The 72,089-nt window shown below is 36.3% G+C and overlaps 1 long non-coding RNA gene across 1 annotated transcript; it reads left to right on the forward strand.

Annotated features, from left to right (window-relative positions):
• The first annotated feature begins 22,643 nt into the window (after positions 1-22,643).
• Positions 22,644-55,642, forward strand: LOC129657473 (uncharacterized). Its single transcript, XR_008716755.1, has 3 exons — positions 22,644-22,767; positions 54,911-55,066; positions 55,410-55,642. It is a non-coding gene; the product is annotated as an uncharacterized LOC129657473 (long non-coding RNA).
• The last annotated feature ends 16,447 nt before the right edge of the window (positions 55,643-72,089 follow it).

Below are 72,089 nucleotides of genomic sequence, written 5' to 3' on the forward strand. Positions count from 1 at the left end.
CCTTGGGAATAGGATGTTCTTACTTACTAAATACTTTAGTATCCCAAAGTAACTTTTTCTATATCTTCTTAGTGTAGGAGAACATTTCATATATGTACATAAAAGACACAGAACAAGAAAAAATAATATATAAGGTAAAAATTAAAGGTGATAATAAAAGTTTTTGATTTCAAGTTTTATCATAAAATTGTAAGTGAAATTCAACAGATCACTATAGTTAGTGGTTGTCAAAGGGATATTTTGGAATTTTGTAGTTTTGTTGGTTAACGCAGTGGCTAAGAGGCCTTACCAGTGGTGTGAGAATCATCTGTCTTAAGGAGGAGCCTTGTAGGCTGCAGTCCATGTGGTGGCTAAGAGTTGAACATGACTGAGCAACTTCACTTTCACTTTTCACTTTCATGCATTGGAGAAGGAAATGGCAACCCACTCCAGTGTCCTTGCCTGGAGAATCCCAGGGACGGCGGAGTCTGATGGACTGCCGTCTATGGGGTAGCACAGAGTCAGACATGACTGAAGCGACTTAGCATGAGCAGCAGCAAGGATAGGTTCCAACTCTTCACACATTGACATGTTGGAAGCCTGAAGCAGACCATCCCAGGAGTATTTACTCAGAGGAAATTAACGGAAAATCCAGATTTTGTTTGTTTTTTAGAGAGAGATTGCGCCATACAGGCTTCTGCTTATGCTTAGTGGGCAGAATCAAGGGATGCTAATACCTGTTATTCTCAGAAGAGTTTATCATAGGAAAGTATTGTGGTATTTTTATAATATAATTATCTGAGCTTAGACCTGTCTCCATTTTCCACAAAAGGAAATTTAATTTTTGTGTGGTTTTAAAGGATAATGATTTTTCCAAGAATACAACTACCACGTAAACTGATAAAAGACTGAATTTTGCTTAATCACCATTTTAGAAAATCTCTTTACCGAGGGAAATGAAATTTATGGTATTTGAGCCCCCCTAACCTCATAAAAGGCTTTCCAGGTGGTGCAGTGGTAAAGAATATGGCTGCCAATACAGGGGATGCAGGAGATGTGGGTTCCGATCGCTGGGTTGGGAAGATCCTTTGGAATAGGAAGTGGCAACCCACTCCAGTATCCTTGCCTGGAAATTTCCATGGAGAAAAGAACCTGGAGGGCTACAATCCATGGGACTGCAAAGAACTGGACACAAAAGTTTCACTTATTGTTCTCTCTTTCAGCTTGATCTTCTCTACAGGGTTTGTAAACACCTGAGGACTTTATCTATGTCTTCTGTATAGTTGTGCCAGAGCATTTATACATTCAAATATAAATCATTTTATCATGAAACTGTGCTTTTCCTTTATAGTATGGTTGGTTAATTATATTGATTATGTTGAAGTCAAGTGTATATAGGTCGTTACATTATCTGTGAATTCCATTTTAACCTGTTAAAGAGATGCTGTTGCAGTTAGGTCTGTTCATTTTATGGAGGAGAAAGTATGACCTGAAGAAGTAAAATGACCTGACCAAAGTGACAGACTCATTGGGATTTCAGACTTGGTTAATTTATCTTTTTTCATTTTATTTTCAGTAACCAAACACTTGACATGTAAGCCAAATTCATAATAGTAAATACATACTAGTTATGAAAATGCACATCAGTTCAGTTCAGTTGCTGAGTCCTGTCCTACTCTTTGCGACCCCATGGACTGCAGCACACCAGGCTTCCCTGTCCATCACCAACTCCTGGAGCTTAATCAAACTCATGTCCATTGAGTTGGTGATGTGATCCAACCATCTCATCCTCTGTTGTCCCCTTCTCCTCCTGCCTTCAGTCTTTCCAAGCATCAGGGCCTTTTCCAAGGAGTTAGTTCTTCACAACAGGTGGCCAAAGTATTGGAGTTTCAGATTCAACATCAGTCGTTCCAATGACTATTCAGGACTGATTTCCTTTAGGATGGATTGGTTTGATCTCCTTGCAGTCCAGGAGACTCCCAACTGTCTTTTCCAACACCACAATTCAAAAGCATCAATCCTTCAGTGCTCAGCTTTCCTTATAGTCCAACTCTCACATCTGTACATGACTACTGGAAAAACTATAGCTTCAACTAGATGGACCGTTGTCGGCAAAGTAACGTCTCTGGTTTTTAATATGCTGTCTAGGTTGGTCATAGCTTTTCTTCCAAGGAACAAGTGTCTTTTAATTTCATGGCTGCAGTCACCATCTGCAGTGATTTTCGAGCCCCACAAAAGAAAGTCTATCACTGTTTCCATTGTTTCCCCATCTGTTTGCCATGAAGTGATGGGACCGGATGCATGATCTTAGTTTTCTGAATGTTGAGCTTTAAGCCAACTTTTTCACTCTCCTCTTTCACTTTCATCAAGAGGCTCTTTAGTTTTTATTCGCTTTCTGCCACAAATCTGCACATCTGAGGATATTGATGTTTCTCTTGGCAATCTTGATTCTAGCTTGTGCTTCATCCAGCCCAGCATTTCGCATGATGTACTGTACATGTAAGTTAAATAAGCACAGTGACAATATATAGCCTTGACATATTCCTTTCCCAATTTGGAACCAGTCTGTTGTTTCATGTCCAGTTTTAACTGTTGCTTCTTGACCTGCATACAGATTTTTCAGGAGGCAGGTCAGGTGGTCTGGTGTTCCCATCTCTTGAAGAATTTTCCACAGTTTGTTGTGATCCACACAAATATGTGATCCTAACATATATGACAAAAGACCTTGATAAAATTCTACTGAATTTAAGCAATATAATTTTATTTACATGTGTCATATTCTCTTTTTCTGTTCATGTATCATGTGCAAAGCTCAGTGATGATGTTGCTACATTTATTACATTTTTATGGTACCTCAGAAATATACACTGAATTCCATAGTTCAAATTAGCTTTAAGCTTAATTCATTTGGGAATCCGGTTGCTTTGATTTGAAATGGCTGGTTCCGGCAGAAACCTAGACACAAGTCACTTACCTGAATACCTGAGCAATGTGACTGCTGCATATAAAACTGACTTTCAGCCTCACTTTTACCCATGTGGTCATACTGGAAAAAAAAAAAAAAGAAGGAAATGAAAACCTTCTTTTTTGCAGGCTGCTATGTCAGCTAAAGCAGTGTATGGCAGATGCATACAGCAGAGGAAATGAGGACTTTCTCTGGAACTTTAGCATAGCACAATAAAGAAAATAATGGCTTTGTACTACAGTTTCTGATGGATAACTGTCTGTGAATATCATAGCAAAGCTATCCTAAGCAAGATAATTCTTCTTATGCCAGTTTCCTCTTGGTCAAGGTCACATCTAAAGAGTAGAATGATTAGCATAATGCTTTAAAATATAGGTCCACTGAATTCAGGTTAAATGAAAAACCTGAGGTTGATTTTTCTTTAAAGCTTGTTTTTAGATTTTGCCATGTGCAATGAGAAAAGGTCACCTGAATATTTGCCCGTACCTGAACTGGCGTACTTTAAAGTTGCTGATGTGAAGCAGAGGAAGAGGAAGCAAGATCTAGAATTTAAAAGGTTTAACATTATAATCAGATATGTAAACAATGCCTATGGAATGAAGCATTTGATGGTTGAAGTTGGATTATTTCTTATATCTCTATTTTTAATAGGGCCAATGATAAAATTCACATGACTTAAATGTATATATTTTATTCTTTATGTAAAGTGCAAACATTACATTATATAAATATAAATCATACTATTGTTTCCTAAACATAACCTGAAATTATGTTACTGTAGTAAACTTGGCTATTCTTTGCAATGGTTTAATCCTCTGATGTTTTCTTCCTTCTGTGGAATTTTGCAAATCTTTAGACTACTGTCAATGTATCATTGGGAATATGTTACATTTCTTTTCTTTTATGTACCATGAGTAAGTGGATTTCTGATTCACTTGCTTGTGCACTTTCCTGTGTATAGCAAACCTGCTCTAAGTCTTCCTCTTCCAAAGTCTTCATGTCCTTCAAGGACTGTCAGAGTATTTGTGTTGGTTTAATTGCTGAGTCATCTCTGACTCTTTTGACACCTCATGAACTGTAGTCCACCATGGGATTTCTCAGGCAAGAATACTGGAGTGGGTTGCCATTTTCTTCTCCAGGGGATCTTCCCAACCCAGACAGCAAACCCATGACTCCTACATCTCTTGTATTGGCAGGGAGATTCTTTACCATTGAGCCACTGGGAAGCCCAATCAGACTAGTAAGTATATGCTAACATAAAACAAATCTCCAAAGAGTAAATGTTGTGAGCACTGCTTATAAATTATTTTTTCTCCATATCATTACATTCTAGGGGCATTATAAATATGTTCCTCCATTGACCAAACTTTTAAAATAATGTCCTTTTACATGATTTATTTATTTAAGTTTCAGACATGCAAAGAACTAGCTTCCTCATTGTAATCTACTTTTTCAGGAGAGAATATCCACTTTTTTCTTTTTAAGTCTGGTACAGTTATTTAAAACTATTTAACTGGAATCAAGATTGCTGGGAGAAATATCAATAACCTCAGATATGCAGATGACACCACCCTTATGGCAGAAAGTGAAGAGGAACTAAAAAGCCTCTTGATGAAAGTGAAAGAGGAGAGGGAAAAAGTTGGCTTAAAGCTCAACATTCAGAAAACTAAGATCATGGCGTCTGGTCCCTTCACTTGATGGGATATAGATGGGGAAACAGTGGAAACAGTGTCAACAAGGATGCTTACAGCCAAATCCCACTAGGTTGGTCAAAAGCCCCTTAAATTCTCCTGTACTATGGTCAGGTCAGGATTGTCCTGGGTCTCAGAGCTATGAGGTTTATTTGGGAGATAAGTAGCCAAGACAGAATTAGAACCAAACTTTTCTAAGTCTTCTAGTATTCTTTGAGAGTTGATGTCTCGGAAATAAAAGGGTTTATAACTTTGAACCAACTTCTCTGGTATGTAAACATTTGGATTTTATCATATTTCATCTCATTTGGTGTAATTAATACAATAAGTTATAAGCCTTGATTTCTGGGTGTAAAATGGAGAAAACAATCCTAGATATAGATTATTATTTAAATATAAATATATGTATTCAGTATATATATATATCAATCATATATATGTAGATAGATACATATATACATTTAGAAAAGTATCTCTCAGTGGAGTCTGGCATATAAGCTTTTAATCAATGATAGTTGTAATTTACAGTATCATTTAACAGTAATAAAGTGATCTCTTATTGAACATATACCTTTAGACACAAAATTGTATTAGTTCTAGAATAGAATGTTTAGAGGTACAACTCAGGTATTGTACTGAAAATACATACTCATACTTTTAAGCATACTTTTAAATATTTTGTCTTCATTTGTATATCAGCTAAGACATTTTAAACAATCAGAAAAACAACTTTAGCTCAGCAAAAGTTGAAAATGTTTTAGAATTCTGCTGCTGTTGCTGCTAAGTCGCTTCAGTCGTGGCCGACTCTGTGCAACCCCATAGAGGGCAGCACACCAAGCTCCCCCATCCCTGGGATTCTCCAGGCAAAAACACTGGAGTGGGTTGCCATTTCCCTCTCCAATGCATGAAAGTGAAAAGTGAAAGTGAAGTCTCTCAGTCGTTTCGGACTCTTAGCAACCCCATGGACCACCAGGCTCCTCCATCCATGGGATTCTCCAGGCAAGAGTACTGGAGTGGGGTGCCATTGCCTTCTCCATTTCAAATACTTAGCAAAATTATTAATAAAGAGAAGAATATTAGAAAGTAGATGACTTTGTGACATTTTCAGTTGTATACTTACAAAGTAATAAAGTAAAAAAAAAAGACTGGTATTTAAAGTTTTGTTTTATCAAAACTAGGCAATAAAGCACTTATTTTACAAAAACTTTTATTGTTATTTGGTGTAATAGTTAAAGCCTCTGTTGGGGTACTTATTTCCTTCTTTTTCCCTTAGTTTATTGCTTTCATTATGTGACAATTTGCCTCATGCATTCACAGTTTGCAACTTCATCTTTTTTGTTGTTGTTGTTCTTTTGTTCTCACACATAAGTTGATCCTAAAAGTAGGGAGAAATTAATTGAGTATAGAAAAATGAAAGAAAAACCTCAGTGGAAATAATTGCTTGATGACATAATTCAGAATTCTAAAAAAAATCGAAAGGAGAAATTAGCAAATTATGGTTAAAAATAAGACTGAGTCTACTACTGTGAAATGGGTAAATAAAAACAAAAACAAACAAAATAGAAGAACTTACTGGTTCTCCTGAATTTCAGACTAGAGTAAGCTTGGAGAAGGCACTGGCGACCCACTCCAGTACTCTTGCCTGGAAAATCCCATCGACGGAGCAGCCTGGTGGGCTGCAGTCCATGGCGTCGCTAAGAGTCGGGCACGACTGAGTGACTTGACTTTCACTTTTCACTTTCATGCATTGGAGAAGGAAATGGCAACCCACTCCAGTGTTCTTGCCTGGAGAATCCCAGGGACGGGGGAGCCTGGTGGGCTGCCATCTATGGGGTCGCACAGAGTTGGACACGACTGACGTGACTTAGCAACAGCAGCAGAGTAAGCTTAAAAAAAAAATTCCAAAATTTTACAGGCAACAGAATGAAATAATATAAACTTTGAAATTTAGCCTGGTCTCTCGAAATATTTAGAAGCAGAAAGATATTGTAAGGGACAGAATCGATACTCCCAGTTCAAATGAAAATTAGCATGTTGAGCTAGGTCTACACCTCCTGAAGGACGAGGTCCATGTCTTCCCTACATTTACTTCTGTGTTCGTCTTAGGCTCAGCAGTGCATTCCCCACATAGCAGGCAGTCTCCTTAAATTTCATTGTATTTGGTAGTCCAGGAAACTTATATTTTAAGAAGGTATATAGGAGCTATGATAGGTGACTATAGGAGGCTAAAGATTTTTGGGTCTTCCAAAAAAGTCAGCTTTATCAAGTTATCCAGAATAGATTGGCTTTAATGAGAAAATGTCACTCTAATTTTAAGTTTTAGAAAATACCTAAATATTGTTTTGAATATATTGTGTTCTTAGTCTCTTTTTCAGTCACATGGAATAATATGTTGACAGATGTGATTTCATTGCCACTTTTACTTTAGAGAACTCAATTATAGGTTTTTTTTTTTTTTTGAGAATTCGAGAATTTAGAAGGTACAAAAAATTTTAAAGCATTCAATTCAATTTCAGTAAATTAGTTTTTTGAGATTCTGTAGATAATTGGAAGAAATTAGGTGTATATATATATATATATATATAAACTTGTTTTTGTTATGCAACTCTCTTATTTTTGCCAGTCTTATCAGAAGACTCCTGGTTCCCTGATCAGGTACACACTTCTTAGTCCTTCTCATTCTTGATATTTTATATAAAATATTGTATGTAAGAAAAAGGTTACGGTTATAGTAAACACTTTCTTTTACTTGGAAGTGCTCCCCTTAGTTCTTGTAACACTGTACTCTTCTGTTTCCTCCTTCATTCCTGGCTCCTCTTTCTGTCTTCTTTCAGACTATTCATCCCTTTCCATCCTTTCAAAGTTAGTATTCTTCAGGTCTTGAAATGGGTCCTACTTCCTTCTCATTCAATAGGAATTTTCAGGGTGATCTTCTACACTTCCATGGATTTCCCAATCCTATATTTGCTGAAGGCTCCAAAAACAACAACAACAACAACAATAACAAAGGAGTGAGTCTGATATGTATATCCAAATCCATACTAGACTTCTAACAAACTTGCAAACTCATTATCTTTCCTACTTTCCACGTAGACATCACGCTTTGAGTTTGGAGAAGTTTCTCATTTCGTCTATACCCCCGAGCAAGCCACTTGACTAAACTTCAGCCAAGTTCTATGAAAACATTCTCTTGTGTCAGCTTACTTCTTTCAACCCCATTGATTCTTCCCTAGTGCCATCCTTCAGTTTCCTGTTCCGTGGATACAGTTTCCTGTTCCTGTTCTTTTTTATAGGAAGATCTCCATTCTCCTCAGTTAAAACAAGTGTCCTTACCATGTAGATCTATAGTCCCTCCACTTCATTGTAGTAATTTCATTCTGATTTGTATTGCATTTGTACTTAATCATGTCCCCATTAGAATTTTATGTATTAAAATGAGAGAATATGCTTACCTGTGTCACTACGTATCTTTCACATTTAAGACATAACCTGACTGATTGCAGGTAGTTAAAAATTTGTAGAATGAGACTTATATGTTACATATTTAATTTTAAAAGGCATTATTGTTTTTCAGAAATGAGGAAAGTAGAGCTCAGAAAAACTAAGCATCATACCATTAATGTAGTCTGGACTCTAATCAAACCTTGAAATTTTCTGCACCATATTACCACATTATATTATTCATTCTGAATCTTCTCTTCTCCAGTTGGCCTAATCCCATTTTTGTCTTTCTTCATTCATTACTAGTGTACATTTACCCACATTACACACACTTCTATTAATCTAGTACTTCCTTATTTTAGAAACTTGTCTGAACCTGTGATTCCCAAGTGTTACAGAATAAAATTAATGTCATTGAAGACTTTTCAAATTTAAGAAGCCTAAGCAACATTTTGGGGCTTCCCATATGCTGCTAGTGATAAAGAACCTCCCTGCATTGCAGGAGACATAAGAGACCTGGGTTCAATCGCTGGGATGGGAAGATCGCCTGGAGAAGGACATGGCAACCTGCTCCAGTATTCTTGTCTGGAGAATCCTGTGGGCAGAGTCTGGTGGGCTAATAGTCCATAGGGTCGCAATGAGTTGGACATGACTGAAGTGACTGAGCACTCGTGCAAGCAACATTTTATCCTAAGGCCTTTGAGAGAATAAGAAAAAAAGAAAAGGAAAAAAACTGTAAAATTTAAACATTTTTTTGTTTTTTAAATGTTCTTGATATGACTTGTATTTCAGAAGGACAGTGATTCACAGTTTAGGTTATGGTTGTTTCTACATGCGTACATACAAACATACTTTTGTAGCTTAAAAAAGATTTTCTTAAAAACCCAGTGGTCATCTTCATACCTAACATTAGATCCTTTAAAACTATATAAAAGAAACAAACACAAGAGGATGTGCTAACGAAATCAAATAACTTTATTCTGGTAATAAATGCAGATCTGCTAAATAGCAGATATGCTATTTCATTGTTTTTTAGTTTCTTTGTAGGGAAAAACTCAAAGATAACTTGGATAATATAAAAATAACTCGGTAAATAAAATAAAACATTTTGTGAATGATAACTTCTTAATGGAACCACTATTAAGTTAAATATTTTACATTTTATTTGAACTAAGACATCAAAATAAGACTTTGATAAATATGCATCCAGTATATAGATAAACTGACTTTATTATGCAAGAAGGTGGAAGGCATACAGAAATGCTTCATTTCAGTACTTCATGATTATAATCAAGACATAATTTGGGAATCTGTTTTTTAATTTTTGAAAAATTTAAGGCAACTCTAAATATGAACACATAAATTATATTTTGTATCTCTAGAGTATTTATGAAACATGTAAAGAACATCTGTGAAGTGTAGGATAATTCTCATTTACAAAAGGAAGAACTTTATGACACATATTTAGTTTATGATCTTATGTTAAGAACTGTCAACTCATTCTTTTAAGTCCATATTCTGCAGATGTTCATTAGACATCTACCATTAAATGTTAAATCTCTTCATTCGAGAGTTGAATACATTTAGAAGGAACACATTTTTTTAAAAAACCTTGAGTATAATCTGACTTTCCTATGTGTATAAATGTAACTCATATTTATTTATGATTGTTTAGTCTAAAAATATTCAGACCAATTTAGCAAGACTTTCTTTTGGAGGCTGTGAAGAGCTTACTCTGGGATTCTTGTTTTCTCAGCCTACTTAATTGAGGGCACCTTCTCACTTTTGAGCACTTTATAGCACTGAGAAGAGCCTAATAAAAAGATTTTTCATGTATTATAATTGAGGTGAAATGAAAAAAATTTTTGCAAAGTGCCAAAATCAAGAAATATTGAAAGCATGTAGACTCAACTGCCTACTGCTCTTGAATTTTCTCACTTTAGATCTTTAAGTTTCATCCACATTAAAAACACTTAATATTTATACTAAATTTATTATCATAAGTTATGCAATATCATAAGATATGCAATACTCATATAGAAAGGAAAGCATCAGATTGACAAAGTATAAGAATGTTTGCAGTTTTTTTTTTCCCCCATTTGCTATTTAGAATTTTTTTTTTAATTTTATTTTATTTTTAAACTTTACATAACTGTATTAGTTTTGCCAAATATCAAAATGAATCCACCACAGGTATACATGTGCACTGGGACGACCCAGAGGGATGGAATGGGGAGGGAGGAGGGAGGGGGGTTCGGGATGGGGAACACATGTTTGCAGTTTAATATTAGACAGTTAATTTACAAAGACTAGTCTCGTAATTTAAAATCCTCATTAAAAAATTAGTCACCTTTCCTGAGGCAATTAAATTTTTTTTTATGATCTTGGCTGATTGTTTCATTGAATTGATTAAATGATAATCACTGGAAATAAAATTTCACAAGACAGTGTGTATATTGTTTTATGCCATAACTTTCCTATGCCAGATTTTCCTTCATCTGTAAACTAGGAAGGATAAATAATATCATTTTTATTTTGTGGTTAATGACATACAGAGAGGTTAAGTGAATAGCTATGATATTTGTAATCCAACAAATAACAGAGAGCCTTAAAATAAAATCTTAGTATTCCTATGAGGAGAAGAATGCCTATCTATTTACCTGTCTATCTATTTATCTATCTATATATCTATGTCAGTAGATATTCCATTATTGGATCACATAATTAAAATTATAGAACTTTATTTAAAAAAATGAAATGTAGTATCAGAAGTAATATGTATAAAGAGATGCAAAACATATGCATACATTATGGGATCTATCCCAGATTCTGCTTGTTAATATCCTGTAGCATATCATTTAACTTGGCTAAAACTTCCTCATCTATCAAATGCTGTGGATCTCACACTCTAGTAAAGTAAAGCTCAAAATTCTCCTTGCCAGGCTTCAATAGTATGTGAACCGTGAACTTCCAGATGTTCAAGCTGGTTTTAGAAAAGGCAGAGGAACCAGAGATCAAATTACCAACATCCCCTGCATCATCAAAAAGGCAAGAGATCTCTAGAAAAACATCTATTTCTGCTTTATTGACTATGCCAAAGCCTTTGACTGTGTGGATCACAATAAACTGTGGAAAATTCTGAAAGAGTTGGGAATACCAGACCACCTGACTTACCTCTTGAGAAACCTATATGCAGGTCAGGAAGCAACAGTTAGAACTGGACATGGAACAACAGACTGGTTCCAAATTAGGAAAGAAGAACATCAAGGCTGTATATTGTCATCCTGCTTATTTAACTTATATGTGGAGTACATCATGAGAAATGCTGGGCTGGAGGAAGCACAAGCTGGAATCAAGATTGCTGGGAGAAATATCATTAACCTCAGATAAGCAGCTGCACTACCCTTATGGCAGAAAGTGAAGAAGAACTAAAGAGCCTCTAGATGAAAGTGAAAGAGGAGAGTGAAAAAGTTGGCTTAAAGCTCAACATTCAGAAAACTAAGATCATGGCATCCGGTCCCATCATTTCATAGCATATAGATGGGGAAACAGTGTCAGACTTTATTTTTTTGGGCTCCAAAATCACTGCAGATGGTGATTGCAGCTATGAAATTAAAAGACACTTTACTCCTTGGAAGGAAAGTTGTGACCAACCTAGACAGCATATTAAAAAGCAGAGACATTACTTTGTCAACAAAGGTCCATCTAGTCAAGGCTATGGTTTTTCCAATAGTCATGTATGGAAGTGAGAGTTGGACTATAAAGAAAGCTGAGCACTGAAGAATTGATGCTTTTGAAATGTGGTTTTGAAGAAGACTCTTGAGAGTCCCTTGGACTGCTGGAGATCCAAGCAATCCATCCTAAAGGAGATCAGTCCTGAGTGTTCATTGGAAGGGTTTTTGTTGAAGCTGAAACTCCAGTACTTTGGCCATCTGAATGGAAGAATGGACTCTTTGGAAAAGACACTGATATTAGAAAGATTGAAGGTGGGAGGAGAAGGGGGCAAGAAGGATGAGATGATTGGATGGCATCACCCACTCAATGGACATGAGTTTGGGTTAACTCCAGGAGTTGGTGATGGACAGGGAGGCCTGGTGTGCTGCAGTCCATGGGGTCGCAGAGTCTAACACGACTGAGCAATTGAACTGAACTGAATACCTGCCTTATCTCAATGACAGATAAGTTATAAACATTAGTACCTGTGAGGATTATTCCTTCATTTATTTTGTGATTCATTAATGTTGCAAACCTTTATTGAATATATAAATATATAGGCATTAGTATAGAATTTGGAGATACATTAATGGACTTGTACTGTGTAGAAAATAAATTTATAAATTGTCAGACAGTAGACGGAGAAGGTGATGGCACCCCACTCCAGTACTCTTGCCTGGAAAATCCCATGGATGGAGGAGCCTGGTAGGCTGCAGTCCATGGTGTCATGAAGAGTTGGACATGACTGAGCAACTTCACTTTCACTTTTCACTTTCATGCATTGGAGAAGGAAATGGCAACCCACTCCAGTGTTCTTGTCTGGAGGATCCCAGGGATGGGGGAGCCTGGTGGACTGCCGTCTCTGCTTCACACAACTGAAGCGACTTAGCAGCAAGACAGTAGGACAAATATAAACAACATCATCATTTATAACATCAGCCAACTTAAAATATGTCACATTGGTGGGACTGGAGGTTGACAACTGCTGCAAGAGATGAAGCATGAAATGAGCCTGCAGTTGTCCATGCTTCGACTGGGAGGATCCTGATTGGAACGAAGAAGATTTCGTAGTTATGAGCTACATATTTTAAGTAAGAAAGAGAAGAGTGAGAGCTCTCTCAAATAGAACGGGATAGAGAAAAAGAGTTGCAAAAAGCCCACTATGATTTCAGTCCTGAGACAATGACAACATGATAGTAAGAACAATAAAAGTTGGGCAGTTTTGGAGGAAACGGTGCTGATGTTAGTTTTGGTGAGGTTAATTTTGAGTTGATGGATGCATATTAGATGAAAGAAGATTTAGAACTGGAGTTGAGAAGAAAGAGGCATGCCATATACTTGGAGTTAGTAGGAGTTAGGTCTGAGGGACAATAAGTATCTGATGAAATGTTGTAAAAAAATCAAAGATTGTACTTAAAAGAATGTTTGTCTACACTAGGATGCAGACTAGGGAAAAGGAGGAAGAACAGAAAATAGTGGTAGTATCCCAGAAACCTCTGAGGAAAGACAAGAATATATGTCAACACTAATATTAGACAAGGCCAAGGAAAATGGGGGTTGAAATAAAGATATTAATTTAATAATGAGATCATTTATGACATTTGATATTATAGTTACAGTAAAATTGTGAATAGAGAAATTAAAATCTTAAAAATGAGACAGTAACAGCAGACATTTCACAGCAAAAGTGTCAAGTAGCCATGGGTAATAGAGTTTCAAATAAATAGTGAAATAAATGATTGTCAAAGAGAAGAAAGAACCTGTATCCATGGGAGCATGTAGGGATTGCCATGAGAGCAATCAGATTCTAAAGCTCAGCTAGAATGATGACTGTAAGAGTCTGAAGCAAAGGATTAGGTGTTTATGATAACAGAGAGTTTGAAGGTTTGAAGGAGCAACAAATAATGTCCCAGGCTAATGGAGGTCAAATTTATGAGTTATTGCTGATAATAGTTGGATTAGAAAACATGGGTTATTCCTTAGAATGACAAGCTTACTAGGCTTCTTAATTTTTCACCCTGCAATTATGTAGACGTCCCTGCAGGTCTTAGACACAGCTGAAGACCTCCAGGCTTTCCCCTCTCTACACTCAACTAGGTCTGCGCCAATCAGTTTACCGCAAGGTTATTTTCAGAAACATTCAGAATACATGCTTCTGTGGGCAGACTTGCTCAAAAGATGAAAACAATGATGTCTGTGTATGGCTTAGCGGGGTAGGGTGTCAGGGAGAGAGAGAGACAAAGGCAGAAAGAGAGGAAGAGATAAGGATGGAGACAAGGGGGGGGGAGGGGTAGGCAGTACCAGATCTACTAACTTCCTTTTTAGAATTCACAAATGAGATAAGTCACTTCTCTTTCTTTCAGCAGAAAGGAGAGCAAGGTTAAGAGGCCACACTGCTTCTTTGTAAAAAATCTCACTCTTTTTGGAACTGAGGATAAGGAAATTCCCACTTGTAAACTTAATATCTAAGAAGTTCCCAAGTTTATTCCTAGGACATATTTGTATCTTGTAATCTGTGTAAAACACAATACAGAATTCCTTTATGTGAAAAATTTTATAATGTGTTTTAAATTTATTTTTCTGGTTGTATTAACTGTTTTTAATAGCACAGAGAAGGACAATTTCCAGATAAAAGCTGAGGAGGAATGGTGTTGAACTGGATATATCATGAACAAAAGCATTTTGTTAGGCTAAGACTATGCTGCAAACCTCATGGACTGTAGCCCACTAGGCTCCATGTTCATGTTCATGGATTTCTCTGGGCAAGAATATTGGAGTGGGTTGCCATTCCCTTCAGTTTTTCACCTCCGATGCTTTGTTTTTAGCCAACCAAGTTATGGTAGATTGTTATATTATTCTGTTGAAGAGTCAGGAAAGGCACTTACACAACAAAAAGACTCAAAGATTAGATTTCAGTGTTTGTTTGTTTGTTTGTTTTTCATAAAATTAGGTGATACAAAATCAGGGGATATTTTTTTCAAAAGCAGAGAGAAGATGATTTTGAGAATGGGATCCATTTATGAGAGTTGCATGAGAAGATATTTGGAGGCATAATTACCAGAAAGTACTAAATGAAGGATAGTCTTGAAAGCTAAATTCAGGCATCAGAATATCTTAAATATCTTTATGGTACAGAGGGCTTAGTTTGTCTAAGTGAACACATATACAGAATGGAAAAATAAAAGGTCAGATTAAGCCATGCGAGATATCTGCAGTTAGAATTTGAGTTGAAGTAAAGTAGCAATAAAATATGGGCTTCCCTGGTGACTCAGACGGTAAAGAACCCTCCTGCAATGCGGGAGAACTGGGTTTGATGCCTGGGTTTGGAAGATCCTCTGAAGGAAGGCATGGCAACCCACTCCAGTATTCTTGCCTGAAGAATACCCACAGACAGAGGAGCCTGGTGGGCTACAGTGCGTGGGGTCACAGAGTTGGACATGACTGAGTGAATAAGCACAGCACAGCAGCAATAAGATATACTGTAAAACTGAACAAATCAGAGTTTAATTTAGATGGAACAAAACTAAAAAGTTAAGGAAGAAGAGCATTCTAAAGTGGAACAGATAAATTCAGTCAAAGCTACAGAGATTTCAAGTAATATTTGGCAGAGAAAGAAGCTTAACTTTAATTTCATTGAGGCTAGTGAGAACCCATTTCCGCAGTGTTAAAAATGATACAAGATTGCAAAAGAAGCGAGGAGAAAGATGGTGAGAAAATGAAGGCATTTGGCATACATCATAACTTACAGGAGTTTGGCAGGGAAGAAAAATAGAGAAAAACTTCCTAAAATATTGGGATGAAATTTACTTAATTGCATACTGGCAATTATTTTCTCATATGTGGTTTGTCAGAAGTAAAGAGGCTTTTCACATTTTCTGTCTTCTCAGATTTGGTTTCCAAGTCATGTTGAGGATGAAGTTATCTTCAAACTTTCATGGGTGTGATATTGCACATTGAATCACAGATGCTCCTCACTTCTATAAAGCTTTTTTATTATTTTGATTTCCTTTTTCCAGTAAAAGTTTGTATTTCACCCTCTCATTTTCCCCTCCGTTGTTAGAGGCTGCTGCCTGAGCTTTAAATTCTCTGGCAGATGGTCCTCAGGGATGACTGCGAGAGTCAGTAGATTATAAGAACCTATTACTCTTCTCTGACTTATTTCAACAATTTAAATTGTTTGGTCCTTTTGACCCCTGACAAAACATGAAGGGGGCTCAAATCTAACCTGAGATGTGATCTGCAGGGAAAACTGATCCAGTAATAAAGACTCAGTTGTGGAAAATGTATGTGTTCTAAGATTTAAAAAAAAAAAGGCCAATAACATAAAGACATCTTGAGAAGGATTTCCCTGAAAAGTTATCAAAATTCTAATAACAAAAGACCAAAGAAAGATATCACTGTGTGTACTGAAACTTTTCCAAAGTCTAATGCCCACTTTCATAAAGATTGATTCCTTTTCCTTTCCCAGAAATAAGAAAGACTTAACTTTAAAAGCATATTTTAGATGATATAAAGTATATGTAAATACATTTTTCCTTCAGTATTTTAACCAATCATTGTACTTAATTAAACATTATGATATATTTGAAATGAAAAGTAATTGAAGCTAATTTTGTTGTCATTATTTTTTCTTTAATTTTTGCAATATATTAGTAGTCTACTATCATCTAACAAATTACCCCAAAACTCAATGGTTCACAAATATATATTATTCCAGGGTTTCTGAGGGTCAGGACTCTGACCCAGACTCCCTCACAAGGTTGCATTTCAAGCTTTGGACCAGGGATGCAGTCATCTCAAGGCTTAATTTAGGGAGGGTGGATTTCCAAGCTCACTCACCAGGCTGTTTGCAGGCTTCAAGTTCTCACTGGCATCTGGCTAGAGACACACTTCCTTGCCTTATGGGTTTCTTTATAGGGGAGTTTGCAACATGGCAGCAGGCTTCCCTTAGCATGTAATAGCAAATGCTGAGAAAGAAGCAAATTGTCAGTGTTTATGATAAGTACTGGAGAAGGAAATGGCACCTCACTCCAGTACTCTTGCCTGGAAAATCCATGGACGGAGGAGCCTGGTAGGCTGCAGTCCATGGATCGTGAAGAGTTGGACACGACTGAAAGACTTCACTTTCACTATGATAAGTACATGCATACTTCCTACATTCTAAAGAAACTTTGATGTCTTATATAATAATCATTGATAATATGCTACATATACTTTGCATAGAGGCACAGGACCACCATAATTTTTAATTCTATTCCTAGAGTCAATCTATGTCTTGTCAACACAAATCTAAGAATTGAGTTATTAATCTTTGCTTGAAAGATTCTTTCATTCTATTTCTGAAACTCATAGTTTCTTGTAGTTGGCCAGCCGTCTCACAAATGCTTGACATTGCATAGCATTGTTCCTGTGAGATGAGGAACATCATAGATATCATCTTAAAAAGCTCCATTTTGTACAATGCTATGATATATACACATGGGTGGAAATATTGAAAGGGTAGAGGAAAAAGAGATCCAACTAGAGAGCTATGCACATGTCTATATTGATGGTAGAGATGCTGCCCAGGGTATAGCCATAGGGATGAACTGGCTGTATTTTTAAAATGTCATTTTTCTATTCAAAAAAGCTTCAGAGCCATCCTATTCCTTTTTTTTTTTTTTTTTTTTAAAGGCCAAGGCAATAAATTGGACTTTCATGAAACCTGGTTTGAGAGTTTGTATTATATTTGTAATAGTAAATTCAAGAAATGCTATTGTTGTCTTTTCCAATAAGATTTTCCTGGTGAGCCCAGATGGTTATTATTTTTCTACTTCTGATCTCTCCAACACATCTTTGTTTTTATTTCTTTGTGTTTTAATCAAAGGCACCATTGCTGCCAAGTCGCTTCAGTCGTGTCCGACTCTGTGCGACCCCATGGACTGCAGCCTACCAGGCTTCTCTGTCCATGGGATTCTCCAGGCAAGAACGCTGAAGTGGGTTGCCATTTCCTTCTCCAAAGGCACCATTAGACACTGCCTTTTATGATAGTTGGGTTAGCTAGCTACATACACCAGATCATATATTTTTCTACCCATTTGTAATCCCAATGTCCAACACTGAGTTTTACATATAAGGCAGATGTAATAAATATTTGTTGTAAGATAGATGGAAATACGGAGAAGGCAATGGCGCCCCACTCCAGTACTGTTGCCTGGAAAATCCCATGGATGGAGGAGCCTGGTAGGCTGCAGTCCATGGGGTCGCCAAGAGTCGGACACGACTGAGCGACTTCACTTTCACTTTTCACTTTCATGCATTGGAGAAGGAAATGGCAACCCACTCCAGTACTCTTGCCTGGAGAATCCCAGGGACGGTGAAGCCTGATGGGCTGCCATCTCTGGGGTCACACAGAGTCGGACATGACTGAAGCGACTTAGCAGCAGCAGCTGGAAATAATGAATCTATTACTAGTGCTGATTAGTGTCCCTGGAACAACTGATACACTCAAATATACTTGCAGTAGAGGTCAACAGTAGATGAGACAGTGATTGGCTTTATATCTTTTAAGAGCTGAGTAAAACCTTTAATTAATTTATTATGGCTCGAGACCTGTTCCATATTCATTTCACCATTAGCTGTTTTCTAGTTTTCAACATAATTTCTACGCACCTTTCTCTATAGCAACAGTTTGCCTGTTTCATTACTGATGCATTTCCATAACCTGTAAGTAAATTTCTTTGATTAATTTAATCTTATTATACTTCAACAATTTGTTAACTGTTATTCAAGTATACATTTATATGCTTATTTTATACAAGGCATTTACTCATATGTGCTTTTAAAGCCTTTATATGTGTAGAATTGCTCTTAAGACATCAACCTGTCAAGTATTGGTAGGTTGGTTATTGACATCTTTCTGAGGAAGGCATTCTTGTTCTTACTATTATTAATTATACTAAACACTTTATTGTGGTCCATAGTGAAAGAGAACTATAAATCAAAAATACCATCTTAGAGGGAAAATAGTCTGATTAAGTCTGCTGAATATGTAAACTAGAGGAAAGCTCAAATGTCTCTGTATAAGTAATTACAAATTCATATATTAAAACAGGAACTGATTCCTCATTTCTACCTTGGCTACAATATTTTTACTTAAGGGTCAGGTTTGTGTAAAAGTAAGAAGAAAAGTTACTGATCCCCTGAGCCCTATCATAACTCACAGAGATTGCAAAGTGCTCCTGCATATGGAGAAACAGTATTATTATTTAACAATTAATTTTAAGTTTTACCAAAATTAAGCTTTTTACAGTGTGATTAAAAGTAAAAAAAAGAGACACAAGTAATCATCACTCCTTATTTACTTTAAAAGGAAACTTTAAAATATTTTCCTATTTCTATATTAGTAGAATATCTTTGGCTTTATATCATTGCTAAACAAGTGAAATATTGACAGGAAATGACATTTTAGGAGCTATAAGTGAGTGACAGGTCTCCTCCTGCATGTTGCATACTTCAGAGAGGAGAGCCCCAATGGCTGAATGTGGAGAAGGGCAGCTGCTTGATGAGATGCAGATGGGCTCATAGTGCCCAGTGATGTTGGGTCTCAAAGCTAATCCTTGCTCCCATGCTCTGGAAATAACCTCCCACTGGGTTCTCTTCTCCATACACATCCTACAGCTTCAGCATGGCAGAGAGAAAGCAGCACTGGGTGGATTGTGTAATGAGGTTAACAAATGTTAATTCGGTTCCTCTCTTTTTTTTAATTTAATTTTTTTTCTTTTTCCCTCTCTCTCGTGAAACTTTTTGTAATCTGGCCACACACTTCCAAGGTAATCGTATTTTATCTTTTCTCCCAACCCACGTGACCGGCTTTGAGCAAAAGCAGGATTGTGTATTGGATTGGGGGTAAACTGCAAAATGCTAAAACCCGTTTCATATTTTCTATCCTTTATTGGTCACTATCTTACAAGGGCGTAGTGTCAATATATGCTTTTGTTTAGATACATTTACCTGCCTGAAACATTTTCTCTTTATTCATTTATATCCCATGTATTTTTCCAGACCTTGCTCAAGTCCATTTCTCTATAACATTTTCTAATTTTTTTAAAAATTCTACTTTCAGCAAATCAGTCCTTTCTTTGAAATCTTTTAAAAATATTGCCTGGGTGTTGTAGCACAGTGTAGCACAGTATTTCCCAAAATGCCTTTTGAATAATCCCATTTGAAATGAGATTTCTGAAGTGAAATAATTTTGGGAAATGTCACACGTTCTGTCTCGTTGTTCGATACTTACGAAGTTCAGTGGCATATCCAAAGCTTTGGGAAGTCTTGCATTAAAGAAGTTTGCTCACTTTCTTTAACTCAGTGTATTTTAAATTTCTACAACATGGCATCCTTGTTTCATATAATACCTATTACTCTCCCATAGAGTGTGCTTGGGAAATGCCAGAGTAATAGAAATATATACAGGTTTTGGTGCCAACTTGTATTTGAACCTTATTTCTGTGGTGTACTGACTGATCTAATGATATTTACCTAATCCCTTTATGCTTCTATTTTTGCATTTGGCAAAATGAGAAATATTTCATGCCGAGTAAGTAACACAAATAGCTTAATAAGCTTCTTGCACATTTTGTTTCCCTGGAGGCCCTGAAGTTCAGTTGTTTCATGGAGCTTAGTGTATTCTCTTTGCAGAGGCAGATAATATGTTGTGTGTACATCACACACTGAATATTTAAATATTCAGTACAATCTTGCACATTCTAGGCTTGGTTCAGCCTGCACAAAACTTCATTGTGTGACTATATTATTTTGTTTATATTCAGTATTTATATTGTAAAATATATATATGAAGACAGTATTTATATATATATTATATATATATGTATATAATGGATATATATATATATATATATATAAAATCTCTACTACGTTCTATGAAAATAATGGCTTTTGCACTAGTCCCAATTTTGAATGATTCATGTCACTGTTCTTTAATACTAACCATATAATTGAGAGTTGGTGGATTACTGGCATAGTTATATAATCTTGCAAATATGCTCATCTTTAATTTTTTAAATACAGATATTGTAGTTGTTATTATTACTGCTAATACCTATCTAGAAGATCACAATAGTCTAGTGATATCATGACTTCAGTAATTTGATAATTCAAAATATTTGTAAAATCATTATTAGGATAAGTTCTGTATTCTTTCAAGGGCTAAGTGGCCAGTCTTGGGTACACCTTAACACAAAAAGGAGACTCTCTCAAATAGGCATCAGTGAAAGTGAAAGTGAAGTCGTTCAGTCGTGTCCGACTCTTTGCGACCAGGTGGATTGTGGGCTACCAGGCTCCTCCGTCCATGGGATTTTCCAGGCAAGAGTACTGGAGTGGGTTGCCGTTTCCTTCTCCAGGGGATCTTCCCGACCCAGGGATCGAACCAGGGTCTCCTGCATTGGAGGCAGACACTTTAACCTCTGAGCTACCAGGGTAGCCATTAAATAGGCATACCCAACTCTAACAATGAATAACTTCATTCTATCTAAATATATGCTTTCTTTTCCTCTGAAAAGTTTAGATTATAGCTTTCAAAGAAGATTCATTTTGCTTTTGAATCCATTTCTCACAATTAGTCTAATGATCCATCCCTGCCTGGAGGCCCTCATTTGTGAGTTCTCTCCTTGTGACATGAAATCTCTTTGGAAAGAACAAGTTGAGTTTACTTAGACTGAGGCCATTGCAATAAAGAACAAGGAAAATTCAGTTTTGTGTTTTACTCTGTAGGCTATAGATGAAATTACACAGATTTCCCCCAGGTTAATGGGCACTGAGTGACATTGAAATGATATTGCAATATTCTAATAATTTCCAAGGCTAATACAGTGTCAAACCAGCAGTGAACATAATTAGAAACTTTTTCTCTATTTGAGCATTAAGTACCATAACTTTGCAACTAACCTAATGATAGGTGTTTCATTAAAACTAGGTAGGCATTGAATTTTATTACAAATATTTTTGCAGGTTATGCTACAAACAGTGCTTATGGTCAATTCTCAATTTTCAGTATTGGTTGCTTTATTCCCAGCCGACTCTCTTCCAGGTCCTCACATCCAGTTGTGCATCCTGGAGATATGTACAAACTCAGATGGGACGATGGCCATAATGGGAAGAACTTGAGCTTTGGAGTCCAATCCAGAATATAAATCTTGTCTGTCTAGCACACAATTTTCTTATTACTAATATCTACCTCACAAAAGCTTAGTAAAGATTAAAATAGAATATATATGTAAATAGTTCTCAGGTGGTGCTAGTGGTAAAGAACCGGCCTGCAATGCAGGAGACTGGGTTCGATCCCTGGATCAGGAAGATCCTCTGGAGAAGGAAATGGCAACACACATTCTTGTCTGGAGAATCCCGTGGACAGAGGAGGCTGGTGGGCTACGGTCTGTGGGATCACAAAAAGTTTGACTTGACTGAAGTCACTTACCACATACACATACATGTAAATACCTGACAGTGCAATAATCATGACAGGTACTCATATGCAGTTCTCTTCTATAAAATTATTCTATGGAAACAGTTTATGAATGTGCATTTGTCAATTATAGGTAATATGAGCATAATATTTATAGTTCTAAATTGTCTAGGCCAACTCTTTTTATTCTTTGGCACAGAGAATTGTGTAGTTGGTACATTTTCCCATGACTTTGAGACTGCCTCAGAAATGAGCCTGTGGAGTAAGAGCTATCAGAGTGATTTTGTAAAGGATTGGATTGTAATCTAACCACCATATCCCCACCCACCCCCCACCCTCCGCCCCACCTTTCTAGTTTAAGGAGTGAAAAGAGTAACTTTGTTAGGATTATGTGCTTCAGTTAAGCTTTTGGAAATTCTGAAAATGAAAAGTTATAAAGAAATGGAATGAGTTCTCTTTGCTGATAGGCAGAAGCGCTTTGACCACCACTACTTGCTTGTGGTATCCTTGAAGAGTTGGTAAGTTTATCAACTTTTCTGCCTCAGTAAGTTGTGACGAATATATAAATTAAAGACTCCTTGGGCTGGAAAATTTATTTTAAGTTTACAATGAGTGAAAATTTCTACAAAGCTCAATAGAAGTACAACTAATTTTTGTTAAGAGCTACTATTTTCCTTTGCAAAAAGAGCAGGGGAGAATTATTTATAATTCTAACTCTTCCCACCTCTGGAATATAATTCTGTTAGGAACACTGATTCTAAAACTTCAGCATCATCATATGCAGACATATATACATTTGAATGCTTCTTACTCTATTCTTTACTGCCTAGAATATTGTCCCATTATTATACATCTCTTTATCAAATTTTCAATATGTAACTATTGAGTGTAGTCAGTCAACTCATAATTTTTAGTTTCAGAGACTCTAAAAATTATGTAAAATTAATTAAACCCTAAATATAATTGTGTCAAATTACCCATATAGTTTCCTTTCTCTTCCTTCTGGCTCCAACTTACTCAATAACTCTTCTCTCTATACCTTTTCATGAACTGTATCCCTGGATCGGATTAGCTAGACGAGATAACTTCCTATGAATGCAAATCCTACATTTTTCTACTTCTGTGTGTTTATTTGTTCCTTACTTAGCTAGTCCTTCCTTTACTCTTTAAGTGAGTTAATTCTACCCATTCCTTAAAATCCAATTAAATTCCCTTCTTTCAGGTTGCGGGCTCTGATCTACCTATGAACTCTGAACCCTTTTGGTCTCTATAATGTTTACTTCAAGTTTCAAATATGAGATTATCATATTTAATTATGTATTTGAGAATTTGTAGGTCTGTTTTATCCTCACTACTACTCGACTACGAATGCAGGATAGTCATAAAATAGGTTGTTTTTCATTGTTCAGTTGCTTTGTTGTGTCACCTCTTTGCGACCCCATGGATTGCAGCACACCAGCCTTCCCTGTCCTTCACTATCTCCTGCAGCTTGCTCAAACTCATGTCCATTGAATTGGTGATGCCATCCAACCACCTCATACTCTGTCGCCCCCTTCTCCTCTTGCCCTCAATCTTTCCAAGTATCAGGGTCTTTTCCAATCAGGCAGCTCTTCGCATCAGATGGCCAAAGCATTGGAGCTTCAGTTTCAGCACCAGTCCTTTCAATGAATATTCCTTTAGGATTGACTGGTTTGATCTCCTTGCAGTTCTAGGGACTCTCAAAAGTCTTCTCTAGCACCACAGTTTGAAAGCAGCAACTCTTTGGTGATCATCTTTATAGTCCAACTCTCACATCCATACATGACTACTGGAAAAAAATATAGCTTTGACTCTGTGGACCTTTGTCAACAAAGTTATGTCTCTGCTTTTTATTTTTTTTTTATTTTATTTTTTTTTAAATTTTATTTTATTTTTAAACTTTACATAATTGTATTAGTTTTGCCAAATATCAAAATGAATCTGCCACAGGTATACATGTGTTCCCCATCCTGAACCCTCCTCCCTCCTCCCTCCCCATTCCATCCCTCTGGGTTGTCCCAGTGCACCAGCCCCAAGCATCCAGTATCGTGCATCGAACCTGGACTGGCAACTCGTTTCATACATGATATTTTACATGTTTCAATGCCATTCTCCCAAATCTTCCCACCCTCTCCCTCTCTCACAGAGTCCATAAGACTGTTCTATACATCAGTGTCTCTTTTGCTGTCTCGTACACAGGGTTATTGTTACCATCTTTCTAAATTCCATATATATGCGCTAGTATACTGTATTGGTGTTTTTCTTTCTGGCTTACTTCACTCTGTATAATAGGCTCCAGTTTCATCCACCTCATTAGAACTGATTCAAATGTATTCTTTTTAATGGCTGAGTAATACTCCATTGTGTATAGGTACCACAGCTTTCTTATCCATTCGTCTGCTGATGGACATCTAGGTTGCTTCCATGTCCTGGCTATTATAAACAGTGCTGCGATGAACATTGGGGTACACATGTCTCTTTCCCTTCTGGTTTCCTCAGTGTGTATGCCCAGCAGTGGGATTGCTGGATCATAAGGCAGTTCTATTTCCAGTTTTTGAAGGAATCTCCACACTGTTCTCCATAGTGGCTGTACTAGTTTGCATTCCCACCCACAGTGTAAGAGGGTTCCCTTTTCTCCACACCCTCTCCAGCATTTATTACTTGTAGACTTTTGGATCACAGCCAATCTGACTGGTGTGAAATGGTACCTCATAGTGGTTTTGATTTGCATTTCTCTGATAATGAGTGATGTGGAGCATCTATGACCCACCTCCCAGAATATTGGAAATAAAAGCAAAAATAAACAAATGGGACCTAATTAACCTTAAAAGCTTCTGCACATCAAAGGAAACTATTAGCAAGGTGAAAAGACAGCCTTTAGAATGGGAGAAGATAATAGCAAATGAAGCAACTGACAAACAACTAATCTCGAGAATATACAAGCAACTCCTACAGCTCAACTCCAGAAAAATAAATGACCCAATCAAAAAATGGGCCAAAGAACTAAATAGACATTTCTCCAAAGAAGACATACAGATGTCTCTGCTTTTTAATACACTGTCTGGGTTTTTTATAGCTATTCTTCCAAGGAGCAAGCAACTTTTAATGTCATGGCTGCAGTCACCATCTACAGTGATTTTGGAGCCCAAGAAAATGAAACCTGACACTGTTTCCACAATAGGTAGAAAATAGGTATGTATCATGTAATATTGAGGCTTTCCTCTACATGAAAGTGAAAGAAAGTGAAGGTGTAGTCACTTAGTTGTGTCCGACTCTTTGAGACTCCATAGACTGTAGCCTACCAGGCTCCTGTGTCCATGGGATTTTCCAGGCAACAGTACTGGAGTGGATTGCCATTTCCTTCTCCAGGGGATCTTCCCAACCCAGGGCTCAAACCTGGGTCTCTCGCATTGTAGACAGATGCTTTACCGTCTGAGCTACCAGGGAAGTCTTCCTGGTGGCTCAGAGGGTAAAGTGTCTGTCTGCAAGGCGGGAGACCTTGGTTTATTCTTCTACATGAAGAAGAATAAAACTCTTTAGGATTTAAGCAAAACAATTTCAAATAAAACTAACTTGTAACATCAGATCAGATCAGATCAGTCGCTCAGTCATGTCCGACTCTTTGCGACCCCATGAATCGCAGCTCGTCAGGCCTCCCTGTCCATCACCAACTCCCGGAGTTCACTGAGACTCACGTCCATCGAGTCAGTGATGCCATCCAGCCATCTCATCCTCTGTCGTCCCCTTCTCCTCCTGCCCCCAATCCCTCCCAGCATCAGAGTCTTTTCCAATGAGTCAACTCTTCGCATGAAGTGGCCAAAGTACTGGAGTTTCAGCTTTAGCATCATTCCTTCCAAAGAAATCCCAGGGCTGATCTCCTTCAGAATGGACTGGTTGGATCTCCTTGCAGTCCAAGGGACTCTCAAGAGTCTTCTCCAACACCACAGTTCAAAAGCATCAATTCTTTGGCGCTCAGACTTCTTCACAGTCCAACTCTCACATCCATACATGAACACAGGAAAAACCATAACCTTGACTAGATGAACCTTTGTTGGCAAAGTAATGTCTCTGCTTTTGAACATGCTATCTAGGTTGGTCATAACTTTCCTTCCAAGGAGTAAGCATCTTTTATAGTCATGTGAATATGAATTTAATGCAGTAGACATTAGCTATTTACTTCTATGTAAAGGTGAATATGAAGTGTAAAAGTTGATTAATAAAGCATTGTTGTCCTCAGAGTGTATTTTTTAATGGACAAGATAGATGTACAACCACTACATTAGTATATGGCAAAATGTAATCATGGTAAGCTGATTGACATTTAAATATAGTTACAGCACTTGATAAAAGATGAGAGAGAGTTAAATTTTGGTTTGATGAATGTGAAGTAATTTTGAAGTCATAGCACTTTCTGTTAGGAATTTCATTTGGACCTATGGATAGAGCTCAAAATCAGAATATGGTCCAGCTCGAACAGTTCTACATCCCAAATTCCATAGTTCTCTTACAGTGGGAAACTCTAAAAGTTCAAAATAATATAAAATATTCCTTTCTGAATGAAGATTCAGAGAATGGAAAGAATTATGTCTCTGGTCAACAGCAGAGAATAATATAAATTTAAGATCCAAAAGAATCTCAATCAGTCACAAAGTAATAGAAGCTTCACATAAAGGGAATAAGCCAACACATTTGAAATTCAGGTATTCAGTGGTGAAGAATGTATCTGTTTATGAAATATATATTTTGCTGCTACAATACCAAATAATTTTTTTCTTTCAGTCCTAGAATATGCCCTGTGTTGTCAGTGTAGTTGGTGTACAAAAGCAGGAAAGGTACCCCATGCAAGAATACATTTGCTCTTATAACAGCGAATGATGTCCATTAAAATACTGACTTTGAAATGATTAGTTGGATACCTAGATCTGACCTTAACTTTGAACCACAAATGTAAGAGTAGTTTTAATAAGGAATGTGGTTTTAGCCAGCTACCTAACTCTTTTGGGCCCTACTTTTCATTTTAGATGCATGATTATGTTCTTTATTACTTTTATAAAACTATTTTGATAATATGTCATGTTAGAAAATTATCAATTTTGTAGTGATAAGCTGGTGCAGGTATTCTCTGCAAATGTAGCTCATTTATATGAAAGTTTCTAGGCTAAACAAAATAGGCAATATTATAAAATATGTGCATCAAGACTGTCCATTAGTAGTAGTTTTCATCCAAAATATTTTTTTCAGTAAATTTCCTGTTTACTAAATTCATGTTTGCTAGGAGCTAGAATATTGTCCTACTTAATAATTACAGTTTAAGAAAACTATGTCTTGTCTTATAGAACAAATTTTTAAAGCATTTCAATATTGGAGGTTTTCACCTTAATATGCTTCATTTCTTGATTATAGTACTTATGTGACTGTATTTATCTATCTATTTATCTACTTACCTATGTGTAGGCTTCACTGGAGAAGGAAATGGCAACCCGCTCCAGTGTTCTTGCCTGGAGAATCCCAGGGATGGGGGAGACTGGTGGGCTGCTGTCTCTGGGGTCGCATAGAGTCTGACACGACTGAAGCGACTTAGCAGCAGCAGTGACTATATAGGAGAAGGCAATGGCACCCCACTCCAGTACTCTTGCCTGTAAAATTCCATGGATAGAGGAGCCTGGTGGGCTGCAATCCATGGGGTCGCTAAGAGTCAGACACGACTTCACTTTCACTTTTCACTTTCATGCTTTGGAGAAGGAAATGGCAACCCACTCCAGTGTTCTTGCCTGGAGAAACCCAGGGACGGGGGAGCCTGGTGGGCTGCCCTCTATGGGGTCACACAGAGTCGGACACGACTGAAGCGACTTAGCAGCATGTGTGGGCTTCCCTGGTGGCTCACATGGTAAAGAATATGCCTGCAATGCAGGAGAACTGATTTCAATCAGTTCTTCCTGGTTTCCCAGGATCTTCCTGGGAACCAGATCTTCCTGGGTCAGGAAGTTCCCAGATCTTCCTGGGTCATGAAGATACCCTGGGGAAGGAAATGGCTACCCATTCCAGTATTCTTGCCTGGAGAGCGCTATGGATAGAGGAGACTGGCATGCTACAGTCCATAGATAGGGTTGCAAAAAGTCAGAGGCAGCAGAGCGTGCATGCACACAGTTCTGAAGTCTTAATACGTTTCAGTAAAGTTGGTGGATATGCGTAGCAAGTGGTACAGTTTTTGTAGTAAAGTATTTACTTACTTTAGAGAGGTATGTGTAATGCATGTTAAAAATGAAAGTAAAAATTTTTCAGGGGGAAGCATCTGAAAATGTCATGATTTCCATACATAGAAAACGAAGCCAGGAAGTTCATACTACCATTCAATTCAATATTGGAAAAATTTCTTTTTTTGTTTGAATCCAACAAAAAGTCATTATTCTGCACAGCATGTAACTCTCTCATTCTATTTAGAGGAATAAAATAGTTTGTCAACGACGGAAGAGGGGAACCAGGAATTTCATTGACAGCATATCCAATGAACACAGTTCTGGAGAGTAGAATGCATGTTAGGCCTGACTGGATCTATTCATTCTCCTGTCAACAGCTGGCATGCCTTCTTCAAATGGCAGAAAAACTACAGAAAGTTCTCTCTTTTGCAAACAACATGTAAAGCAACTTCCTTGCATCTCTGTGATCTCTATTGTATGTAAAGATATTTTTCCATAGAATAGGTGGAGGAATTACACTATTATTAAAGAGTGATAGATAATTTAGTCTATATACAGGTACAGTAAAGATACTTTTTCTGTTCATGCTAATGAAAAATAGCATGGAAGAAATTGTTTCTTATTTATAAGAAGATAGTGACTCATAATGCTAAAATTTGCCAAAGACAACACATTTTTTGACACATAATACAGTTTTCATCCAAAGTCTGAGTAGTCCTCTGTCATGTTGGTGCTCAGCTGTGAATGACCATCACTGCAGTATTTGGGTATGGAACATTGCTATTAACAGCTCTTCAGTTTCATATCCCTGTCTTTGATGCACTGCTCAGTATAGAGATTTATTTCCTTGTGATTACCATTGCACTTCCCCTTAGTTACCTGCCAGAATCTTTTATTCAGCAACTGTCCTTTCTTGTAAGCAGTTACCCCTTTAAATTTATAAATGATCATGTATGTATTTGTTTGTACACTAATTCATATATGCAACATAATCATAGTATACAGCCATTAATTTGTTTACAAAATGCATCAAAAGTAACCAAAAAGCTGTTGGATCAAATTTTCTCGAGCTATTAGTAAACAATATAATGATGTTCTTTCTTCTTTTTCCTTTCTTTCATAATTCTATCTGGTACATTTAGCTTCAAAAATTATAGTTATATATTTTATTAAATTATAGAATATGTCCTGTTTCCTACTGCATATAAATGGCTTATCTAAAAATAGAATTTCCTTATTTCCAAATTAGATAACTTTCAGGAGCTCTTCGGAGAAGGCAATGGCACCCCACTCCAGTACTCGTGCCTGGAAAATCCCATGGACGGAGGAGCCTGATAGGCTGCAGTCCATGGGGTCGCCAAGAGTCGGACAGGACTGAGCGACTTCACTTTCACTTTTCACTTTCATGCATTGGAGAAGGAAATGGCAACCCACTCCATTGTTCTTGCCTGGAGGATCCCAGGGACGGGGGAGCCTGGTGGGCTGCCGTCTATGGGGTCGCACAGAGTCAGACACGAATGAAGTGACTTAGCAGCAGCAGCAGCAGCAGGAGCTCTTTCCCATCAGATTATATTTTGATGGTTTCCAGGTTTAACTAATGTATATCTACAAAAAGTGCTACACTTGCAGCTTCTACAGAGGCAACTGCTTGCTTTAATGCATAGCATTATTGAAAATTTATTAAGCACTCCAAAACTATGATTATTTCTCCAGTTTTATTTGTTATATCTGAATCCACAAAGAACCATTGAAATCTGTTTGGTCTTTACACAAACACAGTTTTAATTTCATTTAGATAAATAAAACAAACTTTTAATGGGAAATGGGACTCTAGAGCATAAAATCTGATAGAATATTTTTTTCAAATTTTCACTGCTTTATAAAAGCTATCTATAAGGTGAAGTCCAAGGCAAATAAAGTTGAAGTATGGATCTCAGTACAGTAGTTTTGAGTCACAGTCTTATATGTTGAAATATTTTGCACAATTATTATTATGCCGTTAATATGATTGATGATACCTTTTAAATTATTTATCATGTGACCAAATTTTATTTACTGAACACATTGTTATTTATTGCCTAATACATGACAAGCAGTTTTTTTTTTTTTTTTGGTACTGATTATTTTTTATGAAGGTAACAAAATACCTTACCTCATGGAACCTGTATAATAGAGAGGAGAAGAAAATAAATAGTAAATGAATAACTAAGCTATGTAATCTATCAGACGGTGATATGTACCATGTCAAAAAATGAATCAAGGAAGGAGGAAATGGAGTGGAGATGGAAGCTCCAATTTGGAATAGGATGATCAAGGAAGGTCTCACTAAGAAGGTATCATTTGAGCAAGATCCAAACGTTGAGAAAAACAGCCATGTGTTTGTCTAAGAGAAGGAGCATCCCAAGTTGAAGGAAGAATAAGATCAAGGTCTCTGGCATGGGACCATGTATTGTGTGTTCTAGGAACAATAAGATTTGTGTAACTGTATGTTAATGAGTAAGAGGCTGAATACTAGAGTCTGAGAAGAAATTTAAGAAAAGATCCAATTACAGAAGCTTCTCTGACCCCCTGGAAGGATTTTGACTACCTCAACAGATCTGTTGATATGCTGCCATTCCTGGCTGTCTCTGACATTTCAGCAGTCTTTTACAACCACTTTTTTTTTTTTTTTTTTTACTTCCCCCAAGTTTTCTGAGAGTTTTAATGTTGGTTTCTCAGATACAGGCTCCCTTTACCTTCTGAAGTTCCTGATTATTGGATTTTGGTAGAGGGAATGCAGAGCCATTACTAGTTTGTCATCTCATCAGAATCTGGAAGTACAGTATTGTTTTGAAATGCAACTAGAGAGGAAATATTTCAGACTTTGCAAGGCTATTAAAGTTACCTACCTACCCTATCTTTTTTTTTAATATGTAATTTTGGATGTTTTCTAGCTTCTGTAAATAATGCTTAAATAAAAGAGGAAGAGCATTATACTTTTGGATAATATAATAATAAGAAAAAAGTTTTCTTATTTTAAGCTATTTTCTTTAAAAATTTATGAAATGCATTTATCAGCTCACATGGATTAAATATACAAGTTATATAATTATGACAAGAAAAGACATTGAAAAGTACCGTTTCTAATTCTTCAGTTTTTCAACCTTTGATGTTTGACTTACTCATTTTGCAACTATGACTTGTCTTAAGAGGTTAGATGCCATCTCAGACTGACAGGAAGTCAGGTATCGCACTCTAATTCTAAGGGAAAGTTGACTTGAGAAACTTCTTCAGAATATTAGACAACACCAAGGGAGATATGGCTGAAAATAAGACAAATAAAAGTACGTGAAAACATAAAAATTGAAGGGTTTTAGATCTATGTACAGACCTTTGAGAAAACAATTGAAGAACAGATCTTAATGAATGCCAAGTCCATTAATAGATGATGAGTCTTCAAAGATGTTGGGTCTTTAAGTTTAATAGTCATTTTTGGGGAAACTGAGTTTCATTTCTGTACAGTTCAGTCACTCAGTTGTGTCCAACTCTTTGTGACCCCAAGAACTGCAGCATGCCAGGCCTCCCTGTCCACCACCAACTCCCTGAGTCCACCCAAACCCATGTCCATCAAGTTGGTGATTCCATCCAACCATCTCATTCTCTCTTGTCCTCTTCTGCTCCTGCCCTCAATCTTTCCCAGCATCAGGGTCTTTTCAAGTGAGTCAGCTCCTCACATCAGGTGGCCAAAGTATTGCAGTTTCAGCTTAAACGTCAGTCCCAGGACTGATCTCTTTTAGGATAAACTGGTTGGATCTCCTTGCAGTTCAAGGGACTCTCAAGAGTCTTCTCCAACACCACAGTTCAAAAGCATCAATTCTTTGGTGCTCAGCTTTCTTTATAGTCCAACTCTCACATCCATACATGACCACTAGAAAAACCATAGCCTTGACTAGACGGACCTTTGTTGGCAAAGTAATGTCTCTGCTTTTCAATATGCTATCTAGGTTGGTCATAACTTTCCTTCCAAGGAGTAAGCATCTTTTAATTTCATGGCTGCAGTCACCATCTGCAGTGATTTTGGAGCCCAGAAAAATAAAGTCAGCCACTGTTTGCACTGTTTCCCCATCTATTTGCCAGGAAGTGATGGGACCGGATGCCATGATCTTCGTTTTCTGAATGTTGAGCTTTAAGCCAACTTTTTCACTCTCCACTTTCACTTTCATCAAGAGGCTCTTTAGTTCTTCTTCACTTTCTGCCATAAGGGTGGTGTCATCTGCATATCTGAGGTTATTGATATTTCTCCTGGCAATCTTGATTCCAGCTTGTGCTTCTTCCAGCCCAGCATTTCTCATGATGTACTCTGCATAGAAGTTAAATAAGCAGGGTGACAATATACAGCCTTGATGTACTCCTTTTCCTATTTGGAACCAGTCTGTTGTTCCATGTCCAGTTCTAACTGTTTCTTCCTGACCTGCATACAGGTTTCTTAAGAGGCAGGTCTGGTGGTCTGGTATTCCCATCTCTTTCAGAATTTTCCACAGTTAATTGTGATCCACACAGTCAAAGGCTTTGGCATAGTCAGTAAAGCAGAAATAGATGTTTTTTCTAGAACTCTCTTGCCTTTTTGATGATCCAGGAGATGTTGGCAATTTGATCTCTGTTTCCTCTGCCTTTTCTAAAACCAATTTGAACATCTGGAAGTTCACCGTTCACGTATTGCTGAAGCCTCACTTGGAGAATTTTAAGCATTATTTACTAACATGTGAGATGAGTACAATTGTGCAGTAGTTTGAGCATTCTTTGGCATTCCCTTTCTTTGGGATTGGAATGAAAACTGACCTTTTTCAGTCCTGTGGCCACTGCTGAGTTTTCCCAATTTGCCTGCATATTGAGTGCAGCACTTTCACAGCATCATCTTTAAGGATTTGAAATAGCTCAACTGGAATTCCATCACCTCCACTAGATTTGTTCTTACTGATGCTTCCTAAGACCCAATTGACTTCACATTCCAGAATGTCTGGCTCTAGGTCAGTGATCACACCATCATGATTATCTGAGTCATGAAGATGTTTTTTGTACGGTTCTGTTTATTCTTGCCTTCTCTTCTTAATATCTTCTGCTTCTTTTAGGCCATATCATTTCTGTCCTTTATTTTGCTCATCTTTGCATGAAATGTTCCCTTGGTATCTCTAATTTTCTTGAAAAGATCTCTAGTCTTTTCCATTCTGTTGTTTTCCTCTATTTCTTTGCATTGATCGCTGAGGAAGGCTTTCTCATCTCTGCTTGCTATTCTTGCTACTGTAAACTCAGTTTACACTATCATTGTTAAACAAGCCTTAGGATAATCTTGAAACTGAGTTTACAATATCATCATTAAATAGCCTTGAAGATTAAAGAAATTAAAAATTCAGCATGAATGAAACAGTTGTGGTTCATTATGTCCTCCATTTTTAGAACATATAGGACAATAACATAGATGTTCTATTCAGTTCAGTCTCTCAGTCGTGTCTGACTTTTTGCGACCCTATGCATCACAGCACACCAGGCCTCCCTGTCCATCACCAACTCCTGGAGTTCACTCAAACTCATGTCCATCGAGTCAGTGAAGCCATCCAGCTATCTCATCCTCCTTTGTCCCCTTCTCCTCCTGCCCCCAGTCCCTCCCAGCATCAGAGTCTTTTCCAATGAGTCAACTCTTCACAGTGTAAACCTTAACAAACTGTGTCCTTTTATACCAGTGTCTCTTAAACTGTAACATACGTTAGAGTTACCTTGAGAGTTTGTTAAAAAGAGGTTGCTATTCCCCACTCCGGTTCCTAAGTGAGAGTGATTCTGCTTTTCTAGGAGTCATTTTTTGAGAACCAGGATTATTAAAGGTAATAATTCTTATTTAATTTTAAAATAAGTAATTATCCTCAAGATAATATATTTTGGGTAGTTAAAAACTTTCTTCACATAGGGATCCAGTGTTCTTGCATTTTGGAGTCATTTTCCTAGAGGGTGTCTTGTCTATACAGACATCAGAAGACAAATACCAGGGGAGGCACTTAATTCTTAACCCCTTGTGCTGGAAATTACATATAATCCACTTCTAGTCACATTCTTTTGACTGAACCTGGTTATAAAAGAAGATAGAAAATGATAATGGAATTTCAAATTCTGATTCAGTGTATCTGGAAAGGAAGATTTGATTTTTAAAAGCTGCATCACTGATTGAGTTACTCACTAAGTTTCAGAATTCTGGTTCTTGCAGTATAGTTCAACAAAGCAATACTGAATGCCTATTACATGGAAGACAATTGTGTCAGTCACTGTGGACTATTAACTTTGATGAAAAGTTTAACATTATCCCTGTTTGTAGAGAGTTTCCAGCTTAATGAGAGAGAGAGAAAAAAAAAAAAAAAAAAACAGGACCTTTGTGTAAGGTTAATTTAACCCTAGAAGTATACTAAAACTCTGCCTCTGCTTCCTTACTTCCCATTCACTCTTTAATCCATTTCAATTTGGCTCCAAGTTGCACTAGTTTTACTGAAATTAATTTAAATAATGAAAAATGTCCATGTTATCTTAACACAGAACAAGGAAACTTACATGTCCTCATGTGATCTTTTTACTTTTTTGGAGGTAAAATTTCATATAATTGGCCTTTCCCAAATATTTGAATCTTTTTTCTCTTTTTGCTTGTTTTAATGATTTTCTTGTGCTGTTCCCTTTTGAGTCAGTGCTGCTACCTCTAATCCAACCTTGATCGTTTCTCTTCAGATTAAGACTAGACTGCCTCTGGGGTTTGAGTGTCTCTTTTCTCCATTTGCAGTATTTCCTTATGTGATCAGGTCCAGTCTCAGGTCTTTAATTCGCTAAGGTTTGTTGATAACCTTTAAATGTCTGTCTCTTACTCAGAACTCTTTCTCTTAAGCTTCATTTCCACATGCTCACTTGGTCAACTTAACATCTCCACTTGGATTTTAATAGACAACTGAAACAGAACATAAATAGCTGCTTTTTTTTTTTTTTTTTTAAGAGTAATACTACATACCATGTCATAGAGTAAAACTGTTCCATGAGATGAATTACAGGCAGTTTGAAGCATGGGTCCCCAATCTTTGGGATCTAATGCCTGATGATTTGAGGTGGAGCTGATGTAATGGTAATAGAAATAAAATGCACAATAAATGTAACGTGCTTAAACCATCACAAAACCACCCCCTCACTCCAGTCTGTGGAAATATTGTCTTCCTCGAAATGAGCCCCTGGTGCCAAAATTGTTGGGGACCACTGCTTTGAAGTCAGTCACTGCTGTCTCTTCTTTAAGCGCATCTTACTCTAAAAGCAGAATATTTAGTCTCAAGAATGTACTAAACTTTAACATAGAAACAGTCTATTAGTATACGAACTATAGATTTTTGAACCCAGCAGGTTCTAGATTCAAGTTCTAGCTCATTTATTTCTAGCTGTATAATTGGTTAATTTACCTAATTCTTCTGATTCTCCATCTCTTCATCTGTAAAATGAGGTTAAAGGGAACTACCTAACAATAATTTCAAAGTTTAAAAATATTGTTCCTATTTTCTTATGAATAGAATCAACAGTGGCAAACATCAACAACTTTGGCCATTTTTGTTAGATTTCCTGTAAGATTGTCTAGCAAGTTATTACTAAAAATGGGACTTTAGAGTTGAATTTTCATAAGTCTATGACTTGTAGGTAGTCAGGGACTGATTGTGATACAGATCTTGATAGATGAAAGAAATTTTGATATTCTGCAGTCACTTACATCTAACACCTAAAAGTATTGCCATCCTTGTAAGGAAACACTTATTCACTGCTGTCTTGTTTACAGGTATCATGGAACCACTGTTCTCTCACCACTTATAAAATATTTTGTAGGCCACCCACCTAGAAATATATGTATGCAGCTCCCTAACATAGTTGTTTGTTCAGTATGTGAAATAGCACATAGCAGGAAAAAATTTTTCAGTGGATTTCTGTAAAATCCTCAGTTTTGCCAATTAAAACTGCTTATTTAGAAAAGAAGATAAAATTACAGGTGGATTAAGAGTTAATGAAACCATGAGATGCGAGATTTATGTTAAAAGGATACCTTTTTGCTACCTGAAATATGCCACAGGATGCATTCATTTTCTTTAGAAATGAAAACTATGTTATAGATCTAAATTGCATCATTTCAAATGACTTATCTACTTGAGTCAATTCTGATTGCCAAAATGAATTTTTTGCATCTCAAAGCAGAGGGAGTTTTTGTCTTAACCATAAAATTAGAATTTTTACTATGTAGAAGACAGATTAAATTAAATTATTTGTGAGCAAAATATATTTGAATTTTGAAAAGCATGCATAGTATTCACAGTATATATATATATTTTTTCATACAGATATTTCTTTGACCTGTGGTTTTACTTGCAGTACCATATACCAGTTCTCACACTTTTTTTTAAATTGTAATTGAAAGTAGTATTAAAAGAATCTAGAATTGTTATATGAGGAAAAATAAAGTTGAATCTGTTCCATTTCTAAAAATATCTGCACGTCTTCTCAGTGAATGTACTTTTCAAGAAGACAGCTTCTTATCCTTTTTTTATGTGCATCATTTCAGTTTTGGGAAAGTTTGAATTGCTGTGCAGTTTAAAAAGTCTCTTTTCTTAAACCAGTTATTTCTGTTCTTATCATAGCATTTAAGTTTGTAATATTAGGATATTCCTTCAATTAAATATGTGATATGGAGAAAGAGACTGAAACACAGGATATGAAGCTCTGGATAAGTACACAAATACATGGGGAAACAATGGAACAGTGGCAGACTTTAGTTTCTTCAGCTCCAAAATCACTGCAAATGGTGACTGCAGCCATGAAATTAAAAGATGTTTGATCCTTGAAAGAAAAGTTATGACAAACTCCAACAGTGTGTTAAAAAGCAGACATTACTTTGCCAACAAAAATAATTACTTTGTCAACAAAAGTAATGTCTCGTTTGACTCTTTTGAATCAAAGCTGTGGTTTTTCCAGTAGCTTTGTATGGTTATGAGAGTTGGATCATAAAGAAGGATGAGTGCCGAAGAATTGATACTTTCGAACTGTGGTGTTGGAGAAGACTCTTTAGAGTCCCTTGGACTGTGAGGAGAAGAGCCAGTCAATCCTAAAGGAACTCAATGCTGAATATTCACTGGAAGGACTGAAGCTGAAGCTCTAATATTTGAGGCCACCTGACTCGAAGAACTGACTCATTGGAAAAGACCCTGATGCTGGGAAAGATTGAAGGCAGGAGGAGAAGGGAATGACAGAGGATGAGATGGTTGGATGACATCACCAACTTGATGGGCATGAGTTTGAGCAAGCTCTGGAATTGGGTGTAGGACAGGGAAGCCTGGCGTGCTGCAATCCATGGGGTCACAAAGAGTTGGACATGACTGAGCAACTGAACAACAAAGTTAACAGAGTCAGTGTAAAAATATGAAAAAAATAAAAGAGTGCCACTTTTTGAATTTTTAAAAATAATGATAATATACACACACAATGTCATCTCACCGATTATTAAGTAGACAGTTTGATTAATATTCAAAATATCTCTTCAAGACTCTTCTTTCCATTTTGAGGAGTATACATAGAGATGGAATTTCTGGATCACATAATAATTGTAGGTTTATTTTTTGAGAACTGCCAGGCTGTTTTTCAAAACAGGTGAACCATTTTACATTCCCATGAGTTTTACTCAGGTGTTCCAATTTCTCTACATCCTTGCCAACACTTTTTATTTTATTTTATTTTTCAGTAGTAACCATCTTAAGGAGTTTGAGTTATTTCCTCATTGTTGTTTGATCTGAATTTTCCAGGCAGTAGTCCTGGAGTGGATTGCCATTTCCTTCTCCAGGGGATCTTCCCAACCCAGGGATCAAACCCAGGTCAACCACGTTGTAGACAGACGCTTTACTGTCTGAGCCACCAGGGAAATCCCTGAATTTTCCTAATGGTTAGTAGTGTTGAGAGTCTTTCCATGTATGTATTGGCCACTTGTCTATATTCTTTGGAGAAATGCCTGTTCAAGTGCTTTGTTGTGGTTATTGTTGTTTCATCACTAAGGAGTTTCCAACTCTTTTCCAACCCATACACTGTACTCCTCCAAGCTCATTTCTCAGTGGCATTTCCCAGGCAAGAGTAGTCGACTAGGTTGCCGTTTCCTTCTCCAGGGGACCTTCCTGACCCAGGGATCCAGCCTGAGACTTCTGCACTGGCAGGCAGGTTATTTGCCCAATTTTTAATCTAGTTGTTTTTTGTCAAGTTTTAGGAGTTCTGCGGTAGTGCGGTAGTTTGAGCATTATTTTGCATTGCCTTTCTTTGGGATTGGAATGAAAACTAACCTTTTCCAGTCCTGTGGCCACTGCTGAGTTTTCCAAATTTGCTGGCATATTGAGTGCAGCACTTTCACAGCATCATCTTTCGGGATTTGAAATAGCTCAACTGGAATTCCATCACCTCCACTAGCTTTGTTTGTAGTGATGCTTTCTAAGGCCCACTTGACTTCACATTCCAGGATGTCTGGCTCTAGGTCAGTGATCACACCATCATGATTATCTGGGTCATGAAGATCTTTTTTGTACAGTTCTTCTGTGTATTCTTGCCACCTCTTCTTAATATCTAATGCTTTTGTTAGGTCCATATCATTTCTGTCCTTTATCGAGCCCATCTTTGCATGAAAGCTTCCTTTGATATCTGTAATTTTCTTGAAGAGATCTCTAGTCTTTCCCATTCTGTTGTTTTCCTCTATTTCTTTGCATTGATCGTTGAGGAAGGCTTTCTTATCTCTTCTTGCTATTCTTTGGAATTCTGCATTCAGATGCTTATATCTTTCCTTTTCTCCTTTGCTTTTCACTTCTCTTCTTTTCACAGCTGTTTGTAAGGCCTCCCCAGACAGCCATTTTGTTTTTTTGTATTTCTTTTCCATGAGGAAGGTCTTGAGCCCTTTCTCCTGTACAGTGTCATGAACCTCACTCATCTCACACGCTAGTAAAGTAATGCTCAAAATTCTCCAAGCCAGGCTTCAGCAATATGTGAACCGTGAACTTCCAGATGTTCAAGCTGGTTTTAGAAAAGGCAGAGGAACCAGAGACCAAATTGCCAACATCCGCTGGATCATTGAAAAAGGAAGAGAGTTCCAGAAAAACATCTGCTTCTGCTTTATTGACCATGCTAAAGCCTTTGACTGTGTGGATCACAATAAACTGTGGAAAATTATGAAAGAGATGGTAATACCAGACCACCTGACCTGCCTCTTGAGAAACCTATAAGCAGGTCAGGAAGCAACAGTTAGAACTGGACATGGAACAACAGACTGGTTCCAAATAGGAAAAGGAGTACGTCAAGGCTATATATTGTCACCCTGCTTCTTTAACTTCTATGAAGAGTACATCATGAGAAACGCTGGACTGGAAGAAACACAAGCTGGAATCAAGATTGCGGGGAGAAATCTCAATAACCTCTGATATGCAGATGACACCACCCTTATGGCAGAAAGTGAAGAGGAATTAAAAAGCCTCTTGATGAAAGTGGAAGAGGAGAGTGAAAAAGTTGGCTTAAAACTCAACATTCAGAAAATGAAGATCATGGCATCTGTTCCCATCACTTCGTGGGAAATAGATGCAGAAACAGTGGAAACAGTGTCAGACTTTATTTTTCTGGGCTCCAAAATCACTGCAGATGGTGACTGCAGCCATGAAATTAAAAGACGCTTACTCATTGGAAGAAAAGTTATGACCAACCTAAATAGCATATTGAAAAGCAGAGACATTACTTTGCCAACAAAGGTCCATCTAGTCAAGGCTATGGTTTTTCCAGTAGTCATGTATGGATGTGAGAGCTGGACTGTGAAGAAAGCTGAGCACCGAAGAATTCATGCTTTTGAAGTGTGGTGTTGGAGAAGACTCTTGAGAGTCCCTTGGACTGCAAGGAGATCCAACCAGTCCATTCTAAAGGAGATCAGTCCTGGGTGTTCTTTGGAAGGAATGATGCTAAAGCTGAAACTCCAGTACTTTGGCCACCTCATGCGAAGAGTTGACTCATTGGAAAAGACCCTGATGCTGGGAGGGATTGGGGGCAGGAGGAGAAGGGGACGACAGAGGATGAGATGGCTGGATGGCATCACTGACTCGATGGACGTGAGTCTGAGTGAACTCCGGGGTTTGATGGACAGGGAGGCCTGGTGTGCTGCAATTCATGGGGTTGCAAAGAGTCGGACACAACTTAGTGACTGAACTGAACTGAACTGAACTGAGGAGTTCTGTTTCCCTTGCGGCTCAGCTGGTAAAGAATCTACCTGAAATGCTGGAGACCTAGGTTAGATTCTTGGATCCGGAAGATCCTTTGGAGAAGGGAAAGGCTACCTACTCTAGTATTCTGTCCTGGAGAATCCCATGGACTGTATAGTCCATGGGGTTGCAAAGAGTCCAACACGACTGAGAGACTTTCACTTCCCTAAATGTTTATCTGGATATTAATGTCAAATAAAACCACAAGTTGCAAATATTTTCTCCTAAAGTGAATCTCCATAAACAGTATAATTGGGTGATGATATTTTTAGCTGTTCTGCCAAACTCTGTATTTTGATTGGAGAGTTTATTTCATTTACATTTAAAGTAATTACTGATAAAGAGGAAATTCTGTCATTGCTATTTGTTTTCCATATGTCTTATAGCTTCATTATCTCTCATTTCCTGGATTACTGTTTTCTCTCTTGCTTGTGTTTTTGCAGTGAAACATTTCAATTATTTTCTCATTTCTGTTTGTGTATATCCTATAACTATTTTCTTTGTAGTAACCATGGGGATTCCATTTAATGTCCTAAAGTTCTAATACTTTAATTTGAGTTTATACTAATTAGCTTCAATGAGATACAAAACTCTGCCCCTTCACATGTTCATCCTCAGCCCTTTCAGATGCTAATGTCACAAAATTACATCTCTATACATTGTATGCCCTAAAATATGTACTAATTATTATTTAAATGGATTAGACTCTTAAATTATGTGGAAAGTAAAAGGTGCAATTGCAAACCAAAATTACAATTAATAATACTAGCTTTTAGGTTGATGGTTGTCTTTTAAATAAAATATTAATGTCTTCATTTCAGTTCAGTTCAGTTCAGTCACTCAGTTGTGTCCGACTCTTTGCAACCCCATAAATTGCAGCACGCCAGGCCTCCCTGGCCATCACCAACTCCCAGAGTTCACTCAAACTCACGTCCGTCAAGTTGGTGATGCCATCCATCCATCTCATCCTCTGTCATCCCCTTCTCCTCCTGCCCCCAATCCCTCCCAGCATCAGAGTCTTTTCCAATGAGTCAACTCTTCGCATGAGGTGGCCAAAGTACTGGAGTTTCAGCTTCAGCATCATTCCTTCCAAAGAACACCCAGGACTGATCTCCTTCAGAATGGACTGGTTGGATCTCCTTGCAGTCCAAGGGACTCTCAAGAGTCTTCTCCAACACCACAGTTCAAAAGCATCAATTCTTTGGCGCTCAGCCTTCTTCACAGTCCAACTCTCACATCCATACATGACTACTGGGAAAACCATAGCCTTGACTAAACGGACCTTTGTTGGCAAAGTAATGTCTCTGCTTTTTACTATGCTATCTAGGTTGGTCATAACCCTCCTTCCAAGAAGTAAGCATCTTTTAATTTCATGGCTGCAGTCACCATCTGCAGTGATTTTGGAGCCCCCAAAAATAAAGTCTGACACTGTTTCCTCATCTATTTCCCATGAAGTGATGGGACCGGATGCCATGATCTTCATTTTCTGAATGTTGATCTTTAAGCCAACCTTTTCACTCTCCTCTTTCACTTTCATCAAGAGGCTTTTTAGTTCCTCTTCACTTTCTGCCATAAGGGTGGTGTCATCTGCATATATGAGGTTATTGAGATCTCTCCCAGCAATCTTGATTCCAATTTGTGCTTCTTCCAGCCCAGAGTTTCTCATGATGTACTCTTCATAGAAGTTAAAGAAGCAGGGTGACAATATACAGCCTTGAAGTACTCCTTTTCCTATATGGAACCAGTCTGTTGTTCCATGTCCAGTTCTAACTGTTGCTTCCTGACCTGCTTATAGGTTTCTCAAGAGGCAGGTCAGGTGGTCTGGTATTCCCATCTCTTTCATAATTTTCCACAGTTTATTGTGATCCACACAGTCAAAGGTTTAGCATGGTCAATAAAGCAGAAGCAGATGTTTTTCTGGAACTCTCTTGCTTTTTCGATGTCTTACACCATGTAGAAAATTAAAAAAATGAAGTTATCTACTGTCATTACAATAGTACTGAATTTTATAATTGCTTATGTGCCACTTTTACTGAGATCTTTACTTTTTCATGTGGCTTCAAGTTTCTCTCTAATGTCCTTGTATTTTAACCTGCAGAACTCCATTTAGCATTTCTTGCAGAGCAGACTTAAAGACCATTGAATACCCTCAATGATTGTCTAGATGAGAAAACAGATTCCTGATGTTTTCTTCTTCATCTTCTGACTGTACTTTCTTTCAATAGTGCCATTTTTATTAAGAAAAATCCAGATGATCGACCTTTCAATATCTAGTATTCTTTAAAAATTACAAATGATTTTTATTGGAAGAACTTATTTGAAATGCTTACTCCTCAGAGACCAAAGTTAGATAGAAATGTGTAAGCTCTTCAGAGAAGATCTATATTCCAACAACAACAACAAAAGAGATTATTTTAAAGATTAGCCTCCTATTATGTTCCACATGTGAAAGTCAGATTATCTGTTCCTTAAGCACTATGGATTTTCTTTTCTCCCATAGACGTTTGGAAAACATACAGCCAAGTCAGACATTTAGGTGGAAGAATTATCAGTTTAAATGTGCTTTGGGTTTCTGGGTAACTTTATAAAAACCTCAAATGAAATGTGAATTCAACTGTCATTGGCTGAAAAAAAGAACTTGTGTTAGAATGAAGAGTCTCTACATGAGTTTGACTTAGCTCACAATGTAATGGAATGCCACATTCCAACACAAATACTCTCCTCTGAAATGGTGGAGATCATCATCAAAAATTTATCTGCTTGGTCTGTGACTTACCCTTCTCATTTTAAGTCATTCTATTATAATATGTTGAGGAAAACTGAGAATTCAAAAGTATCTGTATTGTAAAAATATGTCTTATATTACAATATGCCTTCAAGTATTTATGTAGAATAATTTTTAATTATGAGTGGAGTTTTATCTCCTTCCAGTTTTTCTTCATATACTACATCATAACTAATTCTGATGTTATCTAGATAATATCCTCTTTGAACTTGATTATCTATCTTTAAAAAAGAATGGTGTTTACCTTTAAACTAGATAATTATAGTGGGTGATTTGGGAGTTAATAGTGTAATGTACTTGGGAACAAAATACTAAGTAAGCATTAGACACTGGGAGATAATAAACCAGTTAGTTTCTATACCTGGTCAAAATTTTAATGTTACAGACCTACATACATTAGTAAAGGTCTTTTCTATATAAAGTCAATGACTTGGGCTTTGTACTTTTAGGATTGTTAGTCATTAAAGTAGAAAAATTTCTAACGTCTTAAAAAGTTAAAGGCTAGAGATTTGTTATGAACCCTGAATTTAAGAATATATCAAAGTGTATATGTTACTGGAACTCACTTAATATTATTCTAAAGTAACTGCAAAAATTGTCATTTAACATGTTTAGAAAATTTACCCCAACTTGTTTCCTTGTATATTTTAGATAATTATCCCAAAATCAAACTTAAAGTTTTTGGGGAAATGTGTTAATTATTGAGTTAAACTTATCTTTAAATGGTATAGTTTAATTTATTGGGGTAAATATTATATCTACAAAAATTATGCAAAAATACTATTTAAAAACTTTCTTAAATTAGACCTAGTTATTAAACATTTATTGAACAAAATGATTAAAACCTATTTGAGAGTTTTAACATTCATATAAAATTTCATTTTTATAATTATGAAAATAAGAATATATATGTAACTTGGTAATATAGAAGTTTATTATAATGAATATATTGTTATATATTAGGCTTATAGTTTTCTAGAGATTTTGCCTTGAAAATGAGACCTGTGAATTCTGCCACAGTCATTAGTAGCATTAGGTCTCTGGAAAGTTACTTGCCCTGAATTTCATTTCCATCAAAGGATTTTTACGAAAATTAAATCGTATGATGTCGTAATAATAATAATAATCATATTATTATTACTAATAAATGTTAATTATTTTCATTGTTATTTCAATTATTATAAACTTGAGAGTAGCACAACAGATTATTTTTAATTCAGAATAATATTTGCTAATTGTCATGACTTTTATATGTATCTAACACATCCTTCGGAGAAGGCAATGGCACCCCACTCCAGTACTCTAGCCTGGAAAATCCATGGACGGAGGAGCCTGGTAGGCTGCAGTCCATGCGGTTGCTAAGGGTCAGACACAACTGAGGGACTTCACTTTCACTTTTCTCTTTCATGCATTGGAGAAGGAAATGGCAACCCACTCAGTATACTTGCCTGGATAATCCCAGGGACAATGGAACCTGGTGGGCTGCCATATGGGGTCTCACAGAGTCGGACACAAGTGAAGCGACTTAGCAGCAGCAACACATCCTTTAGACTATTAAGAGTTTTTATTTTGATTTACTTCCTTATTCAGAGTACTTGTGAAGGATCAGATAATGTGAACTGAGGAAAATATACCTCTGAATGAAAGGAAAAGTACAATTGAAAAACTCTGCTGCTGCTGCTGCTGCTGCTAAGTCGCTTCAGTCCTGTCCGACTCTGTGCGACTCCACAGACGGCAGCCCACCAGGCTCCCCCGTCCCTGGGATTCTCCAGGCAAGAACACCGGAGTGGGTTGCCATTTCCTTCTCCAATGCATGAGAGTGAAAAGTGAAAGTGAAGTCGCTCAGTCATGTCCGACTCTTAGCGACCCCATGGACTGCAGCCTACCAGGCTCCTCCACCCATGGGATTTTCTAGGCAAGAGTACTGGAGTGGGGTGCCATTGCCTTCTCCTCTAAAAACTCTACTTCCTGTCAAAGAAGACATTAAATTAAAACATATTTGTAAAATTTATGTTGAATAAGAGACTGCTGAAAATACTTGTTATACAGAATTGATTCATGGAGGGTATTTCAGTGTAACTGATATTATCGAGGCAGGTTTTATATATATACTCTCATACATACTCTCACATACATAAACATACCACACACACACAATACCTTCATTTTAATAATGGCCCTATTGAAATAGCTGTTTCTTTCTATGCTCAGATGAAGATGCCAGTAGTATACAAAATGCTGAGTTCATTTGGTCACAATTCTGCTGAATTTTCCTCTTGTCTAATTGTATTGAACATGTTCAACCTATTTTCCTTCTTGTGAAGAATGAAATAAAGGAGAAATTGGGTTTTTACAATATTTATGTCTTTATTACTTGTCCCTTTGAATACATGCACAGTTTCCACTGGAGTTAGTGGAAATATCATGCTACTACTACTAAGTCGCTTCACTTGTGTCCAACTCTTTGCAATTCCATGAACGGTAGCCCACCAGGCTCCTCTGTCCATGGAATTCTCCAGGCAAGAATACCAGAGGGGGCTGCCATTTCCTTCTCCAGAGGATCTCCCCAACCCAAGGATCAAACCTGCATCTCTCGAGGCTCCTGCTTTACAGCCAGGTTCTTTACCACTGAGCCACCAGGGGAAGCGCACAAATATCATGAGTAGATGCAAAAACATTATAGATCTCTCTCTTGATTTGAGTATCTGTACACAGTGAAACTAACGTGCATGCACAGTGCACTGTTAGAATTAAATGTGAAAACCTACTCGTGAATAGTAACGTCTAAAACAGTGAGGATAGATGATGACTTAACAATTCTGAATAGCTTTCAAGAACTGTAAATCCTACTGTGACCCGTGAATTGTCTCAAAGCAGAGAGTTGTGCCTTTAAAAAAAAGTTTAATCTCCAAAGTGAATTTGCTAAAGCATCTAAGGCAAAGGGGAATACGTTTTATGTGAAAAGTCTGATGTTCAGGTTTTTACTATAATTCTTCAATTTTAAATGCTCCATGGTGTAAACAGATACATTGTGCTAATTTCCAGGCTAATAATCATTATCAAATAAATATGAATGTGTGTATATATACATGTGTATGTATATACATATATATATATATTCACTGATACTACTAGTTATTGAGCATATATATAATATATATAATAGATCTAGTCATTATCACACATACGTATTTATGAATGTCATAGTGGATCATAATGTGTGCCATTGTATGTTCAGGTTTTTACTATGATTCTTCCATTTTAAATACTTCACAGTATAGAGTAAATGAATATGTGATGCTAATTGCCAGTTAGTACTCATTATCAAATATATATGTATGTGTGTATATATTGAGATATATATATTCATTGGTATAACTAATTACTGAGTATATACTAATATATATAGTAGTTCTAGATATTATCACATATGTATATAGGAATGGCATAATGGATTATATATGTAATATATATATATGTACATACATGGAATAAGATCATAGCATAATATGGAAGAAATAGCTCCAAACTTGAAACCAGAAAAGCAATATTCCTACTCCATTCCTTCTGATTTTTGACTGTGAAACTTTGGTTAAAAAACTTAAAAATTTTCAGTACAATTTCTGAAAAATGAGAAAGTTTTTTTTTACTGAAAAAATGAAAGCTTTATCATTCTTAAAATTTATTTCAGCCACAAGTCTATGAAATCCACAATTGCTGTTTTTGTTATCTTATGAAGGCATTTTGATTCTGCTATGGTCTGATGCAACATGTAATGGATTTCAGCTGTCCTGTCAGCAAATCATTTGTGAAGAAACTCAGTGGCTTGACTTTGATGATTATCTCTGTGTTAATACGTGTTGATACTTTCTTCTTTTCAATTTTTAGAATTGCCAAAAGGTATTTGGTATGTTTTGTTGTTCAGTCGCTCAGTCATGTCCGACTATTTGCGACTCTGTGGACTGCAGCACGCCAGGCTTCCCTGTCCTTCACTCTCTCCCGGAGTTTGCTCAAACTAGTGTCTATTGAGTCAGGGATGCCATCCAACCATCTCATCCTCAGTCGTCCCCTTCTCCTCCTTTCCTCAGTCTTTCCCAGCATCAGGGTCTTTTCTAATGAATTAGCTCTTTGCTTCAGGTGGCCAAAGTAATGAGGCTTCAACTTCAGCATCAATCCTTCCAATGAATATTGAGGGTTGCTTTCCTTTAAAATTGATTGACTGGTGTGATCTCCTTGCAGTCCAAGTGACTCTCAAGTGTCTTCTCCAGCACCACAGTTCGAAAGCATCAGTTCTTCAGCACTTAGCCTCCTTTCTGATCCAGTTCTCACATCCATATATGACTACTGGAAAAACCATAGCTTTGACTGTGTTATTTTTATAAAATTAGATATGCAGATCTTCCAATACTTTTATCAACTCTGTATAGGGAAAAATTCCTTCCGTTATCGACTTGCTGTATCTTTTGACCCCAGCTGTGTCCTTTCCTTGCCTAGTGCTGCTCCCACCAATTGAATGAGAACAGGTTTGGCAAAGCAGAACAGAAGCTTTTTTCCTTTATCAAGGAATGGGAAAGGGACAACTCTAAGAACTTTTCTTCCAGGGTAAGGCAAGTGCGAAATTTTTAAGGGTTATGGGGTGGGTATGCCATCAGAACCTGTGGAAAATGGCAGTAAGTTTCCAGAAATGTCCAAAGCAGGCACAGTCCTTTGGGCTCCTTCACTCAGGATGCTAATTGTGCTACTCAAGTCCAGCTCCTCCCTTTGGGCAGAGATTCTAGCATGGTAATGAAGCAAAGGCAACTTTCAGACATTGGGGGTCTCTTCAGCTCAGGTGCTGCCCTGGTGGTCAGGCTAGAACTGGTTCGGGCAGTAGACTGTTGCTATCTTGGACCTTTCTACTTGAGCTGATTCTGCAGTTTTGCTTCTGCAATGTGACTTCTGCCTCAGCAAACAGAGAAGTGGGCATGAGTAATGGATTGTGGTGTGGAAAAGGAAGAAAGTAGGTTAGCCTCCGTACAGGTATGGGTCTCTTTCTCGTGACACTTCAGTATGTGTCTGTCTGTCTGCTAAGTCATGTCCGACTCTTTGTGACGCCATGGACTGTATCCTGCCAGGCTCCTATATCCATGGAATTTTCCAGAAAAAAAAAAAACAAAACAAAACTGGAGTGGGTTGCCATTTCCTACTCCAGGGGATCTTCTTGACCCAAGGACTGAACCCGTATCTCTTCTTGTGTTGGCAGACAGATTCTTTATCATTGCACCACCTGGAAAACCCCTTCAATATCTGTGGCAAAACCTTTCTCAGTATTTTTAGAGGAAATTCAGGGATAAATGAAGAAACATTTTTTGCTCTACTACCTTCCCAGCTAAACAGCATTTCCTCTACTTGCCAGCTATATGTATAAAATGAAGATTTTATATATTGAAACTAAAAATAAAAGTATGTGATTTATACTTGCTAAATAATTTGGGTCTTCTGGAGTCATGATAATACTTGTGATAATAAATTCACATACAGGTACATTTGCAATTGTTTTTGTTCTAATTTAGAATTAGTTGTAACTACATTTTTATTCTTTTATTTGAAGTTGAATTTTTAATTTTATTTTTAATTGAAGTGTAGTTGATTTACAGTATTCTGTCCATCTCTTTTGTACAGCAAAATGATTCACTTATATACATATAGACAAGGAAATATTTTTTATTCTTTTCCATTATTGTTTATCATAGATATTGAATATAGTTCCCTCTGCTGTGGAGTAGATCCTTGTTGTTTATCCATCCTATTTGAATTAGAATTTAGGTGTCCTGTTTTACAAGATCATGCCTAACTAATACGAGGAAAGTTTAAACTATTATTTTTTGTTGAATATCTAATATACTCAGGCTCCATTATAAATGCTCTAACAATAAAAATAGTTTCTATGGCCCAGGAAATTTATTTTGCTAAGGAGAAAAGGCATATACCCATGACTGAGACAATATCATGAATAGAGATATGAAGGTATAAATGCTTAAAATGTTTTTGAGAGTTATGGAGGTGGTCAGATTAGTAAATTCTTATAAATATTTTATTTAACAAGCGTGTTTGTGAATGTGAATTTGTGTAAAATTATGTTTTTGTTATACACATGATCCTTTACAACAGTTAAAAAATTAAGACCTCAACATGTTTTTAATACTGCTGTAAGCCATAATTATTTTCTTTTCTAAGATATAAGAAGACAGGGATGATCTATTTTGTATTTAAAAACTTGTATGTAGAGTACATGTCACTCTCTTTCTGTAAGGAAAAGTAAAGACCATATTTTCTCTCTCATGGAAGTAGAAGATCATCAGTCCCTAATAGTGGAAATGATTATAATTACAGTTTAGTCATTAGGAATCTTTAGGAGATGTTCCTTCTCTGCCTGTTGCTTGGTTATTCTTCCCTCCAGTTTGGCCAGCATAAAATATAAATAGACTGTGATTTGTTGATCACATACTGTGCATGTGTGTATGTGTACATGTGTGTGTGTAAATGGTGGAAGAATTATTTCATCATGACAATAAGTTGGATCTGGCTTTCTCCTCCATGTTTTAAAATAAAACTGACAGTTAAAACATGCTAATAAAAATAGCTGGGAAAGAAATAGATGCTGTATCATCATGTACGCTATATAGTTGTGAATGTTTGGGAAACTTTAATTTCAAAAATGACCTTTGATGTTCAATTAGACTGGAGATATGCATTTATTAATACAAAAGATAGAGATGATATAACTATACTATTGGAAGTGCATGGCATACATAAAAAAGGACTGTCTTTCCTGAGATTCTTCATGTGGAAATTACCAGGTTGTCTTCAGAATAGTTGTGCTTGATATAAAATGCTGCATTTACTTTGTGATAAAAAGCCAAACTTAAAATGAGATTTTATAGCTGATGAAAAAAGTAAATAAATAAATAAGTGGATTTGAAATGTTGACTAAGATTTCCTGTTCTTTGCTTATGCTGTCTGTGAGCAGTAAGATAAACTGTTTGTTTTGTCTACTTCCTTTCTGTTTGCTGAAAGATGAACTGCTTCTTTTGTGCATTTCATTTCAGTATATCTTAATTCAGAACAGAATTGACTAATTTGCTATCATTTTGGCAAATTTCTGCCATTTATTAAGCCAGGTTTAATGTTTAAAGCAATTTTAAGTGTTCTGTCAGGCAATAGTAAAATGCTTCCATTAAAAATGTATTACCAATACTCATCAGAAGTCAATAATGATACTTTCTATAAAACAAGATTGATTAGAAACTCTTCTTTTAAAAAATCCGTTTGGTATTCATGACAAATTAAACACCTCTGTATAAATATACATCACTTCTTTGTGAATAGGCATTTAGATTATCTGATTTAAAATGAATTGGATATTTCAGCTCTAGATATAGCACCCTTATATCACACTTCCTAACAAACGACTTAAAAAAACTTTATATCCCAGTATGATAATATTATATTTCAGTGTAATTATTAACTAATTTAATCTGCTGCTGCTGCTGCTAAGTCACTTCAGTCGTGTCCGACTCTGTGCAACCCCATAGACGGAAGCCCACCAGGCTCCCCCGTCCCTGGGATTCTCCAGGCAAGAACACTGGAGTGGGTTGCCATTTCCTTCTCCAATGCATGAAAGTGAAAAGTGAAAGTGAAGTCGCTCAGTCGTGTCCAACTCTTAGCAACCCCATGGACTGCAGCCTACCAGGCTCCTCCATCCATGGGATTTTCCAGGCAAGAGTACTGGAGTGGGGTGCCATTGCCTTCTCTGTAATTTAATCTAGATTCTCATAAATATTATCACAAATTGAAAGTCTTTATAAATGTAGATTAAAGTTATCAGGATAAATTAAATTTTATTGCCTAAATATTTTCATTAAAAACTTAGCTATATAAAGTAAACTTCTAATTCAGAGGCAACAAGATAAGTTTAAAATTAATGTGTATTATATAAATTGATTATATCAATAAAACTAATAATATTCTGAGTATAAGGTATATAATAATATAATTCCAAAATAATTTTATATAAATTAAAAAATTCTTCACCCTTTTCTTATGTTCTTATCCATGGCAGGTATTCAGAATGTATAGGATATGGAAAGGAAAGGTTTAAATAGGCTGGTCAAAGTTGTCAGTGAATCCATGCAAATATAGAAGAGCAGTGGTAAGAAAAATCCAAGCACACAGTAAGCCTGTTAGACATTTTGCCTTCTCTAGCAGAAATTAATGATTGCTTTACCACGATGAAGCCACTTAGGGTGGGGAGGTCAAAAGTAACCTGCCAGATTTGTCAGAAATGAACATAGTTTCACATTTGCTGTATCATGTATTGTGTCTTATAATGCATGCTAAATATCATGATTGGTCTTTTCTTAGAAGATTCGAGTGCTTCAGCTACAGAATATTAAATCAACAAAATTGGAAGATGTAAAGTGTGTCTGCTTTTATTGATATGTATATGTGTCTTTGTGTGCATGTATGTGAATATATATGCATATCTGTGTCTGCATATAGTGTGTTTATCTCTTCATATATGTGTGTAGTATCTGTATTCTATTAATATATATGGAAAAAGGTCATTTTTATATATACACTTTTTTCACACACTGTAATGCATATTATAGTCAAGAAATATATATTATGCATATATAGATAGGATGTACATATGTTCATAGTTATCCCTATATCATGTTATTGTCCTTTAGGTGTACATCTTTCTTTATCAGGAGGGAATTCATTAAGTTCAGTTCAGTCACTCAGTCGTGTCTGACTCTTTGTGACCCCATGAATTGCAGCACGCCAGGCCTCGCTGTCCATCACCAACTCCTGGACATTACCCAAACTCATGTCCATCGAGTCGGTGATGCCATCCAGCCATCTCATCCTCTGTGGTCCCCTTCTTCTCCTGCCCCCAATCTCTCCCAGCATCAGGGTCTTTTCCAATGAGTCACTTCTTCGCATGAGGTGGCCAAAGTATTGGAGTTTCAGCTTCAGCATCATTCCTTCCAATGAACACCCAGGACTGATCTCCTTCAGAATGGACTGGTTGGATCTCCTTGCAATCCAAGGGACTCAAGAGTCTTCTCCAACACCACAGTTCAAAAGCATCAATTCTTTGGCGCTCAGCCTTCTTCACAGTCCAACTCTCACATCCATACATGACCACGGGAAAAACCATAGCCTTGACTAGACGGACCTTTGTTGGCAAAGTAATGTCTCTGCTTTTCCATATGCTGTCTAGGTTGGTCATAACTTTCCTTCCAAGGAGTATGCCTCTCTTAATTTCATGGCTGCAATCACCATCTGCAGTGATTTTGGAGCCCCAAAAAATAAAGTCTGACACTGTTTCCACTGTTTCCCCATCTGTTTCCCATGAAGTGATGGGACCAGATGCCATGACCTTAGTTTTCTGAATGTTGAGCTTTAAGCCAACTTTTTCACTCTCCTCTTTTCACTTTCATCAAGAGGCTTTTTAGTTCCTCTTCACTTTCTGCCATAAGGGTGGTGTCATCTGTTTTCCCGGCAATCTTGATCCAGCTTGTCCTTCTTCCAGCCCTGTGTTTCTCATAATGTACTCTGCATATAAGTTAAATAAGCAGGGTGGCAATATACCGCCCTGATGTGCTCCTTTTCCTATTTGGAACCAGTCTGTTGTTCCATGTCCAGTTCTAACTGTTGCTTCCTGACCTGTATACAGGTTTCTCGAGAGGCAGATCAGGTGGTCTGGTATTCCCATCTCTTTCAGAATTTTCCACAGTTTATTGTGATCCACACAGTCAAAGGCTTTGGCATAGTCAATAAAGCAGAAAGAGATGTTTTTCTGGAACTCTCTTGCTTTTTTGATAATCCAGCGGATGTTGGCAATTTGGTCTCTGGTTCCTCTGCCTTTTCTAAAACCAGCTTGAACATCTGGAAGTTTGTGGTTCACATATTCCTGAAGCCTGGGTTGGAGAATTTTGAGCATTGCTTTCCTCGCGTGTGGGATGAGTGCAATTGTGCAGAAGTTTGAGCATCTTTGGCATTGCCTTTCTTTGGGAATGGAATGATAACTGACCTTTTCCTAGGTTTATTGAAAAATGCAAAAAGTATGTTGACCCAATTATTTGTGATTAAAAAGTAAATTAATAAAAAATGTGTGCCTGCTTAGAACTGGAGGAGTCAATATGCATGATCATATGGGAAAGAATCTCCAAATATGCTATAAAGTGAGAATCCCCATTAAATACTTTCAATCCTTTTGGGTATAATCCTAGAAGACAGTATCCCATATTGACACAGAGCAAGAATGTTGGAGTCAAGGAGGAAAAGGCTCTGGCCATTGTTGTGTGAACTTAGTCATATTTCTTGCCTGGAATCCTAATTTTTAAAAAACATTATTTGTATATAGTACTATTTGAAAAGGGGACGACAGAGGATTAGATGGTTGGTTGGCATTACGGACTCCACGGAAATGAGTTTGAGCAAGCTCTGGGAGTTGGTGAGGGTAGGGAAGCCTGGTGTGCTGCAGTCCAGGGGGTCGCAAAGAGTCAGACATGACTGAGCAACTTAACTGACCTGAATTATTTTAAGAATTATATTAGATACTGTAGTGTGAAAAAATTAATAGAAAATGTTAAGCTCTGTTTGGATTAAATTACAGTATTTAGAAAAAGATTCCAGTGTTTATTAAGACATATTTAGTTACCACAGTTTACTTACATTTTGCATGCATAGCATCATTTAATATAGTTAATAAACCTTACAGATGGATATTATTTTTATTATTAGGTTTTATAGATGATGAATGTGTTTAGAGTTTGAATCCCTTGCTCAAGGTCAGACTAACTAATGTGAGAGTCAGGATTTGAAAAGATATGGAAAGTCTTGTTCAAGAAAGAAGGAAGATAATAAGTAAAAAGAAAAATAATAAATGAATATCATGATCGAAATTTGATTCCTATTGACTTCATGAATGGACTCTCAGAATATTTTCTTATTTTTCTCCTGTTATTCAGAAAAAAACCCTTCAAGCTATGAATTCCTAGAGATCTTAGTACATGAGGCATTCAGTGCATTTAACCACTTTGTTTTGCAAAGGCTTTTTGTACTTCTTATGCCTTCCCAGTGCTCTCCCAGCAAAACACTCTGATGTGCTATTCATCATTTCCATTTGGAAGAAGTAACTACATTCCTGCTTAGCTGTCACACTGCTTCCAGTACAGTGTGTTTCAGTAATAAATAAAGTGCATGCTTTAAGTGAAAGTATACGTTTTCCGATACATAAGTCTCTTTGGCATAATTCTGGAGGGCATGAGAGAATATTTATGTTATTGTTTAATGGCGACTCACTTCTTTCTAGGAGCAATTTTTGATGAATCTGCCAAAAAGGATGATGAGGTATTTCGCACAGCAGTTGGTGACCTCAACCAGAATGAGGAGATCTTACAGACTGAGAAAATCACATTTTCGGTGACATTTGTTGATGGCAACAACCCTTTTCAAGCAGTTCAGGAAGGTAAGGTCTCTCAGCACTCTACATTTTATTTTATTTATTTATTTTTTTTTTGTTCAATTCAAATGGCGATGAAATTAAATTTTTAAAAGCCATTAAACATGAACATCATTTTTGCATCTTTGCTGCATTGCTTTTCTTTTAGGGTGTTATTTGGTAGATTTTAATCCTGTATTCTACTTCTGAAAGAGCAGTGAGTGGAAAGTTATTGTTTTAATTGAAATATATGAAAATGGTCATAAATATTTACAATAAAAACTTTGCAACATTTTATGACTTTAGTGTAATTGAAGCATTCCTTAAAAATATGACTTTCTGTCTGAAGTTTTACTTTGTTTTCTTTGAGATAACTGCTGTCTTGAGTGATGTCACAACTGGAGATGACATTTAAGGTGTATTCATGACAGAAGTATTGCTAGAAGGAAAACTTTTAGACAGTACATACAAATCAAAGATTTTGTACTGGAATCTACGCTGACCTATGCTATACATTTTTCACTCTCTACAGTGTGCCAAATTTTAAAGCACTTTTCTCCATTCTCTGTGTAAACTTGAGTGAATTAAAATTTTTCATAGGTACAAAGTCATACAAATACAAATTATTTTTATTATGCTAGAATGATCCTTTGTAAGAATGAAGGATTTTAATAGTGAAAGATCTTACACTAATAAAATTCTAGTTTTGATGCTATTATTGTAATGCAATATTTAGTCTTTTGATTGGCAAAGTAGTGATTATTCATGAAGTTATTTGTTGTTAATCTGTTTTATATTTTATTGTGATTATATATTTAGTAAAGATACTAATATGAAATTAATTTAGTTAAATGAAGCATTTCTTTGATTAAAAACTTAGAGAAATTGGCAGAAGAAAATATGGACAAGATATAACTATAGTAAAATTTGGTAGAAGACTTTTTAAAGAAAAGTATTGAAGGGATAAAGAAGATAAATGTTTTTAATTTAATGTATTTACATGATATACAAGTAAGTTTTATTGGAATGTGTTTTTGATCAGTGGCATTGGCTAAAGCTGATTTAAAGCTTATTTCTGTCAGTAAGGCAATGGATAGAATGATTAATAGTCTAATGGATTTTCCTTCTTATTAATTTGATGAAGTGAAAAGATATTATTTTAATGAAATGAACAGAAATTTTTAAGTAAAGGCTGATTTTGTAATAACATAGATTTTTCATATTAACATGATGTAACTTTAATACATAAATATAAATTTAAAAAATCAGATTACTATAAGCATCTGTTTTTTTCTTGCATTTAATTCAAATTATCCTGGGAATTTGCAACTTTAAATCATGGCTATGCTGATAAATTTTCTATAGAAACATCTAAAAACTGTCTAAATTAATGTTAGAATTCATAAAGCAGTCTGCAAAAATAATAAACTAGAAATTGTGAAAAATACCTGTAACGTAAAGGAATAGTTACACTAAGAATGTTATTCTTTAAAATAGGTAGATGTTTCTTTCCCAACTGTTAGTTTCAGTAACCAGAGTAAGAACAGGAAAAAATGAGGACCGACTTATTTTTGTGACTGTCTTCTCATGAACTGCAGATGTGCTAAAATATCCATGCCTTTTAAAAAATCCACTTTGACTGAAAAAATGTGGATAAAGCAGTGAGAAATATACAGTGGGTAAAATGAAATTGCAGCAGCTAAATAAATATGGCCTTCACACCTTTTTTTAGAGACTACAATTTGAAACACAAGGGCAGTTTTTAAAATACCACAGTTAATCCATTTACATATTGCTTTGAGTAACCATTTCTACTGTCAACTAAATTCTGGAAACAAAAATATCTCTCAAAAGAACTATTGTGATATAAAAGAATTTGTGGCACTGAAAGCAAATTGAGAGAGGAAGTAAGTTTTACGTTTTCAAGATAGAGAATGCTAGATATTTGTCAAGAACGAATAAAGAACTTGACAGTTTGCCTGATGGGTTTTGATACTAACAGGATGTTCTGGACCAGTTATTTTGATGGTCTGCACTGGGTAATGAACCTGAAATAAGTTGTAGAAAACTCTGGAGCTAATTTTTCTCCATTCAATATCAAGAAAGATCTTGGTTGATTTTAGAAGTAAAAATAGTTTCTTTCTAGAGCTCTTATTATATTTGATAACTTTGAAACAATAATAGAAATATTCAATTGAGAGAAAATAAAAAGTATTTAGGAGAATTTCTTAAATATTTTGAGGAAGTCTTTTAGGAGAAACCTTCAACTGAACTATCAAAGGTGGTCACCTTTCTATCATCGTATCTTTGCTGCAATACCATTAAAATCTGTAATATAGAGGGCCTTAAATCAGTGTATTTGTTTTTCACATTCTAAAGATGGACACGGCATTCAGTGCTGTCAGTATTATCAGTAAGTAGTTTATACATTAGTCTTCCTGATGAACATCTAAAAATTAATGATTTTGAATTCTTTTTCCCTCTCTTTGTATTTTTAATGTGTTTGTTTCTTCATTTGTTTATTTGAAAGTCTGACCCTTGAACAAATAACATCATCAAAGTATATGGATATTTTGGTCATAAAAATGAATTATAATAGGGATCTGTCAACAGATAAATGGAATCTAATATGAAATCCTCAGTTTATTTTATTGTTAGAACTTTCTCCAACATTTGACATGATTTTTTTTAATTTAATATTTTGTTTATCCCATCTATTTTCAACATTTAATAAGAGAGAGAGATTTAAATATAAACAGCCTACTCCATAAACTTTAATAAAGAATATTGGTAATATAAAATGCTCCTTTGTAGTTTTGGTTATCGTAAGTTTGTGCATAATAATAATTATTTTAAGGTGATTTTCTTGAAGAAAATATCTTGTTTACAACACAGGATCAATATTTTTTATTCTCTGACGAGCAATGACTATTTGATCATCATTTTCACTATCCTATAACATTAATCTCAGCAGTTTCAGATAAATGAACAGTAGGAAAAAAATTCTTGTTTTAATAAAAGTCATTTGTAAATAAACCACCTATTTTTAGGTAATTATTTTTGCTTTCTTCTGAATATGTTTTGATAAGCCATTGGTTACCTTTCATCTGTTGAGCTGTGATGTCAACTAATGATAAAGACTCTTTTCATGCCTTAACTTAAGAATTCTTTTCTTTACTTTCTTTTTGTGTGTGGACATTTTCCTTAAGATATACAAAAAATAAAATTCAAAACCTATAGAATTATTGTGGTACAAAATTATATAAATACTATTGAATGTTAAATTAAATAATTGAGACCACCGTGGTTAAGTAATTCTTCTACAAACTAGAAGTGTGTAGCAAAGAATGAATGAACTAAGCCAAGGCCTGTAGACCACTGACCTGATATTTTCCTTACTATATCTGCAAGGATATATATATATATAATATAATATTTACTTATGAGGAAAATGCATAATATATTCTGATATATTCTAGGACTTCAGTAAACACTGTAGGGAATGAAAATGGTAGCAGATTTAAATGTTTTGATATGCGCAGGTTATGTTCATAGGTTTTAGATGGCATGGATTAGCAGAAAAATACCAATTTGATTGGTAGCAGCAGTTGCATTGTATAATCCACTCAGTTCATTCATCCTTACTTCTCCTCCTCTAAATAATAATGAAGAAATCAGAACATAAGTGATGTATTTTAAGGTCAATTTCATCTCTGTAGATAAGATGCTCCACAAGTCTTTAGAACAAATTTCCAGATTTAGATACATAAAGAATTAAAGAAATTATAATTATTCAGTTCTCACTTCAGAGATGGCTTCACATTGCTGAAATTGCCTCCTATTTTTTTTCTTTCTTTTTTCGTGACTGACTTCAGAATTGATTAAAGGAATATATGATAGCTGTCGTTTGTTCTGCTACCTCATCCAGCTGTTCACAGCAAGCTGGAGCACTCATTAATTTCATCAGAATCCAGAAAGGGCCTTTTGCAGGTTCAGGTGACCTGGACCAAAGCAGTTGTGAGATTTCTTTCCTTACTTTTCCTTTAAAGATTGTTTCCTTTGTTGGACCTATATCCTGAATATAACATAGATACACAAATGACTGGTGTGAAAGGCATCTCTGTCTCTACTGAAAGCAATAGCAGTTGTTTATATTGTTAGCTCTTAGCTGAAACCAACACCACTATGAGCCTTGAAAGGTGGGGATTTATAAGAAAACAAGGTCAGGAAGTGTAAGGAGAATGTGTAAAAATGTTCACATTGAAAGGTGAATGCAGAAATATGAATGCATGTATAAGTCTTGCCTACATCAGGTGTATCAGGAAGAATATTAAGAACTATGCACTAATATTGAATGGCAAGATTCAGTTAAAACATTTTGACATAATTATTAGAAAAATATATAAAAATGAAATGCATAGTGAGAAGAGTATAAGGGAAGATTTATACTATAGGGTCACAAATGATTCTATTTGAAAACAAAGGACTATCAAAATTATTCTCTTCTCTGATGTGTTAAAAATCATTATAAACAATTTAGTTATAAAAGTTGATTTTAATACAAAAAGCAGTCACAATTAGGATTGCTCATCTTCCAGTTACAGCCTGGTCCATCTTTAACTCAATTCTTGACACACCAGGCCTGAATATCGATTGCTCTCAAAGAATCTTGTAAAAATAGACCTCTCACTTTCACACAGTGACAGTTTCAGTTGGATTTGCCTCGCATATCTTCCAGAATTAAATTAGTGTAAGTGTAAAACAGTGAGACTACTCTCATTTATGGTTTATGAAATAAGTCCTGTGTCTTTTTGATTATATATAAACATCCATGTATCTATATCACGTGTGTAAAAGGGATGACAGAAGAGTAGCAGAGCCAAAAACAGTGTAAGGAAATCTAAGCAGGAAAAACCTTTTCCAAGACACATGACAATTCACTGTGAATATTTCTGGTGCCATAGGCTAAATCTGAATAGTCTGGTTCAAAGAAGATGTAAATGTAAAAGAATGATTTATGTGGCTGTGGTATCTGATGCTTTATTCCAGGGCTTAGTCTCATAATTTATATTCCTCTCTGCTTTAATAGGATATTTTTACTGTGATTAAAAGCATCTGTTAATTCCAAAATTCTTAGATTGGATTCTTCAATTTTCCTTAGCATAAGATTGCAATGCATGTAACTCATCAGCCTGTGCTTCCTGGACCAACTTATATAACTCCAACTTCAGCTAATTTTTTGAATCTCCTGAACTTGAGAATTAGTGACTCCAGAAACCAAGAAACAAAATCTGAACATCATGCGATTATACTTCTTCTCATTCATTCATTTGTTCATTTCTTCCCCCATTTTTTTTCATTCCTCTTCCCTTTCCACATCAAGGTGAATGTTGTATTTTGTCTCTAGGCGCAATGCTCTGTAGATAAACTGATGCCTAACTCCGTGTGCAGAGCAGTTGAAGGGATAGTGATGCAGCTGACTAGCCACCTCTGGGCACTCACAAGGCAGGAGAGATTCTTGAGGTCCATTCTGTGTCTGTCTGGACAACCTGCCTCTCTTCATGAGTCTGGAGTGTTTAGGTTGGTCAGTTCTCCAGAAATTCTATGCCAAGTTCTGCATCAGTTTTCCTTCCTACTGCCATGTTCTAAGAACTGGCAGACAAGGTCTGCAATCAGAATCTGCCTAGTGTGTGATCTTTAGTACTTATCATTAATGTAGTATTAAAATTTTAGACATCTGTATCTATTAGGGACAGCACAGGCATACATTCTTTCAAATATCTCATATTATCCATTTTCATTAAAGAATTGCCGATCAAGAAGGATTATAATAATATATATTTGGACTCTAATTTTGAGGGTACTCAGTTAAATCAGTCTTTTCAAATACTTAAAGCCTATAACTCTTCCAAGACTGGGCCGTCTGTCATGGAGATAGCAAAAGAGAAGATGGAATGTCTGTCTGCAGGAGGTCTAAACATGCACCTGAGGGGGACTGTGGATTTTTACATGTCGTTCCCTTTTACCTGTAACTTGGGGTTTTAATTGTGTTAATAGTAGAAACGCAATGTTCTAGACTTTTAAAACATTTACTTTTCAGAAAAGAGGGAATTTCTTTTTTAAAGAAATTCATTATTTTTAATATAATGTTAATAAAGATATACAGTGCATAGCTTAATTTAATTTTTTTCTGTGATTTTTTTGTTCTACTCTTTTACTGGTAAGTCTTTCCCTTATATCACTCAATACGACACTTTTAAAGTAAGGTCCCTATTACTATGAACAGATTGAAATTCAGATGTTTATAGACCCTTATATCATGATTTTATATAGCCTTTCTGCTTCGGGACCTTTTACCTGACTACCTACAATTGTGTATTGTTGTGTAAGTTACCTCATAAAATATATATTTCAGCCACATGTGCTACTCTGGATCTTGTTTTATTTAGAAGAATCTGTAGCAGCTTTCTATGAAAACTGTGTTTAATGCAGTTTTTTTTGTTGTTGCTTAAGTGTTCTTTCTACCAACCAAATATTTTCTTGTAATAATAGCACACCACTTTCTTCTGTTCTTTTTCTACCTTTATAGATAGAGTGCATGATTAAACAGCATAATTCAGTTTCTAATTGGTCTTTTATGATAGTTATTTGGTAAAAGAATTGCCTATTATGTCATAAAGTGACTGAATATATGGTTTATTAGATTAAAAACCACATTTACGTGCACTCTGCAGTTGTAATGAGAGTCCATTTTGTAGTCATAAAAATTGTTTAAGTTCATGTTGATAAACCAAAGGTGATTTAACTATATTCAGAATTTTAAAACTATTACAAGTATTATTAATATCCAACTTTTAGATGATCCAGTCTACTTGCTTAATTTGAGAATAAAAAATAATCTGACTTTTTATTTTAACATTTAACAGCTTATTTTTGCGTGTACTTGGAAAGTCTTTTTAGAATTATTGGAATCTCATTATGCATAGTCTTTTAGTATCCATACAATATTTTGTTGAATTATTTTGTAATTTTCAAAAGAAATATCACTGAAACACTTGTTTTTAAAAACAAGACACACAAGCCAATGTGCAATAGAAAATTGCATATTCTAGGAAAAATAAGAATGAATCAGCAAGTACTTTTGGGGTGCCTCTAAGCATTTAGCCTTGAGCGAATTACTCTGCACAATACCGTGGTCTCCACTGGCTGCCCTGAAATCTTAGCGTAGTTAGCTTAACTATTATTATCACTGTGTTAGATATTGACCTATATCTGCACCTCTTCCTTTTACCCTCCTATTACAGTGCTTTTAAAAATTCCTCACTCATCTCCTTTTTAATCTTTGATTCTTCACTGTATTCACTCACAATATTTATATTTGGTTCAGTATGTGTTTTAAACTTGATGCTTGAGGAAAAAGAAAACATTGCAGTTAAGTGCAAGGGCCGTGTGTTCTTGTGCGTAGTAAGTCGCTTTGTGCACATAGTAAGTCGTTTTGTGTGTATGTGCTAAGTTGCTTAAGCCATGTCCCACTCTTTGTGATCCTGTGGACTCTAGCCTGCCAGGCTCCTCTGTCCATGGTGGATTTTCCAGATAAGGATACTGGAGTCGGTTTCTATGCCCTTCCCAGAGGATTATCCTGACCTAGGGATTGAACCCGAGTCTCTTTGTCTCCTGCTTTGGCAGGCAGGTTCTTTGCCACTAGTGCCACCTGGGAAGCCCTGGGAAGCATGGGCCATGTAATGAGATAAATCTACCTTTGTATGAATGCTGCTTCACCTCTTATTATCTGTGGGACCATAAACACACCTATTGTTTCCGAGCCTCAGTTTATTCATAAAGTGGGAATGAACACATACTCTGTAGGAAGACTGCTATGATCATTGTTGCATAATAATTACATGGGGTAACAGTTACGGTTTGTGGGTTCCTCTGCTAATCTGAATGCATTTTAATAGTGGAGTACATGGTGACTTGGCACCATTGCATGTGTAAATCAGCAAATTCCTATCTTTCTCTGACCTAGCATTCCCATACATCCTTTGCCACATGCATTGGTAGTTCCCATGCATACCATGGATAATACTAAATTTAATAACTGCCTAGTCAGTGTCTTTTTTTTTTTTCCTAAGATATTTTTTTCTTATCAAGATCCTGAATTCTGGGTTGTAAAAATGTTATATAAATTAAATGCTTCTTTCTTTCTTTTTTTTTTTTTTTTTCTGTTTTCCTGGGAGAGTTTTGCTTATCAGCCCAGAAGAATTATATTTGTAGTATAATTTATTAGGGTTTGGAGGATTTAAAATACGTTGTTACCATTTCTGGGAAGTAGAGAAAGCTTGTAGGGAGCAAACTAAAGCTTTCTGATGATTTGTGTAGGCTTAATACAATCAGTGAAGTAAATAAGGCACTGAGTCATAACTACATGGAATTCAGTTGTAGAGAGGCATAATGTGGAAGAATGACATATGTGAAGGTCAAATATAGAAATGAATTCAAGGAAAACTTGAGACTTTAATAGATGCATCATATCTGATATTTTTAATTTATTTCTAACATGATTGTTTAAAAGGTTATCTTTCTATGCTTTTTACTTTTTTATTTCATTATGGGTGGATATCAACTCTAAAACCTTGATCATAGGTTTCTTTGAATTTCCAGTATTTTCCTCAGTAACACATAGTATCATGTTATTTTCTCAGAACTCCATGTCTCATTTCAAGACATATTTGCCTTTTGGTCTCTGATAGACTATTATGATAGTAAGAATGGCTAGGGCTTCCCTTGTAGCTTGGTTGCTAAAGAATCTGCCTGCAATGCTGGAGACTCAGGTTCAATTCCTGGGTAGGGAAGATAGATCCCCTGGAGAAGGAAATGGCAACCTACTCCAGTATTCTTGCCTGGAGAACCCCACAGACAGAGGAGCCTGGCGGGCTACAGTCCATGGAGTTGCAAGATACAGACATGAGTGAGCAACTAAACCACCACCAAGAATGGCTAAGCTCATTCCTTAAAGCTGTGTTTTCTAACATAAAAAAGACTTAAAACATAGAGAATACATAAAATATCTATTATATATGAGGAATGTTTCAAAGTAAAAAGCATATGTTTTCTCAAAATGTTTATTTGGGGCGGGGGGCTGTTCTACAAATAAAGTCAGATGTGATCTTTTCATAGACAATGTTTTTGAATAGAATAACCAGTAACAGTTTTTGTATTTTAGTTTTGAATTTACACTTAAATAAAATCAAACAGAATACGTTGAGGTGGTCCTGTGTGCTTATTCAAGTTATTGAAAATGAGCACAAGGTAAATAGCTCTGGTGATAGAAAGTTATTTGGAGATTAAAAAACCAGTGCACATACTTATTGGTCACAGAGAAAGAAACTGACACATCAGCCTCATTCTACGGGCTACCAAATGCTGTTCTTATTGTTTTATATTAATTTGTCAACAGTATTTATAATGTTTGAAACTTTTTAGTTCATTCTTTGATTGTTTTGAATTTCTAGGCATTTTTGTCCCCATTTAAAGTTTTATATCTATATTAACTCATCATATATATATTAATATATGTATTATATATATGCATTTATATATACATATGCATAGAAATTCATATGTTTATTTTAAAATATATATTATATAGCATATATGTCATGTATATATGATATATATATATATACCATATCTATTATGCTTATCTATCTACCTTTCTCAAAAGAAGTTCACCAAGCATTTCTTTCTTTTGGTAATCCTTCCAAAGTTGATTCATGCTTCTCATGGGTAATTTTAACTCCCTATTTACTATATCTGTTACAGTGGAACAAGGCTGGTTTGTTGTTAAACCACCGTCATTCATTATCTAAAATTTATGCCAGGGCTCCATGAGAGCACAGATCAATCATTAGTTTACACTTCCTTTCCTCGGAAATCACTTAAACCTTAAATATGAGAAGAGGAGACCAACGGGAAGAAAACTATGACTCACCAAGAATAATTCATGATTCTTTCAAAAAGAAAATAATTGTTTACTTATTTGTAAGATACTTTTAATGAACTGACTCTACACTGTATTAGAAATTTATACAGATGAATGAAATAAATTTACCTCAAGCAACCAAGGACTTTATATTTTAAAGAAAGATATACAAAAATAGCTAAAGAAGCAAGCAAATTTTTTTTTTAAAGAGAAGGCTGACAGCAAAATAACTGATACTATGATAAAAATAGCAGGTGGGTTGTGTGTGTGTGTGTGTGTGTGTGTGTGTGTGTGTGTGCAACTTAAAGCCAGGAGTTCATTTTTTTATGTAGTGATTGTGGAAAATGCAAAAAGGGACATTTTTGCTAAGATTTGAAGTTGCAAAATAGTCAGCCATGCAAAGATAAGAGGAAATAGCATTGCAGGCAGTAGCAATGACAAAACCATTTGGAGGTAGGGTTTGCTTCATGTGTTTGAGGGAATTAGATTACCTTTTGAATACTCAAGCTTTTATTCTATAGTTTTGCAAATGTTTATTTCCATCAAACCAACCAGTGAAGTTGTCAGTCGTGTCCGACTCTTTGCGACCCCATGGACTGTAACCTACCAGGCTCCTCCATTCATGGAATTTTCCAGGCCAGAGTACTGGAGTGGGTTGCCATTTTCTTCTTCAGGGGATCTTCCTGACCCAGGGATTGAACCCGGATCTCCCGCATTCGCTTTACCATCTGAGCCATCAGTGAGGTCATTATTTACTGGGTAGCAATATTATTTATGAATTTGTTACCCAAATCTGCTTCAGTTTTCCCGTTTGGGAATGAGTATTGTGTCCTAAAAGAAATTCTGATGGTTCTTCAGATTCTCACTGACATCTGTGGCATGGAAGGCAATGTTAATCATGAATCCCTTTTGGATTTGAGGTTCACCTGTTTGTAATTGATTTTGAATATAGGTATGGGAACATTTGGGCTATTAATACAAGTGTTCTTCCTAGGAAAAAGAAATGAAATTAAATGGAAAAAAAATTTAAAAATTAAAAAAATATTAAATGGGAAAAAGAATTTTACCCCATTTTCTTGGTCTTTTAATACAGAGTAACACAGAGAGATATATTAACATCTAAAACTAGGGAAGAAACATCATTTTGTGGCTTTTATATCTGCTGTATACTCTTGACAAAAGAGCCTCCTTTGAAAGTCCAAGAATGAGAATTGTCATTTATTTATATCTTATTATATCCCATGAGCTGTTAAAAGTGCTTCCCCCATCCCATCTAATTTGTACACTGCCTTATAAACTAAAAGACAGTATAAGTTATTCTTATAAGCTTTTTATAGATGAGGAAAATGACATAGAGCTAGGTTAGCTAACTAGTCACAACTGAAACCTTTAAAATAGTTCCTGGAATACTCTGGTATTTCAGAATGCTAACTAGGAGTCCCAGACATACATCAGTTGCAGGAGAAGAGTGGGTTCAAGGTGTTTATTTTCTGTCTCCTCTGTGACATCTGAGCTGGGGGTTTCTCTCACACAAAAGTCATGCTTTTCTAAAGACAGCCTGCTCTTCACTACTCTTTAGAACTCCACAAATTCCTCTCTTCTCTATCCTTTGAGCCTGGTTGCCACCTCACTGCGACTACCTCTGAATTCTTGTACTACCCCTCGTTTTTCTGTCATATCCCATTCAAATCTGTGTAATTCGTGTCTTTGAAAAAGAAATCGTTCTCAAATTATCCTGTTTTGAGCTTGCCATTGTTTCCTATTGGGATTTTAGCTGATACCAGTATTAACTACTATATTCAGCTGCCTACATAGATAAGCTTATCTTACTTACTCTTAGTGAGTTGATGACTTGTCTAATCTAATCAGTAAGTGTTATCTGTTGGAATGCATTTACACTAATGCATGCATATCATATTGCAAAACTTAGAAAGAACACCTCACACAAATCTTTGTCTTCTGTCTCTTTTTTTTTTTTAATTTTATTTTAAACTTTACATAACTGTATTAGTTTTGCCAAATAATGTCTTCTGTCTCTTACAAGATGAAATCTGCAGATTCATTGGTATGTTAGAGGTACATCAAAGGCTGACTTGATGTTAGAGATGCTGTGAGGCAGCATCCCTACAGAAGGGCATGAGGTCTGACCAGAAACAGGACTGATCTCCAAATGGCCACCCCACAGCACAGTTGACTGACTTCTCTCGAAGAACACATAATTATTTTTACTTAATATTACAAATGGAATGAATTTGATGAAAACTAATGTTTCATTTGTATATTTTACATATCTCTGAAAATCCTCTAGTTTAAGGAAGTTGATGAATCGATGTTCATAATTTTTTCAATGTTTTACTCCATTTCCTATGGGGAGAATGTCCTTTTTCTTTTATTCCATTTCTTTGTAGGAGTGCTTTACTCTACAAACTAGATTCCTTATTACCTTGCTGCAGAAATAAAAACCACACATTTTATTGTTGGACAAATTGCACAGCCAAGACATTTTGTTACCTAGTAACTTATAAAGAGTCATAAGGAGAAAGTAACAAGTTACAAAGGAACTGTTCTGCATTTTATCTCTTTTGTTTCCTAGATCCACAGTTTAATAGATACTAATGAACAACAAACGGCCAAGCAGCAGGCAGCAAAGAAAGAGGAAACATAGGAAAGGTCCATAAAAGCATGTCCAACATTGTAACTTTATTTCTTCCTTCATCCAACATTATTCAGCACCCAAGTAAAATATAGTAAAGCAGAATTAGTGAAAAAATGTTATGTAACTTAGGGGCCCTCTGCATTTTTAAGGATTTAAACCACTAAGAAAGAATAAATGTATGTGTACAGATAACGTAATTGCTAGGCAGTGGTTTCTTGAGGAACAAAATACAAAGTTCAGTAGAAAATGAGATGATTTACAGCCTAGGGATGGTGAGTGAAGGGACAAAGTAAAGAAAAAATAAAAAGGAAAACTGTCTCTGCTCTGAAAGAAGCCATGTCTTCTGCTCTAGAAGAAAAGATCTAATCAAAAAAGCAGCCATTTCAAAAATACATCTTTGTGACTGTAAAAAATGTCATGTGTGGTGAGCCTGGACTGAGAATGGAAACATCAGGCCCCAAGGACAGAGAAGTAACTTTTCTGTCAATGTCTTTATCTTGTTCCAAGCTTCAAGATCATGCCTTTTCCAAAACCAGTGGTAGAATAGTGAACTCAGCATGGAAAAAATCATGATTCAGCAAGTAAAATTAGGCATGAATAAAGACATTAATAATGACATCAGCCTTCATATAGCAAAGCCTTAGTGTTTTTTTTTTTTTTTGTAATGCAGCAAAAATACTGAAAGTGATTTGAGTTCAAAGATGATGCTTCAAAGGCACAGTGCCTCCACTGTGTTTTAAGAGCAAATGATATTTTTACAATAATTATTCCATATCTATGGAAGAGTAATTGCTTTTCATGTTAAAAGAGATAAGCTCCTAAGTTTTATAATACAAAAGTGTTGTGCATATGCTTTAATGCTTTCAAAAGATTATTACTACCCACTTGGCATTGTATGCTATAACTCAGAGTGTCACGGCACTGTGCTCGTCCATGAAAACATGGATTGTTTCCTAACCTAGTTGGACAGAGGTAGATAAAGAATAATGATATCCTTCTTTGGGGTTCTTTTATATACATAGTCTGCGATAACTCCTTTTTTTCTTTTTTCTTCAAGTTATGTAGTCAACGTTTTAAATTGAAAGCATTTATAGGTCAGATTATCCAAGTAAACAATGAGGGGTCTTTATTTGAATAAAAAATGCTCTGCCATCTGTGAAAATCAACATTCACTGTGTGTTAATTATTGGTTAACTTATTATTCCACCTGAGTAAATATTATTAAGAGTTTATAATTCACAAAATACTATAATATTTGCTGAAAGAGATATCCAGAGACATCAATATGGTTTCTAGCCTCAAACATCTTATGATTAGCAGGTAACAGACATAAATAACATTAACATCAGTTCAGTTCAGTTCAGTCGCTCAGTGGTGTCCGACTCTTTGTGACCCCACGAATCACAGCATGCCAGGTGTCCCTGTCCGTCACCAACTCCCGGAGTTCACCCAAACTCATGTCCATCGAGTCGGTGATGCCATCCAGCCATTTCATCTTCTGTCGTCCCCTTCTCATCCTGCCCCCAATCCCTCCCAGCATCAGGGTCTTTTCCAATGAGACAACTATTCTCATGAAGTGGCCAAAGTATTGAAGTTTCAGCTTCAGCATCAGTCCTTCCAATGAACACCCAGGACTGATCTCCTTTAGGATGGACTGGTTGGATTTCCTTGCAGTCTAAGGGACTCTCAAGAGTCTTCCCCAACACCACAGTTCAAAAGCATCAGTTCTTCAGTGCTCAGCTTTCTTCACAGTCCAACTCTCACATCCATACATGACCACTGGAAAAACATTAGCCATGAATAGATGGACCTTTGTTGGCAAAGTAATGCCTCTGCTTTTTAATATGCTATCTAGGTTGGTCATAACTTTCCTTCCAAGGAGTAAGCATCTTTTAATTTCATGGCTGCAATCACCATCTGCAGTGATTTCGGAGCCCAGAAAATAAAGTCTGACTCTGTTTCCACTGTTTCCCCATATATTTCCCATGAAATGATGGGACCAGATGCCATGATTTTAGTTTTCTGAATGTTGAGCTTTAAGCCCGCTTTATCACTCTCCTCTTTCACTTTCATCAAGAGGCTTTTTAGTTCCTCTTCACTTTCTGCCATAAGGGTGGTGTCATCTGCATATCTGAGGTGTTTGATATTTCTCCTGGCAATCTTGATTCCAGCTTGTACTTCATCCAGCCCAGCATTTCTCATGATGTACTCTGCATAGAAGTTAAATAAGCAGGGTGAAAATATACAGCCTTGAAGTACTCCTTTTCCTATTTGGAACCAATCTGTTGTTCCATGTCCAGTTCTAACTGTTGCTTCCTGACCTGCATACAAATTTCTCAAGAGGCAGATCAGGTGGTCTGGTATTCCCATCTCTTCCAGTATTTTCCACAGATTATTGTGATCCACAGAGTCAAAGGCTTTGGCATAGTCAATAAAGCAGAAATAGATATTTTTCTGGAACTCTCTTGCTTTTTTGATGATCCAGCAGATGTTGGCAATTTGATCTCTGGTTCCTCTGCCTTTCATAAAACCAGCTTGAACATCTGGAAGTTCATAGTGCACGTTTTCCTGAAGCCTGGATTGGAGAATTTTGAGCATTACTTTACTAGTGTGTGAGATGAGTGCAATTGTGCGGTAGTTTGAGCATTCTTTGGCATTGCCTTTCTTTGGGATTGGAATGAAAACTGACCTTTTCCAGTCCTGTGGCCACTGCTGAGTTTTCCACATTTGCTGGCATATTGAGTGCAGCACTTTCACAGCATCATCTTTCGGGATTTGAAATAGCTCAACTGGAATTCCATCACCTCCACTAGCTTTGTTCGTAGTGATGCTTTCTAAGGCCCACTTGACTTCACATTCCAGGATGTCTGGCTCTAGATGAGTGATCACACCATCATGATTATCTGGGTCGTGAATATCTTTTTTTTGTACAGTTCTTCTGTATATTCTTGCCACGTCTTCTTAATATCTTCTGCTTCTGTTAAGTTGATACCATTTCTGTCCTTTATCGAGCCCATCTTTGCATGAAATATTCTCTTGGTATCTCTGATTTTCTTGAAGTGATCTCTAGTCTTTCCCGTTCTGTTATTTTCTTCTATTTCTTTGCATTGATCACTGAGGAATGCTTTCTTATCTCTCCTTGCAGTTCTTTGAAACTCTGCATTCAGATGCTTATATCTTTCCTTTTTTCCTTTGCTTTTTGCTCCTCTTCTTTTCACAGCTATTTGTAAGGCCTCCTCAGACAGCCATTTCACTTTTTTGTAGTTATTTTCCATGGGAAATGTCTTGATCCCTGTCTCCTGTACAGTGTCACTAAACTCCGTTCAGAAGGAATGAAGGGATGGAGCCAAGTCAACCCAGTTGTGAATGTGACTGGTGATAGAAGCAAGGTCTGATGCTGTAAAGAGCAATATTGCATAGGAACCTGGAATGTTAGGTCCATGAATCAAGGCAAATTGGAAGTGGTCAAACAGGAGATGGCAAGAGTGAACATCGACATTCTAGGAATCAGTGAACTAAATAATGGAACATTAGCATAGATATAGGAAATTGTGAAACAAAATATAATAAAGTTCTCAGTAGCAGTAAAATGTAGTGTTATAGGATTGCTAGGAGTGCTGACCTTAGTTCTATACTTTTACTTTCTTCTTCACCCAAAGCTAGAAATAATTTCCTGTTCCTTCCATGTTCATTGTGACCCCAGTATTGGTACCAGTTATAACAGTACATTTGAAGTAATTAGGCATCATCTAAATTGTGTTGCCAGCCTTGCTATGCTGCTAACCTATGTTCATTCATTCAGTTAGTTCAACAAATATTTATTGAATGCTTGCTCTGAGCTAGAAATTATTCTAGAAGCTCTTCATATAGTAGGAAAAACAAATATCCTGCTCTCTTAGAGTATATGTTCTAGATGAAAGAGCAACACATTTTATACACAATTTTAGGTTGAAGCACTGTTTAAAAACTTTTAAAAATGAAACAGCTTAAAAGGGATGGAGATGATGAAGTTGGGGATATCATTTTAAAGAGAACAGCCAGAGAAATTCTTCTGGGATGATTCTGAGCAAAGACCTGAAAGGTGACAGGGGACAGGTGATGTGGATATCTGGACATGGCAGAGTGTACATATGCTGTGGTGATATCAGCAACTTGACTTTGTCCATCTTCTCAGAACCGTGTTAATACTTGATTTCCATTAATTGAAGACCTATTTTATTTTTGTGACTATCAATAAATTTTCTGGCTTGTACCTGTAGTCACTTACATCTTCAAGCCCTGCAGCTTTTTCTTTGCAAATATATTTTGTACATTGAAATCCTTATTTGAACTTCAATCCTATGATTGTTACCCAGCCACCTATTTCTACACCTTACAGATGCAGCCTGTCTGACTTGGTATTGTAGTGTGTA

This window comes from Bubalus kerabau, chromosome 7, assembly GCF_029407905.1.
Source record: "Bubalus kerabau isolate K-KA32 ecotype Philippines breed swamp buffalo chromosome 7, PCC_UOA_SB_1v2, whole genome shotgun sequence".
Lineage (NCBI taxonomy): Eukaryota > Metazoa > Chordata > Mammalia > Artiodactyla > Bovidae > Bubalus > Bubalus kerabau.